This window comes from Carassius auratus, chromosome 14 (genome assembly GCF_003368295.1).
Source record: "Carassius auratus strain Wakin chromosome 14, ASM336829v1, whole genome shotgun sequence".
NCBI lineage: Eukaryota > Metazoa > Chordata > Actinopteri > Cypriniformes > Cyprinidae > Carassius > Carassius auratus.
Genome location: NC_039256.1, coordinates 8,611,400 through 8,683,488, shown reverse-complemented (window position 1 = coordinate 8,683,488; position 72,089 = coordinate 8,611,400). Strand labels below are relative to the sequence as shown.

The window sequence follows — 72,089 nt, the reverse complement described above, 5'->3', positions numbered from 1 at the left end:
GAAGTCCAGTGTAGTTTCCACAGTCAGTGATGGTTTGGGGTGCCATGTCATCTGCTGGTGTTGGTCCACTGTGTTTTCTGAGGTCCAAGGCCAACACAGCCGTATACCAGGAATTGTTAGAGCACTTCATGCTTCCTGCTGCTGACCAACTTTATGGAGATGCAGATTTCATTTTCCAACAGGACTTGGCACCTGCACACAGTGCCAAAGCTACCAGTACCTGGTTTAAGGACCATGGTATCCCTGTTCTTAATTGGCCAGCAAACTCGCCTGACCTTAACCCCATAGAAAATCTAACTAAGCCCCAAATAAGTATTTAGTGCTGTGCATGCTCATACTTTTTAGTTGGCCAAGATTTCTAAAAATCCTTTCTTTGTATTGGTCTTAAGTTATGTTATGATACTGAATTTGGGATTTTCCTTAGTTGTCAGTTATAATCATCAAAATTAAAAGAAATAAACATTTCATTTGAAATATATCAGTCTGTGTGTAATGAATGAATATAATATACAAGTTTCACTTTTTGGATGGAATTAGTGAAATAAATCAACTTTTTGATGATATTATAATTATATTACCAGCACCTGTACATGCCTGTGGTATAGGACAAGGCCTACATAGGCAGCATCCTTACTATACTGAACATCGGTGATTAGGAACACACTACGTAGGTAACCACTCACTTCACATTAATAACTGCCAAATAAAACAGTTACCGGATTTAACACATAAACCAGTAACCCCTCAATTGTCTTGTTAAACTTCAATATTAAAAAAAGTCCCAAAACAAATTACTTGTTTCACTTAAATCACATTTGAGGTCCTGAGCTGGGATGAGAGTTATGACCAAAATCTTATTTCACAATATGAGTAGTTTTATTTGATGATAATGATACACAGTGCAGTCCTCTAGTATTGGCACTCCTGGTAAATGTGAGCAAAGGCAGCTGTGAAAATAAATCTGTTTATCTTTTTGATCTTTCATTAAAAGAAATAAAAATCACAAAATTCTAACCTTTCATTGAAGTAAAACAACTGAAAGTGAGGGGAAACTCACATTATGATTTTTGCTATAAACAATGTGAGATGCGGTTAGTGGAACAGAGATAAAACACGAGGCTGTTGTTGTGTTGCACTACTGAGTCAAAGCTGTGAATCTGTGTGCTGTGCATCTGAGAGCTGGAGGCAGGCGGACAGGAAGGCTTGAATTAACCATCTGTTCTCATATACCTCTCATTATTCCTCTGCTGACAATCGCTGCTTCCACTGCCTCTACACTGCATCTTAAAACACTTCACATGATTTAGCACAACTGAATTAGTCCATTGTTCCTCAGACGGGCAATAAAATTAATGGTTTGAGAACTAAATGGTACATTTTCCCCCAAATTTCCAATCATTTTCAATATTGTGTACGTGGGAACGCCAATGGGTTAGTTGTGTTCTTGCATAAGGTTAATGTTCTTATATGAAAAAATGTGAAGAAAATTTTTATTTATACATTATGGTAATATTTTATATACTGCTTTTTTGTCGATTTAAACGGAATTAAATTCTGTGTGTTACAAATAAAAAAATACTGTAGTGTTGCTATTGTAGTAATACTGAAGATCCAGCAAAATAAATAAATAAATAATAATAATATCTGGACACAATAAAGTAATCCAGCTTGCCATAAAAACAGCATGCATGGTTATTATAAAACATTTGAAGTTTTAGGTTGTTTTGAGTAGAGTTGTTCCGATTCCGATACTAGTATCGGAAATATCTCCGATACCACAACAAATTCTGGCATCGGCATCGGCGAGTACATGAACCCATATACCGATCCGATACCATTTTCTTAAAAAAGACCTAGTTATGACCGCAAGCTTTGCCTAACCGCTGCACGGTTCTTCTTCGCTGCTCAAAATGCATTGAAAACACAGGAAGTTGTGCTGTGTTGCCACAAGCAACCCCTGTTTAGAGCAGCGAAGAAGAAATGAAAACGCGTTAGCAGCCCTTATCTATATATGACTGGATCACTCATCACATTCTAAACTGCCAAAAGACAGTGAAGCCGCTACTATATTATAGATCAGTGGTTAGCAGTATGTCTCTGTAGTACCGGTAGTTACAGACTCTCGAGTATATTCAGTACCGGCAACTGCGTTCAGTCGCTTCCGTGTAAGTCAAAACGCAGGGCTCCAGACAGTAGCCGAATATATACTAGTGTCTGTGAATATTAAACTGCAAAATACTATTTAAATATTACTCCCGCAAAATCTACATCTCTGTGGGTGACTGGCACAGATGCGCGAGAGCTCGCTGTTTTGTAGTCTCTGCTGTGTGTCATGAGGACACGAACGCATAAACCGTCACTTCATGAGAATTTACCGTTTCATTTGAGAATACTGTCATATCATAAACACAGACACTCAAAGATCTTCATGGCAGCCCATTAAAATAAATGTTTGGTTTACATGAGTAAATTGACAATATATAAAGCTACTGTTGTAGCCTACAGTAATAATAATACATCTCTATAATAATAATAATTATGCCTAGATGGTTGCTTGTTTTTTACTTGTTTTTTACTTGTTAGAGATTATCTGATTAATAGATCTTTTTTTATATTCCTAGACTTATTTGTTGCAGTTTTTTTTATACAGTTATATTGTAAAACTTAAATACCTTTTTTAGTTTGCGGTGTTAGATTTTTGGCTGCATTTGAAGTTCTTTTTTGCATAAGAAAATAAATAATACTGTCAAATTCATGTTAGATAATAAAAATACTGTAATAAATACAGTAGTTCACCATGTATTTGTTCATGTTTTATTGAGGGATCTGTCTGAAGCACACCATAAAAAAATTCTAGCAATTTACACAGGGCTAGTAGTATATACAGCTGTATATACAGATATACACCCAGGTATCGGATCAGTACTCGGTATCGGCCGATACCCTGAGCCCAGGTATCGGAATCGGTATCGGGAAGAGAAAACGGGTATCGGAACATCTCTAGTTTTGAGCACGTCAGACTGCAGTCATCTCATATCAGTTCACTCCTGGAATAAAAGAGCACCTAATTGCAATCGCTACATGACATAAAGAGTGCATAATTATAATTCTTTCAAAGTTTATATATGACATTATTGATAAAACATTGTGTAGAAAGATTCTGACAAGCAGTTATAGAGTATTTAAGGAACTGACATATGCACTAACAATACGTTTAAATTGGCCACCACGTGCATTCACTAAAAATGTGAACTGACCTGCACGGTCTGCACAGAAACCACGAGAGCTTGGTGAATGGTGCCAGCACTTAGATCTGTATTTGTCTGTTTAGCTGTTGTGCTGATCAGATTGTTCTTCACATCTCCTATAAAAAGCCTCCTGCTTCACAGAGATTTCTCCGGCTGAAGCGACACCTCGGGGGCCGACGCACTCGTATCGGTCATCTTCCTCTCACTCTCTCTGCTGAGGAGATCCAGTGAGGTGTTAAACGCTGAATAGGTGTCTAAAGGTCATATCGTCGAAGCTGTCACTATCCCAGAGGGCTGCAGTCATGGACTTAATGAGCCAAATCCTGCCGTATTTACTTAATGGAGGCCTGGCACATTGCTCATACGGGCCTGGAGTCGAACCGCTGTAGCGACAAATGCACTAATTGACAAAAACCACAGCTAGTAGAGCAAGAACAAGATAGATAGTACAACGACATCTGTGTGAGAAAAGGTCAGCCCTCTGGAACGCAGATATCATACAAACGGCCCTCGTGTTTGTTTGAGGGAATGTAAATAAGCGATGGGGAAATTAAACAGCAGTGATCAGTAATGTAATGTCACACAACACACACTACTGCTCAATGTCATCAGTCTTGTTTTATTATTTCTGCTCGCCCTTTAAAACATTATCTGCTGAGTAACAGTGGCTTTTTATTAGGGGTGTCAAAGTAAAGTATCAGCACTACTAGGGCCTGCTTTTGGGAAAAATTTTACTGTGATTAAAAAAATAAATAAAAAATTGTGACAGCAGTTTAAAATGTGTTTCAAATAAAAATATGTACTGTGCTTGTATATAATGTTGCACAATTTTGTGATTATATATCAATAGGATATTAAATGGAACATATATGGCATATTAAATATGGTCGAATATCATATTGCAAAAATAACTACAATATTTCATAATCAATAAATAAAAAAAATAATAATAATAATTTTGTGACGGAAAATGCATCCAAAAATGCATCTTTTTGGTAGAGTGTGTAACAAAATCATAGGAACTTCAGTTTTGTGCTGTCAACTTCAAATTTGGAACATATGTTAGATATATAGCTTTGACCTTAGATTCCAAAATATTGATTTTATATAAAATTAGCTAATATATATATATATATATATATTATTATTATTATTATTATTATTACAGTAAATTTTCATTACAATATACATTTTTTTACACTTTCAATTTTTAAATGTCCTAATCTGCTGATTATTTTCTTTAAAAGAGACCAAACTAGTTTTTATGTATGTTGTTGATTGTTCATAATTTTGATGATTATTTATTTATGGTTTATTTGATTATCAATATGCTTTAATAATACATAACAACGTGTAAAATGTATCAGATTTAGCCAGATTGGTTCATTTTCATCTACGAATGGTCATGATCATGATTCGATACTGACCATGTTTTCAGCTTTGTAGAGAAAGTAGCTGTAAGATATTTTAATTACTTCAGCTCCAATGGAAGTCTATTCCAGTCATGTGTCTCTAAAAGCAAATGATAACTGTCCAGAGGTACTTCTTCTCAATGATATTACAGTTACCTCTTATACCAGCTCTTTTATACTGTCCTGTTATTTGATGCATATCATCTTAAAAACAAATGGTGGATCAAAATCATGGAATTCATAAACTAAACTTCATGAAAGAAAGCTGAGAATCTATTATTATAGATTACAGATATTGCATTCCAAAGCGTTTCTAAATTAGAAACGTTTAAATTAAGATTTTCATGTCTTAAGATTTTAAGAGGTTCATTAAAACACAGCCTTTGCTTTCTTTTTTTCTTTTTTTTTTTTTGCTAATAGCACAGTCCTTACTACTATTGCTCATAGATTCAGAGACTTACTTGACAAACTCCGGTTTGCTGTACCTTTGTGCTATATAAGTGAATTATGTTTCAAATCATGCAACACGATGAGTGGAAGCTTGCTGTTAATTTCTTAAATTTCTTTGTATAAGACTTCTACAAAGCTTGAGCAGGAGATGCATCTTATGCCTGGAAAAAAAAGGAATGGTGATTGTTTGCACAGAAAAGCAATGGAAATGAAGCAAAAATAAATGAAAAAAGCTTGTTGGTTGTCAACTGCCCCTGAGAAATCTTGCTTAGCATCATGCTAATAAACACTCAGGACAATTAGCATTTGCATTGCATTCCCAGACCATCAGTTTTACAAAGTGCATGCATCACTCTTGGTAAAATGTAAAAGCACTGCTATGTTTTGGAGTGCAATTATCAATAAAACTGAGACGAGACATGTTGATCTAGAGCACAGCTTTGTCATTTAGCCATGTTTTAGCTTTATGTGCAATGCCAGACTGTATAGATTAGACAATAAGTTGTTATATTAATTAGGCTCAGATAAATCAGACGGACTGGACAGTGGGGTTCAGGGTGTGTTCTCCAGGGACTGTCCTTGTGTCAGGTCTGAAAGCTTGAGGAAGTGATGAAATCCACTCTGAAATATTTCTCCGTCAATCATCCCAATCAGCTCTGTTCATAATTGTCCATCCGGATGTGGCCTGAGAATCGAATCCATCATCTTGTCTCTAGAGACAAAGGTTCTTCATTAATCTGGTGCTCTTTTCGATCTGGCAGAACCCTTGACTAATTCAGCCTTTTGTTATGAATCTGCTTGACTGATGCATTATGGTCCAGAAGTGCATTCTCATCCTGTCTTGCTCAATCTTTTCCTTTTATCTTTTTAGCTGCTCTGTTGCTCAAAGCGTTTTAAAATCCATTTCAGAACAGAAAATTATTACTGGAAACAGCAGTAGGAAGAGCCGAATGAAATCATTTCCTGTGATTTGCAGTCTTTGGCCAGACACACACAGCAGTAATATGTAAACGCAAATACCTCGCCAACATTTTACATATTAAGATTAGCATCTCAGTCCTCAAGGGTGCAATAGACTTCCCAACAAACAGTTGTGCCATTAAAATGAATATGTACTTGCAATGCATTAAAAGTTGCTTTCCATTTTCCAACACAACAATTAATGAAACTTAACGTAACTATTATGTGAATAATACGACTTTAAAATTATAATCTGACACATCAAGTACAGTAACCTACACAACAATTATTTAATTTTCAAACAAAATACATGTTTCTTTTATTATTCTATTAATACATAATGACAGTAATTTCCTTGATCTCCAACAGAAAGTACTGGAGTGCAATTGAACTTTTAGCAGTAAACAGGAATCTGAACATAAGAGTTTATGAAGGCTAAATAAAATGACTTGGTCGATGCGTGCATTTATATGTCTCTATATGCATCTGCATTTACTTGATTTGTAAGTATTTATAACTTGATGCAATTACATACAGTATGTAATGTAAAAAAAAACTATTGTGGGTAAAAGTGAGCTACTTACTATGCTTCTATATTTGTAATATCTTCAGAAGAAACACTACAATGAGAGGTGAAGAAACCACTGATTGCCATGAAAGGTAAATAAAATGTGTTATTTTATAAAAAAATAAAATACAAAAACAGTAATTAATGCTTAATCCTGACATTTGCAATCTGTGGCTCTTTCAATCAAAGCTCTGTACTGATTAACACACATATTAGAGTTGCTAATTAAAGAAATAGGCATTTTAATAAGCCCTGGTGAAAACCCCACGTGTGCTGGAGGAGCTCTGTCTGCAGGCTGCCAATTAGAGCTCGCCGCATCTGAAGTGTGACTGGAATAACAACAATCCTCCAAATGGCATATTTCATCCCGCTCTCCTCCGCGTGGCACGGGGTCCAGAACGCAGCCGTGGAAATTTTGGTGCAAGGAGGCTCCCTGGCAACACTGGAGCAGCGAGAGAGAGCGGATGAGTGACACGCTCTCTCATATCTGCACTCCAGGGAAATAACCCCATAATCCAGCATGAACTATTACATCGACAGCCAATAGTCTTCATCCCCCTTCCTTACGATTCAAATATCAGGGAGAGTAAGGAAGCGGGGTGACGGAGCAGTGGCTACATGCGAGATGTTAACGGAGCTCAGAGGACATCTGTCGCCTCAGTGTTTACCTGCTGCTGCTGACACGGCCCTCACAACCTTTTGTTTTTTCCTCGCCGCACTTCTAACTCCACTCCTGGCTTCCCTCGTTATCTTTTGAACTCTTTGAAAGTGACAAGGAGAAACCGGAAAGGCATGGCTGGTGCGTGGGCGGCTCTGCCAGTCTGTCACCCAAACATCCACACATTCAAAATCAGACTATGGAGAAACACAAAGAAATGATCACAAACAAAAAATGTGCGTAACGTAGGAGCTGCCCGACTACTAATTTCTGCTGGTTGGTTTACTTGTCCTGAGTTAGTACCTGAGTACTCCAGGTTTATGTTACCTTTTTAAAAAAAAAGACATGAATAAGAAGAGTTTGTGTCAACAACCAACTAGGTTTCAGTTGCAAATAGTTTTGTAGATTATAAGTCTATTAATTCACAACTGGCGGCTTTGAGAACAGAAAAAAAATCTATTTAATTCTGCATTCAGCAAATACATTTTGTTGTCTACTCTGGACGTGATGCAACAATTAAAAATAATTTGATCCTTGTGTCAGTAAGTCATAAATAGAACGAGGAATCAGTTTACTGTCGGGGATTTGTCAGGCATCCAGTGCAGACAGTCAGCGTCACTGTTTATAACGGGTTATATCAGTATTTTGTCGTGTTGTGTCGCGCTGCGCTGCTCAAGTCCGGTGTAGACAGGGTGTATTTAACTTTATTATTTTGGCTATTTTCTTATTTAACTGTATTATTTATTAGATTTTTATTTCCGTGTTTAGATGGCTGTATATTTGATGGAAGTGCTAAAATAAACACACGTTTGTTAATAGATGTTCAAGCATCATTTATTTTTGTGGGTTGAATTACTCATCTAATACCATTGTCAACCTATTTATAAGCAAAATATCAAATTTAATTAAAATATTAACCTTTTGTGTATCACCCAATACATGCCAATTCATAGACTTTTGCAAATATTATGCAATTTAATATTGATAACAAAACTCAAGCTTGATCTGTTTATTCAATGCAATTATGCGGTTACATTTTTTGTAGCTCTGAGCAGCAGATAAGCCAGTCCCCCACTGAAAATAAGGAGGCCTTGATGACTACAGGGACAGGTAGAGAGGATAGCACAGTGAACAATATTAATTAAATTTACATAATCTCTACATAATATACTTATGATTTTAGGCATAATAGAAAAATTTATAATTTTGCCCCATACAAGTTTTTTTTTTTTTTTTTGGCTATTGCTAAAAATATACTAGCTGCAATGCAACACAAGATGAAGTGCAAGTGTGTTTGCTAGTTTCAGTCCGGCGCCGTTCGCATTTTCCCGTCCAGTGCCACGTCGTTTAATTAGTAAATGTAATTTCAGCAAATGATTTTGAGCTCATTTGTGCGCCCATTGGCGTGCTGGTCTAAAAAAGAGGTGTGTTCAGGTGCATTGCTATTTTAAGGAGCTGAAAATAGACTGCGCTATAGACCAACTCAAACCTGGTCTAAAGTCTAAAGTCAATGTGTTTTTTCTTTGTTATTTAAAGAGCGTACATGCTGCTTATTAGACACGGGGACATACAGCAGCACACAAACATGCAAAATATAAAAAATTTAAGGATTGCAATGCATACAAATTTTTTGTAGGCTTATTTTATATATATTAGGGGTGTAACGGTTCACAAAATTCACGGTTCGGTTCGATACGATACACTGATGTCACGGTTCGGTTCGGTTCGGTTCGATACGTTTTAGATACAGCAAAATGTAAAAACATCTCAACTTTTCAGAATGCCGCAAGCGCACCGCGGGTCATGTGACAAGAACTAACCAATCAGCTTCATCCTTTCCCGTAACAACGTTGAGAGCTCAGCCAAGATGAAGGATCAGCTGATCATAGTTGTATATGGATTGCAATTTTGAAATAAATTTAGTAGCAGAGCTACTGCAAGCGATTTTTAGAGCTGCAAATCCATTTATCCTTCGCTGAAATTTCCGCGTCTCATGGAGAGAGCACGTCATTGTTGCTTAGCAAAGACAGACGCCTCATGAGCGCTTCTGCCCGAGCGCTTTGGAAAGGAAACCACTCTCTTGCCATCACCATTATAGCTTAAAGGGAATCCAAAGTGCATCCAAACACCAGACCTGTTGGTTATTGGAGGATCTTCTCATTTCTAGTCTGTTAAACGCATTGGCTATTTTACAACGAGCCTTCAGCGCGTACTGAGTGAGCGAGCGCCTGCTGAGTAGCCTAACATAAACATATAAGATGGTGTTTTTTTCTTCTTCGGGAGTGTCAGGGGCGTTGCCTGTTACGTTGTTTGGGTTATTGGGCTACCTTGTTGAACGCATATCATTATATTTCTCTCTCTCTCTTTTTTTTTTTTTTTTTCAAATATAATTAAATACTCCAACGAACCGTTCGGTATACATAATGCGTACCGCGTACCGAACCGAAAGCGTCGTACCGAACGGTTCAATACGAATACGCGTATCGTTACACCCCTAATATATATATATATATATATATATATATATATATATATATATATATATATATGCCTAAATGTCATAATGGATAGTCATCGCATGTATCAGAATATCTATTTGCTCACACACGAGCAGTTCTGTTTCATCTCGGAGACGCGTTCAGTTTTTGTGGTTGCCAAATTCCGTAAATAGCAAATTTGTCATGGCACGAGCACAACTGGCTCTTAAAGGGAATGGAAGATGAGACTCTGATTGGTTTGTTGCACGTTACGCCATTACTCATTAAGAGAATAGGGACAACCCATTTAGACCATGCGCCCGGGCATGACAACCATTTTACCATTGTTAAAATAGCAAAAGTGGATTTGGACACACCCTGTGTCCCCCTGCACCGTGAGCTTTACACTTAGCATTTAAATCGTTAAAATAGGGCCCTTACCAACTTAAGTTTTGTGCTACAGGGTCACATATTTTCTTAAATATATACATGCATTTATATATACTACAGACGCTAGATGGTCCATTACCACCACGGTGGTAAAAATCTGCCACCGTCACAGCCCTAAAATCACCAACAATAGAACACAAAATTTACATACAATTCTCAAAAATTCTACAATTGTAAACAGCTACTTGGGCAGGACCCTCAAAGGGACACTATTGTACCTGCTGTACAACTAAAGGGTGCATATTTGTATATGGTGCATTAAAGTTTAAGCTGGTAAATTTGTCATTTTTACATACGATACATGTACACAAAGATGTCGTAACCCACAGGAATTACTTTGATAATGCATAACCATTATCTGAGGCACTCTTCACCTTAAATAGCACATTTCTGCACAGAAACATCAAATATAATTACAGTATGTATATATAAAGTGCTGTAACATAAATATGAGTAGCTTTTCAACCCTCTGAAATGGCTTTCCCCATAGTCTCCCAGTGTAAGTGCATTTCTGTAAACACAATTTTTACTTGTTTTTACAAACCGGGAGTCAAAATTATTTTCCGTGGTAATTGATAGCGTGTCACAGATGTTGCCGGGAGAGTTTAATTTGTTTTGAACCCGGAGCATTCCTTTAAGAAACATGTCTTTAAAATGTCAGGCTGACGCATCATGCATTGTGGCGCATATCCTGCACTGACGTTAATTAACTGCACTTAGCAATGAGGGAAATCAGGCCTTTTCATGTTATGTTGTGTGAAACAACCCACTCACAACACCGGCTTTTCATTCAGGTCCAAGGGTGGCCATTTCTTCATCCGACTCCAGTTTAATCACTCTATGGAAAAGGGCGCTTGGTTGCATGAAATGCACTGCTAAGCTGTCCCTGCACGGTTTGATATTATATTAGCATTACAAAGGTTATGCCACCATCTGTGACACACAGCCAGGAGGAGGGCGAAGATCCTTGGCTTTTCATAGTCAGAAAATGGTTGTTTCCTCAAGAATGTAACACAGGATTGTTACACGACGAAGGAGCTGGTTACAGAAGCGTGCAACTATTGCAACATCCTTTAATTCCCAGAAAGCAACCGGGGGCAGATAATCAGGCCCAGCTGGCACACATAAAATCATTGAAGACAATTAACAATTGAAAAGCGGCGTTTCTCACATAGCGTGAGTATGCGTGTGTTATGGATGGGGAGGTGAGCTCTACTTGGCGCCAGTTGGTTCTCCATGCAGAAGATTAGACTTGGCTCCTCCGAATGCATCTCCACTACGGCCCGTTGTCACTCGCCTCTGGTTTCCTGCCAATCGCCTACTTGTCGGAGTGAGATTTGCCACAAAGAAGCTGGCAGGCCTGGGAAACACTGCTGATGGAGCGCGATAATGCAGGCCTTGCCTTCGGATACTTGGATGGCATCAGAGAGCAGCCTGAGTCACAAAGAGGCTTTACTGTGCCACACAAGCCAAATCTGCCGCGGGGCATTTTGTGAGAGCGGGGTTCCCAGTGTTTATGGGGGATTGTGCCATCTCCCTTTTTTAAACTGAATGGTAGCAATGCATCAAAATCACTCTTAAAATGTGATTCAAAGATAATTTTATTATCATTATTAGCCAAGTAATATTTGCCAATGCATTTACACAGAAGACAGTCAACCAGATTTCTCATAAATGCATAAATCTGAAATCGCTCTGAGAACTGGTCATTTCTGAATAAATACAACACATAAAATAGCCTGATTTTACAATTATTTTGTATTATTGAGAACATTAATTTACGAATAATATTTACATTGGTTGTGTCACATGATCAGAAACAAAGCATCTCTATCTATGAACTGTATCTATTTCTGAGAAAACGGCACGTTTATTCAAGTCAAAAATGTAATAATGGCAGTTTATAACCAAGATCATTGAAGTGAAAGTCCTAATGTTTCTTAACTAATTAAATGATCATTATAAGCAATAACCTCAACAATATTCTTCCTGCAGCTGATGATAACTACTCAATATTTGTAATTTCAAGACATCTTGCATGAATTGCTTGTTTTACAACATGCTGAAGCATTTGAACGAGACACAATCTAGACTTTCTGCATGAAATGACTGGTTCCTGACTGACTTGAGATGCCAAGGCCTTGTGCAGTTAAAGTCCCTACAGCAGTGTCAAGGTGTTTTCCTTTTATCAGTGCATACAGCAACTGAAAGACTTACACATGGCATGCATTCAACATACGCAAATCAAATACTGAAGCTGTGGTCTTGTTCTGATCCTTATGGGATGTTAACACTGGAAGTACAGCAGTAACAGTGATGAATTTCTTCCAGCTTCAGCATCTCTTCCAGAAGCCTCTGAAATCTCTCTTCATGTGATTTTTATCATGTACGATCATTTAAGAATTGTGGTTTTCACATTGTGGGAGCTGACTTACAGACGTACTTGTCACTTACTGTAATTTGCAAAAAACAAACAAAGATCTTGAGAGTCCAAAAGCATTGAATGCATCACAAATCCTATTAGAATGCAGTTAGGATGTTTCTATAATATCAGTTATGAAAGCAAATATATAATTAAGTAATATCACACATGCATCAGTGCTGATTATCCTGAATCTTAATTGCAAATATGATATTGATTATACAGTACAACAGTTCAACAAACAAGACGTTAATATTGAGTGAGTTACATGTTAGACACATTATTATCTGTTTGTCTCAGTAATGTTAACAAAAATGGTTCAAAAGCCAGAGCAGAATATACTGTATGTGTCTCGAGTAACACCGCAGTGTTTAGTTCCTGTTTTTGAGTCAGTGATTTAATGATCCATAAAGACAGACACTTGCTTAATTTTTTAAATAAATCGAATGAATGAATTGATTGAATGAATGATTCATTAAGATGGAAAGATTGCTCGTCCAACTGGTGGCTTTAGCTTCATATTGATTGATTCATGACAGGCTTAAACTGCACAAAAACACACTCAGTGTAATATTGTTTAATATTACTATCAACATCAACACAAAATCCCTCATCGCTCTGTCCATGGTGTGCCTGATCAGAGATGCATTGGGAGGGACAGACAGTCAAGCCCATCTGAATCTTCTGAGCAGTTTACCAAATGGCCATTATACTAAAATTTCTGCTTATGAACACATTTTTCAAAGCTTTGTCAATGGAAACTGTTGGTATTATTTTCGTTTTATTTGGTCATTTATTTAACTTAATGCATCATTTAAGTTACTTCTGCTACTTTGGCTGGTGAAACTAATTGTCTTTCAGCAACTCATGGTCTAAAGATCCTTCGATGAGCCGAAGAGGTCATTAATCAACAATGTGTCGGAAACAGGTCTAGGGTTGCCACTAAGCTAGATTAAATTGATTATTATGTTTTAAATATTAATATTTTTCTTTAAAAAATGCAACGAGTCACTACAAGACAGTGTTTGGAATAACGGCGTTTAAAAGAACGGCGTTAGGTAACGACGTTATTTTTTCAGTAACGGGGTAATCTAACCAATTACTTTTCCCATCGTTTCAACGCCGTTAACGTTACTGAACGTTAAATGCGGTTCGTTACTATGCATTGATTTAATAAACTATGCAATCCGAACGGACCCCTGGCTCACACAGCGAGTGAGCAGGTGGGTTAATGACGAGACAAGCGGTTGTGATTGGCTGAGACAGAGTCATGTGTCACTTCAAAAGTTTTCATTTTCAAGGTGGAGATATAAGCACTACTTCAAATCCATTGTGGTCAAAGGCAAGAACGTGCATGTAATGTGTACATGTAATGTGTGACACACGCATCTACAAAGCTAGTGGCCCAAAACACTTTTCTTACAAAGATAATACTTGAAGTGCAGGATAAAACTCTTGCTGTCTGTTGACGTGAAATAAATATTGAAAGTTATGTACCTGTCTGTTCTACTCATTTCAACTGACTTGTGAAAACTGCAAAAAAAAAAATAATAATAATAATTCTCTGATATATAGCAAATTTTTTTTTTTTTTTTGTTTTACAGTAACGCAAATAGTTACTTTCCCTGGTAACGATTTACTTTTATTATAAAGTAATTCAGTTACTAACTCAGTTACTTTTGGAACAAGTAGTGAGTAACTATAACTAATTACTTTTTTAAAGTAACGTTCCCAACAGTGCTCCAAGAGGCCTTTGTTCACCCCACAGAGCCATGTGAGACACTTTTTATTATGGTTGGGTGCTTTTTATTTCACTTCTTTTGGACAGATGCACTGCAGCACCCACTGAGTGCCATTAAACAGACTAATATATCTCTGACTGGATTCATCTGGAAGAAGAAAGTCATATACACCTAGGATGACTTGAGGGTGAGTAATTTATGGGTTAATTTAAATTTTTTGCTGAACTAACCCTTTTAAGCAGCATGCACTAAAGCTGCGCGGTATAAAACATCTAGAGCTCACGTCTGAACACAAGGCTGTAGCACTGAATTTAAAAATGCTTTATTATTTATATAAAAATGGGACAAATAATTACAGAATAATGTAGTCCTAATTTAATCAAATGAATAAATAATACAAATTAATCCCTTACAGATAACATATGCAAAACTGTCAAAGAAGACTAATAATAATTAATAATTATAAATAATCACATTTAAAATAACAATCTTACTGTGTTTTGTTGCAGGTTAACATAGCCTACCCGAGCATGTTTTCTCATGGTTTACTGTTGAGCAGCGAGCTCCTCATTATTTGTGTCCTTGGTGTATTGTTTTTTAGGAGGGGGGAATGGGTGTCCCTTATTTTGCCTCGCTGAAGGTGGCAACTCTAAGTAGGTCACTACACAAGAGGAGCATGGGTGCAGTTTTTCTGAGTCTGACACCACAGTGACTCAGAGAATCAAACATCAGTAACTGACTGACACGTGTCTGAGTCCATCTCCTGAGTCACAGAGACCGAAGACGTTCACCAGCGCTGATACACAGCCAGGTTACTCTCCAAAACACTGAATCTGTCTGAAAGAACAAGGTTTCGTCATGCATAAGAACAGATACAGGCTTCAGTACAGGAAGCTCAACTGATGAAAACCAGTTATATCACTGAGAACACAACGGATCAATTCAGATGGTTTGCAGCGATACTGTACTGCACTCAGTTCACAGGCTTTAATATGGCACCTTCTAAACTCCATCTAAAATGTTGAATTGTTATATAGCAAGCCTCTGAATATGAAAGCCAGCTGGCGAACAGTTGTTTCTTATCAGTCCAAATGCAGAACAGGTGGTTTAACGACAGTATACTCAGTTCACCGTGAATCTACCGTAATCTAATCCACCGAGTCTGTAAATGCGTGTGAAGAATAAAGAGATAAGATAAAGCATGTAGAAAGGGGGTTTGATCCAAAGCCTTGTCTTGTCCTTCTGCATCAGATTACCATTGTTTGATGCACGCATACTTTCAGTTCACTGATCTTTCATCAAGCAGTTCTTCAGATGAAGGTGAGGATGCACTGCTGCTTTGGTGTATCTTTTCTTTCCTGCAAATATTTGACTATGCCAATATCAGTTCATGTTACAAATAAAGTGCCATTACTTCAGTTCCAAGTCAATACTAAAAAAAAAAAAAAGTATGTGTCACTGTGGCAGCGAGTTCACACTCAGTTCAGTGCTTAAGCAAACACACTGCGTTTATAAACAGGCAAACGCAATCGGTGAAAATGCCCAGCATTACAAGACATTCATGTAAATGCAGTTGGTTTCTATTAAAGGAACAGTCCACCCGAAAATGTGTCCACCCATTTCAAACCTATATGACTTTCTTACTTCTGCGAAAAACAAAATATTGTTTTTGTCTATACAGTGAAAGTCAATGCGGTGTCCTAAACGACTTTATAAAAAATGAAAAATTAATTTTATAAATATGCACTACTGTTCAAGTGTTTATTAAGTGTTTATTAAGATGTTTCAAAAGTGTGTTCAACTGATAATGTTCAGAAATGTGTCTTGAGCAGTAAATCATCATATTTTCATGATTTCTGAAGATCATGTGACACTGAAGACTGGAGGAATGATGCTAAAAATACAGCGGAGCATCACAGAAATACATTTCACCTTAAAAGAGATTCAGATAGAAGTTAAAACACTTCACAATATTGCTGTTTTTATTTATGTACTGCATTAAATTAATCCTTGCTGAGCATAAGCGACTTATATATCATATATGGTAATGATAATAGCATATATAAAGTTGTAAACCTCTATTTACTGACTGTTTTACCCAGCATATTGTTCAAGCTAATTAGAGAATCATGTCATTAGCTTAGCAACATGCTAATGCAAAACACTATTGCATCCACCCTTCCTAAAGTCCTGTGTTTATTGTGATACGTTCTACAAGATATCCATCTCCAATTATAATAAGGCACTGTGGCGGTAGATTTCCAAGCACTAACAGTCGGGATCAGTTTGGACAGATGCATATGTCCTTTTTTGAGCACGACAGCCACTAGTCACTTTATGTGACTTTATGTGAAGAAAGAAAGAAAGAAATTGGTCTACAATATGAGGGTGAAGAAATGCCAGAATTGTCATGTTTGGGTGAACTTTTCCTATAAGAGTAAGTAAAGTTCATATCTAAATAGAGCTGTATGCATATTTTAGGCCTGCATTATAAATTGGATTGTAATCATGATCACGATTTCAGCTTTTCCTCGATTTATTAAGCATACTCATCTGCAATATTTGCTGGCTGGTTATTTATTCAGGAAACGGTTCATTTTAATGTGACATTTGCATTATCTTGCATTTGTAACAAGCCTCAGCAAGTTTTCATGGTTGTGGTTGCCAGATTTCAAGAGTTTAAACCCCCAATCAGACCTTTGCTCTTAAATCCAGTGGTTTATTGAATCTTCCCAATCTGGCAACCGTGCATGCTGTCTCTGTGTTACAGAACAACTGCTGATGAGCAAGTCTCTCTGTCAAACGGCTGTTTGTTTGCTGTCTGATGACAAGTAAAATAAATAAATAAAATAAAATAAACAACAATAACAGTGATTACAGTTTTTCTCTCAGTTAAACCTCCACATCTAGTCACTTGTGCACATCACAAAAGCAATTTCTCATTCTTTTGAACAAATTGCCTGTGCTTTGGTACAGTCACACAATTGGTTATCAACAATTATCTTCTGTTTCCCACGTTCTCAACTGCTTACGTCAGGCTGATCAAAATACACTGCCGAACGGTCTTACCACTCAAAACACAGACTAATTTAACCAGTAAGTCATTAAATACAAAACGGTTGAACTAGTTGTCATAATGCATCAAGCATATTTTCTATACTTCTCTTTTAGACTTTTTCTTTTTTTTTTTTTTTTAAATATGTCCTGACTTGAAGAATTGTGCAGGTAAATCTTGGGACATGTAACGCATTAGATCAGTTCTGAAAAACAAGATCCCATGAGGCTTCATTTGGCAAGCACATATAAAGCAGAGTTACAAAATCTGACAAAAGGAGAACAAGAAGGAAACAGAGTCAACCGCCAGGAAGAAGAAGACGCGGAGCGAGCTCTCGATCATAACCTTACACTGACAATATTCAATGAATCCCACATACAGTAGTGTGTGAATCTGTACTGTTGAAATTGATAAATGCCAGAAAGATAAATGCACAATTCTGGTGTCAAATAGTTCACATCAGGACAACATTTCTAAGCATTTGACTAGTCAATCTGATGCCACTGCTATTTCATTGACATAAATACTTACTTTGAGAGATGAACTAATGATTTTAAGCAGGCTTTTCCAGGTAATTCATTGTTCGTGCACAGATTGTTTGGACTACTTACAATATAAGAATGCAGTGTAAGCAACTTTATAATGTTCCAAAGAAACACTTTATTAATCGCGACCAATCATTTAACTATTCTCATGCAGCCCTGTCTAGACTTTACTATCATTCATGAAACAGTGAAAAGCAGAGAGGCAAGTGTGTGTGTGTGTGTGTGTGTGAGAGAGAGGAGTCCTATGTCAGAGCTCCTGCTGTGTTCTCCACTGAGAGGATCAATCTCATCCCATCACACACTCACTCTCCAGACACACACACCACTGTCTCATGCATGCAATTAAGCATCTATCAGTCCATAAACTACAGAGTAATTCACACATCTCTCTTGACTACACTGACTTGCACACTGCTTTTATGGTTTATATTAAAACATTCTGCATCCAGACGTCCAAGAATGATATGTGTACATCTGACCTCCTCTTTTAGTATAAACACATTTGTGGTTTTAGAATAGGAAATATTTATGATACTTACATAGGTTTTTTTATGAATAATTTTAATGAATTTTTATTATTATTTGATTTGATTATTTGACAACTAGAATATTCATGCTTAAAAATCAACGCTTAAAAAAATGGAAATAAGTTCAAATGTATAAATATAATTTCACAGATCTTTTTGAGATCGCCAACCAATGAAAATCCACAACATCTGAACACATATACAACTGAAGTTCATTAAAACAATGACAGGAATCATTTAAAGCTGAGACAGCAGGTGCTTTCTGAGATCAGTTCTGTCACTGTTCTTCAAATCAAGCATGCTTGTCTAACTTTCATTAAACATCACTCTTCCTCAAAAAGAAAGACAAATTTGAGGATTAAAAAGTTTGACTATGGGTCATTAATCTTGCATATATATATATATATATATATATATATATATATATATATATGTTTTTTTTTTTGGCATGTAAGCACTTGGTACTAATCTTGTAATTGTGTTTAATACGTGTCAAAATGTTTGCGCTATGAACATACACTGGGTCAAGAGCCTAAATTACCCTGCAAAGTACTCTCCCATTATAACGCAAATAACGGCAGAATAAAAAATTCAGGACACATAATTGCTTAACTAATGTCATCCATCATGTACAATCTCTGCTTTAATTTGTGTCTTGCGGGCAGTGCTGTCTGCGACCCCTCACTATTATGAGGGACTTCTTTTCTTTTGTGTTTTCTGCTAAGTCATGCACCACAGACAATTCAAACTATTCAGACACTTCTGCTTCAGTCCTGTGCTACAGCTACAGAGACTGAAACACAAGCAGATTTCTCTCAACACAAGCATGCATCGAGGACTGAAGCGTGTCACCTGTCTGCAGTGCACAGGGTGTGAAAGCAAGGACAGTGTTCGTGAGAAATCGCTCTGTCGCTGACATGCCTTTACGCGCCTACTGTGATTATTTTTGAGATCTGACTCAAACAGCAAATAACCCACATGGATTTCAAGCAGGAACAATAAAATATGTCTGAGTACATCTTGCTCGTGTAACTCTTACCTTATTTTAGCTAGTTGGTCTTTTTAAGTTTCAATACTGAAAAAATGGTAACATTTAAATTAAATGGTTTTATTCAAATCAAACATATTGTTTGACGTTGAAATACAGTGGTAGCCAAAATCATTAGAACACTATTATTCTCAGCAGCTAAAATGGTTCATTCTTATGCCATTAATTGTAATAATGCAGTGAGACTTTTTTTTCTGATCTGATCATCAAATTAACATATTAAATTAAAACTAATCAAAGTAGCCTTATACAGGTACAGTAGTCTGCTTGCTTCCATATTCATTTTTAGTTCTGCATTAAAAAGCATAATTTTTTGTTTTCTAGAATATAATTTTACAATGCTATAATGTAATTGTAAATGTAATTTTAGCCCCTTTTTTGCACATAATATACAGCATAACCTACTTGGTTACACTGACTATAACTGCTTTTGCAACCTTTAATATGAATATTGTTTCATTGGACAACATTGGGCAGGATGTAAAATAACACAGAAAACTTTAGAGATATATACAGTACATTGTAATTTAGCCAAAAAAAAAATGTGATATATGATTTGTTGGCCATATTGCCCAGCCCTAGTAGTACAGTCACTTTCAGTCACTAAGTCTTTGCAAGCTTAGCCAGTCGATGTTAATCAATATCTCCACACAAAGCAGATCATTATTAGAAGATGAGAAATTATGCTATCTGTCCACGGCATTATAGACAAAGGAAGTCCTTTAGGCGAGGAGGATTCTGGGCAGTTCTTCAAAAGGAAAACAGCATGCTATAGGTATTTGCCCTGTAGTAATCAAGTGTATTGATCGGTGGGAGTAGACGCTTCCGGAGGTCTTTGTGCGGGACAAGGGGGCACGCATATCCTTTGGGGCATTAGATGCGTTTATTCCAGCAGCCTCTAAGACAATCCCACTTCTCAATAAGGCGATGAAAAGCCACATCTTATTGAGCTCACCCAATCAATGCTACTCTGTCATCGCATACAACCCCCAAAACAACACCTTCGCGAAGAGCACGACCCAACGGGGGCCAGGTCCCACTCCACGGCCTGCGACTGCCAGCTCGTAAAGGGACGTGCCATTTTGGGCTTAGCTATGGCCAATTAAAAGAGTCCGGTGCGGTGGGTGAGGGGTGCAGGCATCCCGTTAAGTGGATAAGGTTAATGAGTTATTTGTATGGTTGACGTCTTCTATGAGTCGGAAAGGTTAGGCGCCTCTACTCAGCTGGCCTTTGGAGTTGTGGTGAAAACTACGCTATTTACACGCTCTCCCAAGCAACCATAATGAGGGTCACGCTGGTCCATGTGTACGACTGAAAGCTCCTGGAACAAACAAGCCGCTCAGTACCACAGAAACCACCATCCAATCTAGCGACAGGATCCCTCTATATAAGCCAATTTCAGGATGCATTTCAAGTCAATCTTCATAGTGAGTGTGCATCTCTCAACACAAAACACGTCCCCTTTAAAGGGATAGTAAACCCAAAAATTAAAATTACAGTTTTACAGTTGGTGGTCGCCATTGACTTCCATAGAAGAAAGAAATACTATGGAAGTCAATGGGAACCACCAACTGTTTGATTACCAGCAATCTTTAAAGTATCTTCTTTTTTGTTAAAAATAATAACACAACTCTTACAGGTTTGGAATGACATGAGGGTGAGTAAATGATGACAGAATTTTCATTTTGGGATGAACTAACCCTTTAATTTTGCAGAGTTGGTCATTTTACTGTTTTGTTGTTGTCCATTCAATCAATTTATGCCAAACTGATGCCAATTCGAAAGTGAAAGTAAAATGCACATGGGCATTTACAAGCTATTTAAAAGCAAAAAGAGCGAGAGAAAGAGGGAAAACTCTAACAAACTTCCCTCCACGAACACCCCCTTTCCCCTCGTAAGCAGTCTTTGGATGTAAGACTGAACATAAGGGTCTTTATCTTCTCCTAACATCTGAGCCACTGAGGAGGCAACGATTACTTCTGTTTATGAAGGTAATGCGCCTCAAAATCTACCTAAACGCTTTTGTGTTTGTGCAAACCAATTCACTCCAGACTTCACTTTCACTTTTAATTGCATTTATGTGCATGCATTATCAAAATATTGTAATTGATTAGCGCAGCACTGGTTAGATTAGTTTGTGCCACGCTGTTGTTCAGTGATGCTAGCAAACATGTCCTCCCTGCGCAGAGACGTATACACTATGCCTTATTCTGGAGACAGCTCATATGCAGCTCATTTGCATTTAAAGTGATGCACAGCAAAATATCTCTTTTCTTAGACACGCCCCAAAATGACATTTTCCAGATAATAAATGATCTGTGTGGTATTTTGAGCGGAAACTTCACAGACACATTCTGGGAACACCCAAGACCAATATTATATCTTGCAAAAAGGGGCATAATAGGTTCCCTTTAGATTAGATTAGATTCAACTTTATTGTCATTGTGCAGAGTATAAGTACAGAGCCAATGAAATGTAGTTTAATATCAATACAGCATAACAACTAACTGTTAACCCATTAAACGCATCAATAAATGCAACAATAATCAGAAAATATGCCTGTCACCTCCATCCGAGTGGAGTGTAGTGTGATATTATTCGAATGACCGCAAGAATGAGGTGACTAAGAAACAGAGCTCTCCTTTTTTCAGGTCTCTCATGTCAATGGGCAGCGGGTTCTTCTTAAGAGCAAGCACTGGACAAACACAAACAAATGAGGCAGCTTGCAGTGACTCAGTGCTCTAATGAACCAGTGTATTGACTCACTGAATTTGTGCTGGGTCTGAAATGTGTATGTGGCTCCCAGATGCCACTCTGAATTCCAATTACTGTGTGCTTACGGAGGGAGGGGGGTTTGGCCAAACACTGCGAGATCACTGCTGCCTTTACTGTGAGAAAGAGATGGCTGCTGGGAAAGGTTCAGTGAGAAAGGACACTACAAAACAACAAGAAGGTCTTTGCAGCTTCCGTGAAGAAGTGTTTTAGAAATTACGCTGGCAGCTGGAAGACTGTGCTGTTTGGGTCTCTTTTTAGTACCAAAACCAACTTTATTTTAGTTATTTTACTTTCGCAGGAAACTATTGATAACAATATGTTCTCTAATTATTCAAGTCAAATTCATTTGCATAACACTTTTCACAATACACATTGTTTTAAAGCAGCTTTACAGAAAATTATTATGATTAGAGCTGGGTGATAATAAAGATAAAAAGCAATCAGAAAGTTGTGATTTCCTATTTAGTATATGTTATGTGTTACTCTATTTAAGTGGATAAAGCTGGATAATCTTATATATCCATCTTTTTAATAACAAGCTAGGCTGATTTATTTATTTATTTTATTTTTTATAAAAACAGGCATTTGAGATATATTCTTTATATCAGATTATACTTATACTACAGATTAAGCTGTGCAATAATACAGTTTACATTTTGAGACATATATACGTCATGTGTTTATATGTTTATATACTGTATATATTAAATGTGTCAGAAATGAATCAAAACCATTCAAAATACATCTATGAGAGCATAGTTAATAATTAGTAATATGTAAGTCAGATAGACACTGATTTAGTGTTAATAGAGAAAGAAGCTCATTGTTATCCACCATATTTTTTTTAATAGGGAGCTATTTCCTTTGCATGCGAGAGATTTATGATTCATTAGTCACTGTAGGTAAATAACTAGAATAATAATGAGGTGCATTAAATGGTTAATCTATGTGTGCTATAAACCAGCATGTTTCTGATTATGATAATAAAAGACTGGAGGATCAAGCATATAATAGTGTTTGTAAGGCTACAATAACTGGACATGTCTGACTCCACAGGCCTTGCACATTCATTTACAGAGATATAAATCAAGGTTACCAATTCCATACTTTCTCAAATGTTTTTGTTACATTTTTTACAATTGTGCCTCAACCATTCCTGAGCATCTCTATTTTTGTCCCGAGGCAGACACATGCTAGAGTAAAACACTGTTACTGTGTTTCCAGCTGACCGGCTGCCATTGAGATGCACATCAACAGCTCTCACCGCTTTATAGACTCCAAATCACTACTACCGTCACGTCCAGCTTCTCTTTGAGTCGTTGTGAACCGATAAATGATTCTTATTCCGAACCAACAGCTAAAAATACACATAGGAGTCCTGTTAATGAACGAGTGACTCTTATGATCCGGTTCTTTTAGAGGCTCAAAAACACATTCAGAGCTCTCACTGATTCTCATCTCCATGTGAATCAAGAATTATTACTGTGTTATGTTTTTATACGTCTTGTGAGACTTATATAATTGTGATTACTTTAACTCTTAGGTTCCATTTGTACACATTAGCTAATATAAACTAATAATGAAAACTGATTCTAAAGCATTTATTAATCTTGGTTAAAGTTGATTCCAACATTTACTAATACATTATTAAAATTAAAAGTTGTATCTATTAAAGTTAGGTAATGAATCTGAACTATTATGAACTAACCATGAACAGCTGTATTTTTATTAACTAATATCACCAATGATTATTAATTACTGTAACAAATGTATCATTAATGGCTAGTTTATGTGCATTAAATGCATTAAATATAGTTAACGAATGGAACATTATTGTAAAGCGTTACCGTAATTACTGACTGTTTTCTTAAATGTGAAGAAAAAATGTGTAGATAAAGATCCTTTTTTTGTAGAAAAAGATACTTTTTTTGCATTTTATTAACAAATAAATAAATGTGTTATGTACCACATTTTTTGTTTGTAACTTTCTTTAATTTATAAATAAAGGAATAAATCCCCCCACAATTCTGTTATCATCTACTCAATCTCATGTCACTCAAACCTGTATGACTTTCTTTTTTTCCCACAGAACAGGAAGAATGACAGACTCAGACTTTCTTCAAAACAAGGAAAGCGACTGAGCCTGTCGTCTGCCTAACATTTCCTTCTGTGTTCTGCAGAAGACGGAAAGTCAGACAGGTTTGGATTGACAAGAGGATGAGTAAATGATGACAGAACAGGCTTTTTTAGTTTGTTTGAATGATCCATTTAAGACCAATCACTGACAGATCTGTGAAACGTAAATACCTTTTGAAAGACATGTACTGGATTTAGCTTCGATTTGTCAAACCTGTTCTGCTGAAATCTCATCATTTTACACAAGAATGTCAAGTTTCATACAATAAGCTATTATTTTATTGGTTAATGGAATCATTAATGAAACCTTATTGAGCATTAATATCTTTCGATTCATATTTCTAGATACAGTCAAACTTACAATTATTCAGATACCAGATATAATGTTTTATATTTAGTTTACTAGTGGATGCAGGACACTGTAGATCATTTACAGTAGTGAGGACAGCTAAATAAAGTGAACTGTGACATATTATATCCAAACATTCTTCATACAGTGGACTAGTCGTCCCTTTGGAATTATAAGGTTCTATCTGACATTTTTGTCAAAATTTAGTTATTCACATATTCTTATTCAGTGGCAGCGTATTTATATTATGTGATAGATTTTTTAATTTTCTTTACATTTTGGGGCATTTTATTTAAATAAAAACAAAGTTGTTTCTATACAGTCGAATGGAATGCAAAAACTTTGAAGCTCAAAATCTCAAAACTACTCGGAATGCAGATAGAACCTTATAATTCCAAGGGGACATAGTAGCAATAAAACTGATCAAAGTTTGGGAGCAAAAATGAAGTGTTTTTTCCTTAATTGCTAATGAGAACTTTTTATACCAAAGACTGAGCAAAATTAAGCATTGCTTAGTAACTGTTTGAGCTAAATTGGTATTATCTAATTTTGTACTTAAATCTAACAGCTGGCTGCTATTCAACTGAATCCATTACACACCTTTCTATCAAAGTTATCTGACATTATCAAGATGAATCTGTTCTGACACAGTTTAACTCTTGAGTTCTTCTCATATTACTATTTTCTAAACTATAGCGAGTAAACTGTGATAGTGTGAGAAATGTGTGCAAAACAATTTGATGCACTGTTTGTTACAAATAATTGCTCAGGTGATCAGAAGCATAAAAAAACACCAGTAATATATTTAAAGGTGATCTACAGAGTGCCCAAGCAACTGCAAAACAGCACCCTAGCAACCATCCTGGGCACCCTAGCAACCGAATAGTAACACCTTAGGTACAGGCACAGGTACTGGGAAATTGTCCACGTGTCCTGCTGCGAGGCGACCCTCACATTTCTCGTGACAAGCCTAATGAGCATCCTCACAATCTGTGCCATGCCACTAATTCCAGAAATTTCCAGCACAAAGACATAATTAGATAAACTAATTAGACGCAGTCCTCGCTGCACAGAGATCCTCCGCAGTTCAACTTCTCCGCCTACCTGGCATCTTTAAAATAGGCAGGAGCCGTCAGGAACATGCACGTTAATTCTGCTCAGCTGGCGTGAAAGCGTGCGCACGAGCATCTCATTGAGTGCCTGGACGTAGATAGATCCATACGTTTTCTGTACAAGAAGCATTCTGCTTGTTCGTTACGTCCGAAAGCGGAAGACATAATGGCATGAATCTCTGCGGAAGCATTAACCGAGAGTCAATAGCACACAGAAAGCACGTATGGATATTCCAGTCCCCAGAGAGTTAATTATTTAACGCAAACTGCCCCTAGAAGGGCTTTAAAATGTGGGCATGAAATGAAGAGAGGCCAGGCGAAGTGAGAAAGTCAGATAGGCCGGAGAATGAGATGTAATTGATTTCAGAAGTGATGGGGAAGCCACGGTCTCCAGAGAAAAGTGCAGCTCACCGCAGCGGAAATGCCAGCGGAATCGAAGAAAATTACAATTAAGACTCGGCCTGTATTAAATACTCTGCTAAAACAGACATTAGCAGGGAAAAATGTGGTGACGTGACGTGAGATGAGAGAGACAAAAATGTACAAACCTTGAAAAGAAATTCCCTGGATAAAGCTGGATTTATTTTACTTCACAAGTTCATGCTTTCTCATCTAATAAACAATTTGCTTTGAGTTTGTATTTCATTTGGGGCTTTTACAAACAGGAAAGAACAGGTTTAGCATTAGATTAGACCTTTGCTTTAAACAGATCACTCCAAAAAAAGGGGTTTATAAATATATAAGCACTCTAAGTTGATTAAATAATAAGCATAATAAGTTGATTAAATAATAAATGTAAAATATCATGATTTACCAAGGCATCCAACGGTCCAAAAATCCAGTAAATTTTTACAGTTTTCAGTAAATTTTCCAGCTATTTTCCTCATATATGATCACACATATTTTCATATATGAATTCTACGCAAACAATAAAATGATAATATGTGTTCAGTTTTATGTAAACAAGCATTAATTCTTGAGAAATTAATTTCAGTATTCCAAAAAAGCTACTGCATGTAAAAATGTACTGCATTTTTTCTTCTTCACTGCATTATTTTTTTATATGTATCAACATATACATATTGCAGTATATTTAAATATATAAGCACTAGTTTTCCATATATATAAATGCATTATTTAATATTTTGTATTTTATTTTCCATATATTTTTGTTTAAACATCAGGGTTTGCCAAACAGTGAGTCACATATTAAACATTTAAATATAGCCGTTACTATTATAATTGTGCTACTGTAACCTATTTGTAATTTCCGTTACATAAGCTAACTTACTATTGTAATTATTAAATGCGTTTGTTTTTACATTTTATCTGTTTATTTAAATGTTATAATATTTTTATTATAGCAGTCATACTGTACATTTTTGTCTTTATTCTGTATACTTGGAGTTAAAATTACAGTAATAATTAATATAATAATAACATATTATTATTATTCTCATAGATTACATTATACATTACATGCAAAGGTGCTGTTAAATTATTAAAGTATTATCCATCCTAAAATACTTTTTCCTTTATATGAAAGGGGTTCAGCTGATAAAAAAGCATGGGAGCCCCAGATGATCAATCAAAACTGCACCAATACATTGACAGATCAGCAGGAGAAGAGCTCATCTGGAGTTCATGAGTTAAACATCAAGAAACAAGTTAAAGGGTTAGTTCCCTCAAAAATGAAAGTTAGCCCATAAATGACTCACCCTCAAGTCTTCCTAGGTGTATTTGACTTTCTTCTTCCTGACGAATCCAGTCGGAGCTATATAAAAAATTGTCTTTGATCTTTCAGTCTGTTTTAATGGCACTCAGTGGATGTTGCATGCATCAGTCCAAAAGAAGTGAAATAAAAAGCCAAAAATATCCATATTAAAAATATAATAATCACTTTAAAGTAGCTTGCGCCAACAGCTGTAGACGGAAGCAGCTAAATTTTTTAAATAACTCCGACTGGATTTGTTTGAAAGAAGAAAGTCATATGCACCTAGGATGACTTTAAGAAGCACTCCCCTGTGCTCTCAAACCCCTGTTCCTGCATCTACACCGACAGCAGTGCTCATACTGTATCTGTCTTTGTTTACAAGAACTCAGCAGCACATAGATTTAATTTTAAGACACGTTGTGGCGGCTCGGTGCATCTTCATTAGAGAGCTGAACTGACGAGGAAGAGCAGGACTGAGAGTGTGCTCTAGACTTGAGTGTTGTTCTGCCTCGGCTGTTCCCAGAAGCCCTGTTCTTCAGTCAAAGCCCAGGGGCGGCTGATTTAACATGCCTGCTTGTTTAGAAAAACACAGAGGTGCATGTGAGCAGTCTGCTCATCACTACCACAGATGCATTAGCTCTCTAATAAAAACCTACTGTCCTTGCTTATACATCTGCTCTGCTCCAAACACTAGTGCGCTGCTTCATTGCACTTAATAGGAAACTTCTAAGACAAATAAATACGATTTATTTATTTTATTGGAGAATTCAACCCAAAAAACCCTACATTTTTCGAATTTATTATTATTAGGGCTTGACGCAAACAAACAAAACTAGTGCAAAAATAGCTTTGTGTTACGAACAACTAAATTAAAGAACATTCAATGTGACACATTAAAAACTACCATTATGATAATGATGACGTGGCTGATGATGAATTCTCTATTAATGCAGTCGTGGCGTTGCTCAGCAATTATAAACTACCTATGACTCCACCGTGTTTAGTGACACAATGCCTAAAAACTGAAACGTATCCATTAAAATCAAAACCGGTTACTCTGTGAAAGCTCCCATCTGCAACACTGTTTACATGAAACAGCATGTGCTGTCATACCCGCCAATTCTACTCATCAGTGATCAATAGAGTTTAACTTTAGCATATTGCTAAGCTAACAAAGCAAAGCTCTAACAAGCACAAGAAATAGTGCACAAGCAAAACACTGTAAAAAGATTTTGGATTGCAATTTTTACTTTTCAGTATTAAATTGAACATGTAGTTTCATTCCCCATTTCTTTAAACTTGCAAAACTGTCTTCGATGCCTAAAACTGCTGTCTAGGTAGGTGGCTCAGTAGGGTTTCAGAGCAAACTGTTGTCATCGTTAGCACTACTGAACTGGGGTTAATGTGTGAGTCAGGCTAACTACGAAGAATTGAGAGTACGGTTATTAATACAATTATGATTAAATATGCCACGTCTTACTGATTTGACTCCCTACTGATTCATCGATGAAACAGTGTGCTCTGCAAATTAGGAAATTAAGCAAATTTGGACTTTAATAGAAAATTAATTGATGTCGCTGAAGGCGTCAGAGCAGATATGAGGATTAATAATGAATAAAAAGCCGTTTTCCGTCCTCCTCTTCTGCTCAGAAAACCCTGTTTGGGTCTGGTGCTGTGCTGAAATGTCTTGAGTCCAGCGAGGTGGAGAAACAAACCCTTGACAGGTCCCAGTGTGCCAGCGCATGCTGATGACAGCCCTGTCTGCCAGCTGGCCAAGAGTGAGTCTGCAAACAGGTGAAAGCCTCGCTGCCTGCACTTTACAGGAGAGGACGAGGAGATATGACGATATATGCTGCAATCAGAGTCGGAAATCAATGCACTGTTTTCTCCAGAACTTCCTGGGACATGTGAATATTCTTTACATTAAACCAGCAAATATAAGGAAGCAAATCAATACTGTTTGTGGAGTGGCTCAATTCAAATAAGAAACTGTGAGTGACTGTTTGTGATGTGAAAAATGCTAAATAATGCAATACAATTCTTGAGCTTCACTTATCACTGTCTATGTGTAAGACTTCCTTATGTGTACAGTTTCACAGACAGTAAGAACTTGTCTCAGTGCGACTGGCGCTGGCAGCTGTGATAAAAGTGTAATACTATGCATGTGTTTAAAAGGACACAGGCCTCAACCTCACAGAAATCCAAACATCCTTTAGAAATCTCCAAACTACAGAAATCATTTGAGTCAAAGGACTTCAAAACATGACACTGCCAGCCTCTCTGAGAATAAAGGAGTTCAAAGTAGTCATGGGTCGTTCTTGAACGATTCATTCATTTTGAACGAATCTTTAATGTGACTCGGGAGTCGTCTCGGGAAGTGATTTGTTCTGTACTGGATTTAGTCTAGTAGTTCACCTGTTTCAGTCAATGCAGTCCGAGTCGGAAAGAGAATTGATTAGTTCATGTCACGAGTCTTCTGGTTTTTCCGAGTCATTTGTTCATCAAGTGACCCATGCAGTCTGAGTCGGAAAGAGACTTAATAATAATAATAACCAACTCTTTATTACCTTTGTTACAACACTCAGTATATGGAAAATAACCATCATGACAGAAATTCACATAAAAAGCTACAATTTGAGACCAGAAACACAGTAACTGTAAGAGTAAATAATAATTATAATGATGATGATAATAATAATGACTATGCACCCGTTTGTAAGGAAGCTTGTAAATAAATTTCTCTATCCAATGCGGTCACGTCACTGACAAAAAAATGAACAATATGTTAAAGCCTTTTATACAGTGTTTGGTTAAAGCTTATGGTCTGTCACGTGATGAAGAAACGACTCAAACCTGAAGACTTTTCAGAGAAGAGGTGAGATGAGCTGATCCAACGCTATCTCACGGCCAATTCGGACGTATTTTACGAGGTGGCTTATTCGTACGATTTTATACGATTTGTCTAAACCCCAGTGACGGTTAGGTTTAGGGGCGGGGTTAGGTGTAGGTCATTCGTACAAATTCATACGAATTGTGCAACTCGCAAAATACGTACGATTTGGCAACAATCGTATGAATTTGTACAAGTGTGGTCGTACGAATACGTACGAATAAGCCACCTTGTGAAAAATGTACGAATTGCCGTGAGATCGGGTTGGCTGATCACAGACTGAAGACCCAGGTAATCTTTTCCGTTTATTACAGCATTGTAGTTTTGTATTGTATGTAGTTTGATCAACGTTTGTGTAAGTACAAGTAGACATGATGTTAGGGAAGTAAAACATTTTAATCATATTTTTATAAAACTACGTAAATTAACGATATGATTCGAAAAATTATTCGTTCATTTTGCTGAACGAGACTCAAAGGTTTGGTAAAATGATCCGAACTTCCCATCACTAGTGTAAAGCGTATCATCTGACAACCACAGCACTTTAAACACACTAAAATGCTTTCCTACTGCTGCTCAATATAATACTGTATACTCAATACTGTAATTAAGCTGCACCAAGAATATACAATATTCGGTTGCACTTTGTGTCCATCTTACAGTGTAATTATGCAAGTACTGAGAAATATTAATTCACTACATGAACTTACTCTATATGTTAGGATTAAGTACAAATGAGTACCTTTCGAAAGGGTAACACAGCTTTTGTACCTTTTTTTGTAAGCGTGTATGTAATAATTCTGGTTGCAACAAACAAAAAACTAAAAACAAAAACAGTCACGATAGGATTGTCCTTTGATAGTGCAGCAACATGACAGCCTTCTGATATGTATGCTGTTATGAGTAAACATTTTGATGGTTTTTGGCTTTCCACTGAGCATGCTTTTAAATGTATTGAAAATCTATCCAAGTAAACCGTATTTCCCATTTATTCTTTTTACTTGACACCTAATGACATATGAAATCTAACTTCTGAGCTTCATAAATTGACCCTACCGAGGCCTGATCCTAGCAACCCTGAGTTAACAGCCCAGATCTTTAAACATTACACCATCATACCCTCCTTTGAAAAACTGGATGAAAGAGACGAGAATGAAACATTGTGACTCATTTTTTCAGCTCATTTGGTGGTGTCTAAAGACGTCCTCTCTGAGCCCCTCCTGCGCTCCAGTGGCAGATCCTGAAACCAGAGTCGACGGCGTAAGAGCTGAGAGACACAAAGACTCTAGTGTCACTGCAGGACGCTGATGATGGGGGGCTGGGTAATGAAAACGCAATTAAAGATAAAGCAGGAGTGCCTTCTGAGAAGCCTCTATATATTATGCATGTATTATGTCGACATTCAACACTCATTCTAATATATAAAGAGATTTGTATTCTGTTTCTGTAAATGATTTTTTACCACAGCTATAGTCCATAACAGTGCATATCTATTCCAACCCAGGCTCTCTGGAAAACATCTGTTGTGTCGATAAGATATTACGTTGCTTTGTGCGCATTTCACCACAGTTTCAAAGTTAAATGTCCAGTGAGTGGCATTAAAATGCATGTTCAAAACTTAACCATGTCCTAATTTTTATACGACAAAGGGTTACTCCATCCCTTGTACTGTGCTTGAGATGTTTTTCTTAATAAAAAAAAACTAAAAAATAAAATAAAATAAATATATATATATATATATATATATATATATATATATATATATATATATATATATAAAAAAAGGTTACTCCATCCAAAAATGAAAATGTTGTCATTAATCACTTACCCCCATGTCGTTCCAAACCCATAAAAGCTTTATCTTCAGAACACAATTTAAGATATTTTGGACTTAACCCGGGAGGCTTGAGACTGCCAAATAAATAACAGTGTCAAGGTCCCGAAAATTATGAAAAGCATTGTCAGAATAGTTTATCTGCCATCAGTGTTACAACCATAACATTATATTATGACTTTTTTGTAAGCAAAGAAAACAAAAATAACAACTTTATTCACCAGCTGCACCAAAAGGATGCACTGTTTTCTTTCAAATCAAAGCTAAATACACGTAGAAAAAGCACATCTTTGTGGCGTGGCTGATACAGAAGAGCATACGCAGCATACAGGGTTATGGAGAGACACAGAGGAGACTATTGACAAAGGAATTGTTGAATAAAGCCATTATTTTTGTTTTCATCGCTTACACAAAATGCAATTACAATGATATTTCATGTGGAGAAGACTTCACTTTTAGACAGTCATGATTTTGCCTCCTGTTTTGATGAAATAAAGTGTTGCATTGCACCTGCAGTCATCTCTATGTGAACCAGCACACTGTTGACAACTCTCCGAGTCGCACATGGCTGGAATATGATTTCATCAAAGAGCTCTTGACCACAGCCACTACAGCCCAGCAATTTACATGTAGCGTAAAACCACCACACCATTCACACTGGGAAAAAAAAACAGCTCCATCGAGAGCTACTTGAGCCGAACAGCTCTGCTTATTCAGATGTGTACTACCACATTAAATTATCACATCAGACAGAAAGACGAGCGTGTTCTGTACATTATAGTGTAGTTAAACCAGGTACAGTGTGTTCCATGCACATGGCATTTTAATATGCTTTTAAATGTGATGAGGGAAACAAAGACGAGCACTTTACTGTGTGCCAAGAATGAGGGAAAAAATTAAAGTGGAAGTATACAGCTTTCCTGAAGGGTTTCTTTACAATGTAACAGCACCACAAATACAATTAAAACATTGCTAAAAACGTCTAGAGGACAACATGGGAGCACTTCTCCAAACACACCCAGGTTCAAATGTGGTCTGGGCAGACAGCTTGAGACCATGTTTTGAGACCAATATGCCATAAAACCATCATGCACAAAAATGTGATCTAGGTTAGCAGCACACTAGAGGATCTGACTATGTGTTACTTTTCTGTGATGGCAGCTTAAGTTTTGAGTCTACAATACCAAAAATACAATCTCGGTAGTAGGGCTGCACGATAAATCGCATGCAATATTTAATGTGCATCTTCTCAGTAAAGCTGGTACAGTAAACAGCGGTAAATCAATGATTTAAATGCCATGCTAGTTTGGCAGCTTGCAAGGTTTTAAAACCACAATGCCCAAACATGCCGTCTAGACGGTTCACTATGTTTTCAGACCATGATGACCCCAAATCCTGTCCAATTAGGCATCTCTACTGAAGCGTTCACATACACTGCAACACCACGACAAAAGCACAGCTAACACCAAACACTATTCTAGAGGAATTGCTATTATCTCAGAGGGTGATGTCAAAATCAATGGGAATACATTTTTTTGTATTTCATGTGTGATTTCATTGACAGGAGAGCAGAAACGCTGGACTGGCTCATGAACTTCAGCCTCAGGTGAGCAGACAGCTGCAGCGATCAGTGTGTGGAGATCACAGGAAGTCTGTAAAAGCATGAAAGGAAGATGTGTCTCAGTCCCTGAGGAGAAGCCTGAGCTCTCTCCCCCTCCGGCCATGAAAAGCAATCAAGAAGCTGAACAATCTCCCATGGACCTCACCTCGCTGTTTAATTACAGCGCAGCAGCCTGTCTCACTGAGCTTATCCACGGTCCCATATATATGTCTCAAACACACAAAATCACAGCTGTCGAAAAATTAAACACGTCATGAACCAGTGGTAGGATGTGACACGTCAGAAACGTAGTGTGGATGATGGTAGTATATGGTTTAAATGATTGATGGGACTATTTGGGTTTTCTAATGGCCAATGGATGATTTTAATAACTATAGAGCAATTGATTTCAGACCAAATCATTGTTTGTTGCAACCTAGACTTAAACTGCTGGTTTTGCACACTATTTTACGGTTTAATACTGTAAAGCTGCATTGACACAATCTGCGTTGTAAAAAGTGTTATATAAATAAAGGTGACTTGACTTGATCAATAATAGCTAATATAAAAGACCGCATTTAAATGTGCATGCATTTTGCACAGTATTTATGCCAAAATTAATTTGAAGCAGATATTGCGATAGCATGTGAGCTTACTGGTAGTTTTAGGAACTGACATAAAGTTGGTTCAGTGGCCTCATATACGATTTATTAATATTGATAATCTCAAAATGATCAAATTACAACCAATTAATCAGCTTTGATCTCACTAATTAACACATACTTGGTTTCTGACTCATCTAGATAGGTTCTAGCTACATAATCACTTAGCAAAACTGTTGTTGTAATGTGACTAACAAGGGATTTGTGCTGCTGCAGTAGCTTAGTAGAAAAGTAGCTTTCAGAAATCCCTGAGGCCGAGGTCCTTTTAATTAAACGCACAAAACAATACACTCACAACAACAGCGAGAACGCTTGGATTTCAACTCGAATCAATAAAAGTGAGCGTTTCATAAAGAGATGCATGAACACAAACAAACAAACAAACAATGGAAATAATGAGAGAAATTAAAGGAATGCTGCATAGTGAAGGATGAATCAGAATTCAGAAGCCACAACTGGAATGTCGTGGAATTTAACACATCATGCGGAGAGAAAAAAAAAAGAAAAACGGATGCATTCCAGCCGAGACCTTCTATTATTACACTTTAACAAATTTCTTTCTCAGGCAAATAAATCATGAATCTCGCTTTGGCTCCAGGTTCAAATACTTCATGATGCCATCTGGTCCCCTCAAAAAACATTCATCCTCATAGCCATCATCTCTGAGGGCATTGTTGTGAGGACCATAGAGAAGAAAACCAGCAGACGTTATGACTAAACGCTGGAGAAAAGAAGGAAAGAGAAACACTAGCCCATTGATAGACTTGTGACTCAGTGAGTGAGCGGCACAGATTGGGCTGACAGAGAGCTCAAAACTGCCAACAGATTCAGTTCTTTTATAAGACTATAAACAAACAGTCGTCACAGATGATCAGATCTGCACTAACACTAATAGATTTCAGTCCTAAAATGCATCCTGGAGCAAGTGTCTTTGACACGTCCTGACCCGGCCGTCTCAAACCAAACCTGGACGCTCAGCGATGGTCAGGAGTCACCGCAAGGCTCTGAGACCATCAAGTCCACAAATGATGTAATACTCAGACACAAAATTGTTAATGAATCCTAAAGAACTTGAGGTTGATAAGACAAATGCTGCATTTCTGTACTCTCACCAAATATGAATCACAAAGGATTTGTGCATAATGCATTTTAGTACGTTTTGGCACAAGCCGGCAAAAGTATTTTAGAAGAAGAACACTTACCCTGACAGCATCTTTGGGCATGTACAAGACTGTGCCTTTGATGGCCAGAAATGCTGTCTGGGTTTGCAGCTCACTACAGTATTGAGCCATGAATATGATATCCAAATATGATATCTAACCAAGCAGTCCACTCAAAGAGTCCATCCCAAAAAAAACGCTAAGGAGCCAACACTTTATGATTTTAAATAAGGCTCCCAAAAATGCCCTCTAGGTAGGAAACCAGATGCCCAAATAGATGTCAAGAAAGGCTGCTCGCTAGTTTTTTTGATATCATTGTGACCAAAAGCATTTATATGAGCAGTTTTTGAGATCATGATGTTCCAATGAGACTATGGTGCCAAAACACGCTTTCTACATAGGATTTAAGAAACATGCCCAAAAAACGCTTGGTTTTCAGCCAAGTGTCAGAAGTGAGCAGGGTTTCATGAGCCCAAAGTAACATTACTACACACACTACGAACACCTCCTCCTCATCATATCTCATTATACCAGCGCGCACTGTGTTGCAAGAGTCATGCGGTGCATGCATATTGATAAAGTGATGCGTTTTCATCCGTATCTCATGCAGAAAGGCACGCCAGATGACTTACCCGTTCCTTACGCTGCCAGATCAGTGCCTATTTCTAAATGCCGAGAGCTTTTAACGCCACAAAAGAGTTCGTATGTGGAAATAATTTCCGTGATCAGAGGCACTTGTGCATGTTTTCTCGCGCATCCCGGGCCTGCGTCAGAGAGCAGGTGGACGCGCCTCCCGTCAGTGATGGAGAACCGCGCGCCTCTATCGCTCCATCCCTGATGACAGCAGGAGCGTGTGATCAAATCTCCTCTGAAGCGCTCTCATCTGCTCCAGCACGTCTCCATCTGTGAGTCAGGAGCTGGATGCTGCCATTGTTCCGCGCTGTGATGGGCGCAGTCTCGTTGCGCGCTCGGCTCGTGAGAGTGAGAGTGCGCGCGCCCTCGGTGACGTGTGCGTGAGGGGGAGGTGCTACAGGTGAAAAGGCCAAAAAGTTTCCTTTTCCACTCCACCAAAACCAAATCTAACCATGCACAGTATACACACTGTGATTTTACTGGCTCGTATTTCTAAAGTAGGAAAATTGCTCATCATCTGACCGGATATGAGTGTTTGCAGTGCTGGGCATATTTGTATTCGTTACTGATTTGAGATTGCATGACAATTTTTTTTTTTTACTAATTTAAATTAGTAACGTAATTACATAACACATGTGATCCTTAACCACAAAATTATAAGGGTCAATAAATAAATAAATAAAGAGATTAATACATTAGTTCAATAAATAATCTTTCCATTTATGCATTGTTTATTAGGATATTACCAGTTTGGCTGAGATACAACTATTTGAATATCTGGGATCTGAGGGTGAAAAATAAAAATAAAAAAATTAATAAAATGGAGAAAATCGCCTTTCAGTTTGTCCAAATGAAGTTCTTAGCAATGCTAATTACTTATTAAAAAATTACGTTTTGATATATTTACGGTATGACATTAGCAAATTACTTTCATGGAACATGATCTTTACTTAATATCCTAATGATTTTTGGCATAAAAGAAAAATGGATAATTTTGACCCATACAATGTATTGCTATTGCTACACATATACAGTACCGGTGCAACTGATGGCTGCTTCTGTGCTGCAGGGACACATTTATAGTTTATACAATCGGACTAATTTTACATTACTTTTGACATAAATCGTTTTTAATAGCACACTCTTGTGCCATAGTGATATAAAAATATGAATAAAATAAAAATATATTCAATTCGTTGTTATTAACAGCATTAAGTGCATTAAACATTACATTAATCAAGGTTTCCAAAACTGGGGTTAAAAAAAAAAAAAAAGAACTTCTAATAAAAATGAATTCATCTGTTCATCAGTAATTCATGCAGTGTTGAAATATTGAGAAAATAGTTCTTAAAATTGAAATTATTTTTGCAAATCCAGTGGTCAAATGCTGATTGGCTCTCAATGTTAGTGACCGATCTCTGTGTCCACAAAACTGGAAGACTTTCTGAATGCATATAAGCTGTAGACTATTTTAGAAAAATAATTTAAACGATGAAAAAGAAGAATCAGAAGGATCTATAAATTCAGAATCGTTTATTGCTATTGTGTAAATAATGAAATTGTGTTCTCAATAATTTCCTGACCGTCATGTTGTTCCAAGCCTGTGTGAGTTCTGCTCTTCTGCCGAACATAAATGAAGAGATTTTAAGGAATAAGCCTCTAACAAGTTGCTGATAGCCACTTACAATTCTCCCATAGTGTGTTTTTTCCATGCTATGAAAGTCAATGGCTGCCAGAAAGCACCAGTTTTTAATTCATGTTGGTTTGAGTACTACAATGCTTTCCGTTTTGTGTGTTTGAAAACTATTTCAAGAATACTCCTGCTATTGCATGGCTAAAGTATCAGGAAATATCACGCATATATAAAATACAGCTGGATCTATGAATAGCAGCTGATTATAATAAGCAACAATATCCTCTAAAGCAGCCTTCTGCAATGCCCCGTGCGACGGGAATCGACAAGCAGAGCATTTTTCTTGTTTTTGAAGCACATTAGTTTTAGCCTTGGTCACGTCCCGTGAACCCCAGCTGAGTGCAGCAGGATTGGAGGAAGGCCGCTCTGGTTAAGGCACTTGTAGATGCTGAGAGCCTCTTATTTCCTTTCAAACAGCATAAAAGCTCGCCCAGGCGAAGACGTCTAAGTGGAACTCAAAGAACACACTCAGGCGTTCCCAGAATGTCAGAAAATCTCAGTCGCTAATGCAGAAATTTGCCAAGGACATGTGATCTAAATCTGAATATGCATTTCGTTTGTCTTGTGCTGCAGGTTGGGTGTAAGTTGCCGGGTTTCTCAGATGCAGGACGTGATCTGAGCTGAGGACATTCATGAGAACAGCTTGAACAGACGTAAAGCAGGATGCTATTTGTGTGGCTCGCACAAAAGCTGAGAGGGGGGCCTCGACGGGCTTTTATACGCCACAATAGAGAACCTGCAGATTCCATTTGTGAAGAACAAGTGAATGTACCAGAGCGACCGGCTCCAGAGTTCAGCTCATGTGACGTTGTGCATTTTAGAAAGAGCTACATTTTCAATAATTAACTCAAATCAGATGACACAGACTACAAAACACGGCCTGTAATTACAATATATTGTACGTGATCATTTCCAAGAACCCTTGCCAATGTTTGCATGCACTTAAGAATGCTATTTATATCTGCTGTTTATCAAGTCACAAAGCTCTCTCTATACGAAGTGCTGTGTTTTTCTCTCTCGTTCATGGAGCGAGTGCATCTTTGCTCAGTAAACATATGGATTCCAGCAGGTCACTTTGATTAAACGCACAACATCTGCTGTCATATTATTCAGCTCATATTAGCACAATCAATCATTAACCGAGATGATAGAGATTCATCAGGACTAATAAACTGCCACGAAGATACTCCGGCTTAAAAACACAATTATTTCTAATCGTGAAGATGTCAAGACAATAAAAGTTGTCAGGCAAACCAAATGAAACGTTTTTCATGCACTTTGAATACGTGTGCATTTAAACATTATTCATTTTCAAATACAGAAATCCCAAATGACAACTTTCCATTACTGGCTAAATCTATTTCTTTAATATAGTTTTATTTGTAAACCAAATCAATTAAATACATAATGACAGAAACACGTTTTTCTTTTATACAATTAACACCACCTTGACTCTTCTTTTACAAAAAAATACAATAAAATATATAAATACAGCAACATATTTTTCGTAAAAGATTCATTATAGCAGAGATGCATTCAAGTTATTTTATATATGAAATGCATTTTAGTGTATTATTCTTCCGGAGTCGTGTCATTGACCCCACAGCCCTCGTTCATCTCTCTCTCACTGATGAACATTATTCAGATACGCCTCTATAGATTCAGCATCTGGAACATGGGAAGACCTGAACATCACAATATGATCGGCTGAAAGAAGCATGCTCTCGGACACACAAAGAAGGCAGTTTTATTTAATACAAGTTGTTCAAAGACACCTCATTCAGATTAGATATAAATTAATGTTGATGAGACGCCAAAGGTGCCAGTGTTCACAGAAAATATCTCCAAAATGGTCCAGACATATCCAACACAATTCAAAAGACACTCTATACAATGTACTTCTCAAAAATATTGCATTAGTAATATGTACATGTGAATAGGGATGCACGATAATATCGGCACAATATCGGTATCGGCCGATAAAAGCTCAAAATGACCATTATCGGTATCGGCCGATATGAATATTTCTGCCGATGAGCCAAACCGATATTCTCCAAGTGAAATAATTGACCTGTTTTTCAGATGTGAATGTCAGTCTACATTTGTAAAATAATACATTTATGGTAGAATCAGTACAGAAGAGATACATGGATTTCTCTTCAGTAAAATTAAAGTTTAAATATATCAGTATATATTTGTATATATATCGATATCGGTATCGGCATCGGCCAAAATTATTTTGAAAATATCGGCATATCGAATATCGGCCAAAATCCAATATCGTGCATCCCTACATGTGAATATTAAAAACGACTCAAGATTTCCAGATGGACAGATCTATTAAAACGGGTTTAAATCAGCATGTGAAAATAAAGGCCTTTGAGGTTACAGAAGAATCACGGAGGAGGAAACACGTGACCCCCGTCCAGAAGAGGAGGAGCAGGGCTCAGCAGGAGCAGTTCCCGCAGCCCTTCACGCTGTTAAGGATCTCGTCCTGCAGCTTCTTGCGCTCCTCGTCTCTCTGCGACCGGCGCTCGGGGACAGGCTCGGGCCCGCCCGTGGCGCTGGTGTTTCTGCTGTTCTGTGTGCTCCACAGGTCTGCGTACAGACTGCCCGGTGTCTCCAGCAGAGCCTGATGACTGCCGCGCTCCACCACCTTCCCCTGCGAGAGAGACCACGCTGTCAATCACCTCACAGCTACATCAGCAACAAGTGGATCTGACGCCGCTTAAAGGGACAGCTCACACAAAACTGTACCTTCCAAACATGTAAGACATCCGTTCATCTTCGGAACACAGTTTAAGATTTTTTTTTTATGAAATCCGAGAGCATTTCTGACCCTTCATAGACCGCAAGGATACTACCAGGGTCAAGGCTCAGACGTCCCCAAAATTGTTCATGTTACATTAGGGGTTCAACCGTAATTTTGCGAAGCTAAGAGAATACTTTTTGTGCGGAAGCCCGTTTCTGCCACGAAAAAAACTAAACATAAAAAAAGGAGTTATTGCGACTTTTTTTATCTCGCAATTCACAATTTTTGTGTCTCAGAATTACGAGATATAAAGTAACAACTGCTAGATAAAAACCCACAACTGACTTTTTTTCCTCGCAATTGCGAGTTTATATCCCGCAATTCTGAGAACAAAGTCAGAACTGTGAGAAGTTGCACTGACCTTGTTTATTATTCAATAATGTGAACAGGCTTATATGTTTTATGTGCAAAGAAAACAACAATCATTTATTCAGCAATTATTCTCTCAGAGTTAGCGTCTTCTACCATTTAAGAGAATATCCCAGAACATAATCATTGTTGTTCATGTTAAAGACGAAGCGCATGCCTGCTGAACGTAAACAACTCTCATTACAGGGAGAGATACTGCTGAATAAATTGTGTTATTTTTGTTTTCTTGAGGCACAAAAACTATTGTCGTGGTTTTGCAAACTTACAGTTGAGCCGCTGATGTCAGATTGAATATTTAATGGATGTCCTGGTTTCTTAAGCCTTGATGGTGATAATATCCTTGCTGTCTATGAAAGCTCCAGGATTCCACAAAAAAAAATCCTAATTTGCGTTCTGAAGATAAAAAAAAAGGCCTTATAGGATTGGAACGACACGAGGGTGAGTAATTTATTTTTGGGTGAATTAACCATTTAAATATCAGCCTGTTCCTTTTAGTAGAGCATCATCCTTTTAGTAGTCTGGTTATACATCTCTAGTGAAATTCCTATATAGGCAATTAAATTTTCTGAGGTGCATGAAGGAAAAGTAATGCAACTAGTAGTGACTGTAGCCAGAAAACAATAAAATTACTTTTGAAAGGAGTAATTAGTAATGAGTAATAAATCAGATTTGAGTAACGAGCTTCATAAAATTACGGTTGAACCACATAAACTATGAAGATGATCGAAGATCTTACAGAGTAATTAATGACAGAATTTTCATTTTTGGGTGAACTATCTCTTTAAAATGCTTGCTACGGAGAAGAAAAGCACAAAATCAAACCTGATCTGTTTTTTTCTCTTTTTCCGAAAGTTTTTCTCTTTTTCCTCAAGTTTGAAGCTTGTATTGAATGCAATGCAATAAAATAATCTGTGCCACACTATAAATGAAAAATGCACACTCTGCCTTGGGAGTGTTTCAGGAGTCCAGAGGCTGTTATTCAGCATTAAACCTGGTTTCTTTGATTGATGCCTTGATATTCAGTCGCATAAAGCCTCCTGCAGTCAGAACGACTGTGCAGCCGCATCCAAATAGGAAGAACTGGGCAAAACAAGAGATGCAGGGCCATGCCGGGGCACTGACAGAGAGACAATGTTTGAGAAAGGTCTAAAGAGAGCTGAGACTCGGAGCGGGGATGCGGCGGTGTGGGCGTGCATGCAGCACTGCCTCTTAAAAGACTGCCAGCAACAAAGCCAAGTATGAAATGACAAGTCAACCATGTCTCCCGGCTGTTTGCTAGATACTTGCATCAATTACGACGCCACTTTTGCCAAAGCAAGACTCAAACCCTGCTAGTATTTTTAGCAGCTGTGTCACTGACAGCTCGGATCGCTGTAATTACGACCCATTTTTAATACACCACAACATTTGCTTCGGTTTCTTGGATCTGAGAGTATGATGTTGGTTGGTGTTTTTCCCGGCTGCAGCTGCATCACGTGCTCCACCCCCCACACGCATCCAGATTGAAAAGGTCTCCACACATGGGAGACAAACAAAGGTGTCGCTGAGCGCTGGGCAAAAGGTATTTCCACTGTTAATGAGCTCAAGATGTAAGGGCCCAGCCCCACACGCTGCCCTCTGCTCTCACTCGCTCGCCTCTGAAGCATGTGTCTACTACAGACTGAAGAAATACAGCAGTTAACACAGAGGGGAAAACAGCCTTCAGGCAGTAACAGTGGCATAAAGACAGTTTAATGCAAATGTTGTGACCATGATTTTAAATCTGCATTGGAAGTGTCTTTGCCGAGTTGGCTAGTAGGGCTGGGTATTGTTCAAAATCTTTCGATCCGGTGCCAATTTCGATACCTCAGTTTCGATACCGGTTCCTAACGATACTTTTTTCGATACCATATGTTTTAAAATCCATTTCAACATCAACACAAATACATTAAACACAACATTTTATTTTTCAGTTTAAAGCAAATGTTGACCATGTTTTTAAATCTGCGTTGAATGTGTCTTTGCCGAGTTGGCTAGTGAATCTTGTCTGCTAGTGTTAAAGCTGTAATTAGATGGTGTTTTCAAACGCACACAATTGTAACAACTGTTACTTTTTACCTGATTGCACAGATTCAGATTTTCTATTTTAAATATTTTTTTAATTAATGTACTGTTCATCACGGGTTACTATGTCTTTAAGGTTTTGTTCATTAAATTAATTATCAACTTCTGTGCATTTTGTCCAAAAAAAAACAAAAACAAAACAACAATATAATCTTTAAATTAATAGCTTAGCCATGAAACTATACTCTCGTTCTAATTGATTCATTTAATTTAATGTTCCCAGCCAATAAGAATCAAATGATTGCTATTTACCTTTAACCAGGACGAAATAAAGATTTTACAATCTATACCAAGAGCTGTCATGGCAGGATAATAATTAGAAAAATGTATGTAATTCAAAAGTGCTCAAAATATATGACTTTTTATTTCTCTTATAATACAGGCACTGAAATCCTGGTATGGACTTAGATTCAGGTGCAGCTTTTTACTTGGTTTTAGGAATCTGATTACATATGAGCAGTCACTAGCGTACAGTAAAACTGTTATGAGACTTGGAGCAACAAACTCTGTGTGGTGGTCCTTTTTCCCATGAATGCATTGATGTTGATCCAAAAGAGACAAACTCCACACCCATTTCAAGGGCACCTTTGGAGGATACAGGCATCGTTTCGCAAGCTCCTTTTTACCAACAGACTGGATCTCAAGAGCAGAACAATACACAAGGACAGCAGCGAGAGAGCTTTCTTCATCTTTGCAATCACAGAAACACAAGAGACCTTCAAATGAATGCTTTTCCCCATCTTATAAACACCACACACACATCTCAAACTAAACGGATCACACTTACCATGACCACACTCTGACTCAGGGCCGAACACTATGAGGGAAGAAGGCTGATGTTTCCCTATAGGTCTCGTTCACATGACTCACATTAGGCCAAGAACACACGTCACTGTCATTCTATAATAACCTGACATATAAAGTGTACCCGGATTCTCGCAAACCACCCAAAGTCAAAGTCGCCCACAGGCTGACAGACACAATAAGTGAGTGGCACATGAATGCTGCTTTGCAACGTTCATGACAACACAAACGGTATGAATCTCTCAATCAACGGAGATATGCCAGCTTTTGTTTCTCGCTCGCATTGTCTCAGCTGCAACGTCATGTCAACCATAAAACTAGTACTCAAGTAAAACTCTATAGCCCTAATATATGGAGGAATCAATGCATTCTGACTTCCACCACTGCCCACGTATTGACATATCAGAGGAACATACATCGTGTTCTCCTCACTGAGGACTGCACACACACAAACAAACCACAAGTGAATATTTATACGCCTTTATTATCATTTTAACATGCACACTGTAAAGTAAATAATAAGGACTTACTGCAGGGTTGCACAAAATAAAAGTGACATCATGAAGTGCATATTTTTATTAATCAGCATCCCATCAAAATAAAAGCTTGATGTTGAGATTTGAGTTGGTTGTAAAATGTAAACCCAAGTATGAACACCAAATATTGGGTTTCTTCCCCAAATCTTATAGTCCTAAAATATGTATATATAAATGTCTATGCAAAAGCACTGATCAACACAATCACTCCACAAACTCTTTGAAAATGAAGTAATTCAAAATCATGTATTTTTTAATTTTGCAATACATAAATGTAATTTTTCCAGAGCTCTAGCTCCTTGTTATGTAACCCGCCATTGAAGTGATCATTATAAATTCATCAGTAGTCATTGGCTGGCTCTCAAAAGGTCAGAAACCACTGGGGTCAAAGTTCAAAATAGCTTGACCTTTGCCCTGGGAGTAACACTACAGCTTCAGAATTGAATGCATTGGAAAATGCTGACATGAGTCTTTACAGTTGTGGTATTTGGTGTTTGAGGTGATCTTAAGAGAAGATGAAAATGATGCATTGGCTTGCTAATAAACATGATTTGACTTGTGTCACACACATTCACAGGCTTCAGGCGAGCTTACCTGGTTTAGTACAATAATCTCATCTGCATCCACAATAGTGGACAGCCGGTGTGCAATAAAGACAGATGTTCTGTCCCTCACCATCTCCTTCATGGAAGTCAGAATATTCTGGAAAGAAAATGAGGCATGCGTTTGAAAAGTGTTGTTTCTCTTTTATCCTTCCTCCTCTGAATGACTCTGCAAGGCTGAAAAGCTTTGGTGATGTTTCGTTAAGAAGTCGTCTGCCTCATGACAGAAACATTTCCCTGCAATAACAAGCTCTGATATGATTGACAGGATTTATATGAAGACCTTCTGACAATAAGATACATTAAAACATCGTCGAAAGCCAACCGAGCTAACACTTCCTCGACTTTAATAAGGCATAAAGCCTCCTGAAATGAAAAAGCGTAGTGTAAATATCAAATGTGTTCTCGAAGCAACAGGGGAAAACCAGCAGCTTTGAGCAGAAATTCAATCTTTAAAGATCTGTTAGTTTGGGACTCTCATGCTTGACTCATTTAATTTCGCAATTGAGCATGGTACATTTCACAGAAACCAAAAAACATCTTTGATATCACTGCTTCTTAAAAAGGGTAAAATCCGTTAGATTGCTCCAACTACAGACCAGTATCTCTCATCCAATGCAATCTAAAAGTTATGCTAAAACTCTTGCCTCTTGGATAGAGAATGTAATTCATAGCTTAATTAAAGAGGACCAAACCGGTTTCATTAAGGGGCGTCACGTACAACATTTAGATGTCAAACATTTATTCTAAATCGTTTTTGCCAAGCATTCTGTTGCAGCTGAATAACAAGTTATTTCCATTCCTGCACTTAAACAATTTAAAAAACACTTTAAAATGTGAATGCAGGAATCAAACTAGCAGACACTTTTTTTCTTCAGTCTAACAGTCAAGAAGATTTTTAGCTGAAACTGTGGTGACTTAGTGATCCATAAATCTCAAGTATATGCAAGGCATATCAAGCAACACTTAATAAACACCAGTGGCTCCTGATGATACACGGAGGTCTTACGAAGTGAAACGATCTGTCTGTGCAGAAAACTGAACATTATATAAAATTATTCCCTAGTTTTTATGGTTTCTCATTGTTTACATAAAAATATAAGCTGATGAAGACCGGTTTATTTACTTAAAACTTCACACATTTAAAATATCCACATTTCACTGCTTTAAAAATACAATTGCACAAACACAACATCATTGCATGATTATGTAAACAAACCAGTGCAGCCAAACAACCGGTCCAGGAAAATAACCAGATTCCTCTGTTTGCCTGAGGCTCTGGATTACAGATACAAATGATGAAAATAATGTTTCGTTTCTTGCTCAGACTGATCATTTCACTTCATAAGACCACAAAATATCATCAGGAGCCACAGGTATTAATGTATTAAAGCCACAGGTAATCTGTGTTCCTTGATATGCTTTTTTTAATTCTCTTCTTTACTGTTATATTACTGGAGGAAAAAATACCTACATCTTGGAGGGACCTGAGGGTGAGTAAATTAACAGCACATTTGTATTTTTGGGTGAGCTACGCTTCAAAAGGTGTCACGGTTTGAGCAAGCAAATTTAGCTTGATCTTTTGTGTGTTTGATGTGCTATAAAAACAGATTTTTTTCCCCCATTTATTGAAACTAAAACAGCAAAAATGACTTTGCATTGACACATACATTGACTAAGGTTGTTTTGGCACTCTGTAGCAACTTCAGATCCTTTCAAGATGAAAAACGAACGCCAGTAGTTTAATTTCAACAGCAACAACAAAGTCCAGTCTGTTCTTAATGATCTGAGAGCCACATTTCAACAGATTGTTATTGTGAATATGATGCAGCTCCAAAAAAAACTAAAACTCCCTGCTTATGTTTTAATATGTATAGCCGGCTACAGACAGAGAGCACTGTGCAATTATGTTTCCATGCCCATTTCATTCCTGTTATTGAGGAATCTACTATTTCACTGACACACGAGTGCAAGGCTCTCACCTCTTCAGTGATCGAGTCTAATGAAGACGTGGCCTCGTCATACAGCAAAATGGGAGGGTTTTTAAGGATGGCGCGTGCGATGGCCACACGCTGCTTTTCTCCACCTGTCACAGGAAAACCAGCTCTAGATCACTCAAGAAGAAACCACTGAGCTGCTCTGTCTGAGGTTTGTACCTGAGAGCTTCAGGCCTCGCTCTCCGACCTGCGTGTCGTATCCGTGAGGCATTCGGAGGATGGCGTCGTGGATCCCTGCTAGTTTGGCCACACGGTACACGTCCTCCGAAGTGGCGTTGATGTTACCATACAGCAGATTGTAAAATATGGTATTGTGGAAAAGCACGGCGTCCTGAAATTATATTTACGTTTGATTCTTATCCAAGTCATTTTCATAGCCTTAAATTAACTCTGATAATGGTTCCCATGGCACCTCAAAGGTAATTTATAATAAGATATTTAATAAAACAAAGTGAGAAAATAAAAATGTCCTCTAATGAGGTGATAATTAGATCTGCTGGCTCTCAGAATTAGACGCAGAGCTCACCTGCGGCACGACGCCCACAGCTTTCCTCAAGCTCTCCAGACTAACGTCACGTATGTTCTGGCCTGCGATGAAGATGCTGCCCTGCTGGGGCTCGTAGAAACGAAAGAGCAATCGGACAATCGTGCTCTTTCTAAAAACATAAAACAAACCATCTTTAAGCACTGTCAAATTCTACTTTGGTGCATCAAAGAGCTTGTTTACACCTGGTCACTTCATGCATTTTCAGATAGCGATCTGATCACGAAAAGACCAGGTGTAAATGCCCTCAGAAATGCTTTCAAGACTTGCATTTAAAGACAATTGCTCAAACCACTTCGGGAGGTGCACAGGGGGGCCAGATGAAACTGGACAAGTGTAATGGCATCTGTTTTTTTTAACCACATATGCAAATTTTACTCAACCCAAGTTATTAAAATAATAAACACGTGAGCGTGTCATAGGCTATATGGCATGTTATAGTCAGATACCACTGTGCTAATGTAACAAGCATCACTGCGGATGAGTAGCTGAGTATCTCTGTCCGGTGAAAGAAAATACATAAATAAGGAAGAAAAAAAACAAATTAAATGTCATGGATGTATATCTTCTGAGTAAGATATTGTTTTGTAGAGGCGGGTTAAAATGGCAATTTTCACTTGGGATTCAGAGCCAAATTACAGAAGGGTAAAAATGACTTCTCAAAGATGGCAGCATCATGTTATTTTCACACAGAGACGGTTAAGTCTATTAGTAAAATCTGTTGACCATATCTTCGATATACATTTATGACATTTAATATTTCATCTTTCATCAGTACCTTTTATCTTTCGTTAGATTTTTTTTTTTTGACAAAATAAAAAATTAGAGCCAGGGATTTTTTTTTTATTATTATTTGTCTGATTTGACACAATAGTCATTTTTAGCATTGAATATATTTTTTAAAAAGTACAACAGGGCCTTAAAATGTTGGTTTGCAGTTGCTGATAAACTTTCCCCCTACAAATTAAAGTAAAAAAATTCTTAACCTTACAACAAACAAAATTACATGTTTGAGCTTGACCAAAACAATGGAATGAGATTATTTACTTGTCTTTGGCTGCAAACAAGCCTCAAAAGATGAGACTCTAGTCCTACCACAGTGTTAAATGGCAATAATCTCTCATCAATCTAATAGTTCTCACTCCAAAGAGTTTTTGCCTTTACTGGTATATTTCTCAAAGTAATGGAGCTCCAATTTGAACCCTATTGTGCCAAGTTCAGAGAAACCTAACATAAGTATATCTTTCCTGAAGTACTTACCCAGATCCACTGCCACCAACAATGGCCACCTTTTTCCCCGCAGGCACTTCAAAGGAAACCCCGTTAAGCACCTTTTGTCCCTCCAAGTACTCAAAATACACATCCTCAAACTTGATGGTGGCTTCCTGGGGTGTAACGAGCAGCGGCGGGGCCATTTCTTTCTCCTTCGGACACAAAGGTTATATGAAAAAAAGATACATTTAGCAGTCTGAAATTTACATTTTGAGTCCTGAAAATGAAAAAATGGCTTTTGTCAAACATAGTTCGAAGACAATACATTGTAATGGCATCGTCAAAACAATGGCTCTCAGCACTTTTAAACAGATTCTACACACAGATGTGTCATTTGAGGAATCAAATTAGGGTCTCACAATAATGGCTTGATGGGCAGTGCCGTCACGCAGTGAAAACCATTACTGATCACTGCGAACAATCGGACAGATTTTATTCACGGTAATTACAGGCTGCATACGAAATTAGCCAAATGAAGAATGAGATTCATCAACCTCCCCGCTCTAACGCTATGAAAGACAGGAAACACTCAAATGTTTTCAGAATTAAAACAAATACTACGACGAGTGACAGGCTTTTTATGCTTCAATTTGTAATATTCAACTCTGGAAGTAAGCTCGTCACGTATTTTTTTAAAAGCTCTGACATTTCAGAACGATTGGAGCAAATTATGCAACGCCATTCACAGGGTTTCTTTTCAGATTAAAATAACTTTGTATGCTTAATTCTGCAGCAGGAAAGGCCTGGCGCACCTTTATTTTGGTGTCGACGCTGAGCAGAGTGAAGAGCGTGTTCATGTCGATGAGGGCCTGTCGGGTCTCTCTGTACACGGTGCCCAGGAAGTTGAGGGGCATAGAGAGCTGGAAGAGCAGCCCGTTCACCATCACTAGATCACCCACAGTCATGGAGCCTGCAGGAAGAAGCAGCCAAAGCACACAGCATTTTATTTTCCCCCCCTAAATTCATTTTTTTAATGTATTCTGTGTTTTTTGATTTAACAGAAATTCATCACCAAAAATGGTATTTAATGAAATTAATTTAAAATAAAAATATATAGCTGCAAGCAGCAATTAAGGGGCCAAGCACTCCAAAGGCAAAATGAGAAGCTAAGCATGGAGCATCAGACCAACTGCAACAATGAGTAATTAAAGCAAGTTTAGGATGATCTGAAGCAAAATGGCAGAAAAATCATAAACACAACTTCTCGTAATATTATTTAATTGTTTATCATTTAAGACCAACAATTGGCGCGATTATCAAAAATCAATGCAATGTGTTCTGTGTGAGGTAACAATGGCACACACAAAGTTTGGTGTCAATATGAAAAAAGCTTTGCAGAGATACAGTCTCAGACATAATCAAATTTGTTGCGGCGCTATTGTCAGCACTGTCTGATGATCATCTGATTCGATTCTGGTGAAAATCGGACCAACAATCAAGGAGGAGTTCGAAAAAGTACGTCTTCAACATAAATCAAAATGGAGGATAGGAAGTTCGGCCCACAATAGCATAATTGGCATCTATGTTGTCTGCATGACCCAAGAAGTATTTCACGAGTTCACACTTACATACAATTGGGAGGGTAAGATTTAATGCGTATTTGGCGTGCTGTCCGGAGGGAGGGCTCCGAGCTCGGAGTTCGGCCCGAACCCAGAGTACTCCCCCCTACCCTATGTAAGTGGTTTAGGATTAGAAGTGTGGAGAAGGGGTGGTGGGGGGATGCTGCGAGACTGTCAAATGAATTGAGGTGAGACTGCTGTATATATACACCTCTTACCATTGATTGCTGAGTGCTCTCCACCTGTGTTAATTATCTGCTCGTGCTTCTCCCGAACTTTGTTAATAAAACATCATTTTGAGACCAGTTTCATTCCAATAGGCTAATGCAATCAAAAATGATTAGCATTTTTGGAAATTTCATAATTGATATTTAATGAATGACTTATCACTCTTGACCAATAGGTGGCGCTCCTAGCAAAATAATGTGGTCTGTTCAATGTGAGGTGACAAAAGCACATACAAAGTTTGGTATAAATGTGTCAAAGCTTTTTAGAGATACAGCCTCAGATGCAGTTTGGCATCTTTCCAGTATATTTGTTGATGGGCTAAATGAAAATGGTTTCGTATATCGAAAAGAAATCCATAACTTTTTGCCAGCTTGGTCTGAAGATTAGTCAAATTAGGTGAAAATCGGACCAACGGTCTAGGAGGAGTTCAAAAAAGCAGGTTTTCAACATTAATCAAAATGGCAGACAGGAAGTTCAGCCTATAATGCCAAAATTAGTATCGATGTTTTCAGCATAATCCAAGGAATTTTACGACAAAATACTATACGCCCGATGACCAAAATGGCTGGCATGGGAAAATTGGATATCATGTGACTCATTATGCATCACCTAATCTAAAGAGACCAGTTGTGAATTTTGGCCAAATCATTCAGAAGTTATAAGCAAAAATATGAATTTTTCATATCTCCTGGCCACTAGGTGGCACAGCACCGAAACACTGCGGTAGTCTCAGTTCATGCTTGTTATAACACACCAAGGCCCAATCCCAATTCTATTTTATACCCCTTCTCATTCCCCTACCCTTACCCCTCCACCTACCCCTTCCCCTTGTCCCTTGAAACAGAGTGTTTTATTAAATACAGTTTAAATACTGAATCGCTACATTATATTTTCCAGCGACGAGAGGATACAATCACTGTTTTTATGTAAACTCACTCTAAAAAGATAAACGCACAGACGCGAATACACACAACTTCCATTTCTTTCTCTCTCTCTCTCTCTCTCTCTCTCTCTCGAATAGGCAATATTTGAGGAAATGGTTTAGCGATCAATGTCTACGGCAGTTATCGCCCTGATCAGACATATGCTGTGGCACTATCATGCAGTCTGTAATGATATGACGTTAGCAAATATTAGCAATTTTTTGCAAACATTTCTTTGCATAACATGACCGTTAATATGAACTCACAATTGAATGTAACATAAAACAAATGATTACTTTTCGTTCAAATATTTATTTATGCCAAAAAAGCTTACATTTATGTTTCTTTTTGTTCGCTGTAGCAGCCATGTTGCAGAGATAATTCATACCCCTTGGTTGAAGTGTGGTCCCGAAAAATCTTTGTTTGAAGGGTTATCTGGCCCTTCCTCTTACCCCTACCCCTCCAACCAAAAGAGAATCGAGAAAGGGGAAGGGCTAAGGGGTAGAATTGGGATTGGGCCCAAGTTTGGTCTCAATATGCCAAACCGTTACGGAGATACTGCCTCAAACCCAATTTTGCGTGCTATGTCAAATTCGTCAGACAAAAACTCTAGGCAGAGTTCGAAAAAAAGTAGTTTTTTTTTTTTACAATTAATACATTTAGAAAAAACTAAACCCTGAAATTCAAACCCTTTTGTCCTTCGGTGTTCGTTAAACTGGGCTTGAGCCAGGGATTCAGAGGGAATAAATTATTTTCCTTTTTTGCCTGCATTAACATGAGTGAAACTTTGAAGAAGTGGTGGCGCTGGAGTTAGAGACTCGAAACGTGCTATGGTTAATGTTGAGATTGTCCTCTATCAGTGTGCCAAATTTCACAACTTTCCCGCAAGCGCTTCTATGGGCTACCATAGACTCATGAGCGAAAGAAGAAGAAGAACGCCAATGGATACAATGGGTGCTTCTCAAACGGAAGGCTGCATATCTCAGCTGCCACGTCATGAAACGTCGCTGAAGGCCATCTCAATCAGAAAAGATCCTTGGGAGGCAGCCTTCATTCAGCTGAATTTGAAGGATGCATGGGATGTATCCTCCGCGACCTTCAATCACCCACAATCCTTTGTACCCATTCCATTTCATGAAAATAAATTGATGAAAAATGAGTCAATACTGATCTTGTCTGAATTTATTATGCAAATCTAAGACAAAAATGATGCCATTCATTCACACAGAGACACAGAACATGAAGACATCGCTTTTACTTCTAATGTTTGATAGACTGTTAGATTAATCCATAATCCATTATCAAGTAATAATGTCATTGTTTTCAAAATTGATCATCAAAATCTCCACATTATGTATCGTCCATCTCTAAGAGAATGCATTTACTTTGAGCCTCTGTTCACACACGGCATTCACAGATCACTGCCTGAGTCAACTGAGACTTTTACACCTGCTCTCATTGGCTGGACTGGATTTCCTGGCCACGCTCATCTCTAATTATATCAGCTTGGCACTGCATGTTGCTGAGGCATATTGTAATTGGAAATCTGAAAGAAAATTTAAAAAAGGCTACAAGAAATCACTGATTTTCACCTGCCATTATGCCTTTGCTTGCCAGCACCATGATGGCGGTGAGGCCGACGCTGAAGATGGCGCTCTGCCCGAAGTTGAGCATGGCCAGAGTCGAGGTGGTCTTCAGAGAGGACGACTCGTACACCTTCAGAAAACTATCGTAACGCTCGGCCTCATACTTCTCATTGTTGAAGTACTAAAAAAAGAGAGAGAAACATGAAAAAACCTGTTTGAAAAAACAGAACAGAACGGCTACTAAAAGGAAGGTCATGGACAATGATGAGTTTAGAGACATATGAAAGACACATCTGATAATATGTTTGAGTTTCTGTCTTCTGTTGAACACAAAAGAAGATATTTAGAAGAACGTTGGTAACCAAAAAGTTTCTGCTCCTTCCATAGTATTTTTTCCATGCTGCAGAAACCAATGTGCACCAGCAACTGTTACTCAACCATCAACTCATACAGGGTTGGAACAACTTTAAAGTGAATAAACCTCTATTTTGGAGGAAACTATCCTTTAAGCATGATAATAAATTATTATAATGGCATTTATATGCCAATAAACTACATGAAATAGCGTGATATTACCACTGAACAAAAAACACTTCAAGTGTCTATCTGCTCATAACAAGTTAAAGGTCTCTGTGATGTGAAATCAAGCGTGTAAGAAGACGAGCCACATGAGAACATGCTGGTGATGCCTCAATCACACATCCAGATGTCATTGAAGCTACAATCACATCTCTCAAAACAGCAGCAGCTGAGTAAACCAAAGCCTAACGCCTCCACAGGCTCAGAGATGATACTGAGCGGCTCAAACATCTGAGACTCTTGAGCAGGGAGGATGATGGGAGTGAAGACAGCTGCACAGAGAGCCGCACGGCTCTGAAACACAAGAGCGCCACAATTAATTAGCTCTGAAATGTGACAAACGGTGGCGTGGCGATAAACATCAGCCACTGCTGGTTATGTGGAGGACAGTGACAATTATGCAGCAGAGCCAACAAGACAAAAAATATGATTGTAAATTGAACCGTACATTTTTCCAACACGTTAATACTAGCCATATTTTTTTTTCACTCAGATGATTCATTTAAAAAACACCACCACTGTGTGTAGCACAGAAAAGCAGAGCTTGATTTACATATAAACTAAAATAGCAAAGTTACTTTTCTAAAAATGTAAGTTACTGAATTCCTACCTTTTTGCTTTCCTGAATGTTGTATAAAAGCAACATCACACGTGTAACTGTGCTGTAAATCTGTGTATACACTAGCATTCAAAGGTTTGGGATCAGTGAGATTATGATCCTTCAGAAATCATTATAAAATGCTGGTTTATTATCAATTTTGGAAACATTTGTGCTTTTTCTATTTTTTTTTTACTGATACTTTTTTTTCAGGATTCTTTGATTTTTAAAAATGTAAAAAGAACAGCGTTGATTCTTGATAGGTATCTTTTGCAACATTATACATTACAATTTTTCTTTCTTTTGGAAATAAATTATAATTCTTCAAATTATTTAGCAAAGATCTGGTAAATTTACTAAACGTCACAGTAAAGACTTTGTAAGACATTTTTTTTTATTTTGGATAAATGCTGCTCTTTTAAACTTTTTGTTCATCAAATAATTCTGATAAAAAAATATCTTAGGTTCCAAAATAAATACTAATACTACTAATAATAAGCAGCACAAATGTTTCCAACATTGATAATAAATCGCCATATTAGAAAGATTTCTGAAACATCATGTGACGCTGATGACAAGTTTTTTTTTTTTTTTTTTTTTTCTGTATATCCAATCAAATAAATACAGCCTTGATGACCGTAAGAGACTTCTTATAAATAAATCTTACTGATCCCAAACTTTTGAAAGGCAGGGTAAATGCCATAAAGCTGTGCTGATATTTCATGGTGCCACTGAGAAAGACGGTGCATCTTGTGATTAGTATGATAATCTCAGCACCTTTATTAACTCATAACAGACAGCTCTCCTGATCATTTCATCATGGCTCATCGAACTCAGCAAAGACTCCTGTGCCAATTATCAGAGGAAGTGAAATGTTTGGAGGATTGTTTTGCACTGTCAGTGAGTGTTTAGAGAGAAACAGACAGATACAGGGGTATTTGTGCTAGTGTAACTGATCTGGAGGGGGTGGATCTCTTTATGCATGAACACGGGCTTAAAGTCATACTAAATCCTCATGCACTGACACCAGAGACAGGAAACAAAGCTGCTCTTAACAAGAGCGCACAACAGATTGAGCTGAAGGACTGAGGGTTGCACTACAGCCTGTTAGATAATAAGACACATAAATAAACATCTGAAGTATTTCTGACACTGCACATTTCTCAGTCTGTTATACATAGTTCCTGCACTGTTGTTTATGATAACAGTCTTCCAGAGAGTGCAGAACACATTCAGTGAGCGCATGATATGAACACAACTGTAGCGTTTGCAGATTTTTCCTCAATGGTGACTTATCTGTGCTCAACACAAACGTGCTCCAGCTCAACGCTGGAGGGAAAAGAAAAAAGTGCATTTTTGCATTGGGTAAAATGTATTTGAAGCTACTGTCAAATGCTGACAGTGCATCGTTGTTGTTTTTTCTTTTTTTGTAAATGCATCAAATGTTTTCATGTACTAAATTATGTGCACATCATTTATTTAGGTTCAAACTACGATTGCATCCAGTCAGAGTTTAATAGTTTGAGCCTATTTTAGAACAGATAATTGATAATGTCAACCCAGCATTAGATAGAGCACATCACTTATGGCAAACTGAATCTCAAACATGCTTAAACGATGTGTGAAAACGTTAAATTTTTTGTCAAATTGTAATATTTGGTTAAACCATCTCTTCAGTATGAAAGCCTGTTTCTGACTTTTTTCCCTGCAATTCTAACTTGTCTCTGAATTATGTGACAGACTTGAAATTGTGATCTATAAAGTCAGAATTGTGTGATAGAAGCTCTATATTTTGAGAAATAAAGTCAGAAAAACAAAATATTTATTTGCAATGGTGAGATTTCTGAGAGTTATAATGTCATAATTACAAGATTATATTTTGTATTTCTTACTTTATTTCTCTTCGCAATTCTGTCTTAGTAATTCACAACTGTGATTTTGAATCATTTAATTCTGAAAAAAGTCTTTAATGTGAACTCAGAAATGAGAAAAAGTCACAATGACCTTTTTTATTCAGTGGCACAAATGGGCTTCCATAATTTAGCATTTGTTGCTAGAAAACAAAGCTCAAAACTCAAGCATGTTGCAAATGTTTCAATGTAAGTACAGTTTATCATGTGACCCACCTTAACGGTTTCATAATTGAGGAGAGAATCGATAGCAGCGTTTCCAGCCTCATTATCAGCCTTATTCATCTGGATCCTGAAGCGTGTCCTGATCAGAAACACAGATGTGATTAGCACAGCGGTGATCAATGCAACAGACAACGCCTGCTCTCTGACAGACACATACTGTACCTCCACTGTGTGACAGCGATGGTGAAAGCGGTGTACGCCGACAGCGTCCCCACAGTGACCAGAGCAAACTGACCGCCACATTTATAATACTGCAGAGAAACAACAAAACAGCTGTGAGGAACTGAAAGAGCGACACGTCTTCATACACATGACGTGGACTGAGTCTGCAGAGATGAGATGCACCATCCTCATAATCATTTTACCTTGTGTTTTCACCATTTCACCAGCTAATGGAGTGTGACAAATGGAGAAATATGCAGTTAGAGTTAATGTTTCTGCCACCACTAAAGGATTCGGATTAATCAACCTGTGGAGGTGAATATTAGGCACATAAAGAAACCACAATTAATACTAGTCAAGTACTACAATCTCATGTGAGCACTCGTGACTGAGGGAAGGGTCTCTGATTACATATTGAACATGCGAGCTGAACTTTGGATGTGTGTGTCCGGTCAAATCTGGGTTCTGTATGGGCTCACCTGCATCTCAAGTGGACACTTTATTGATTATGAGTGAATAAATAAGAGCCTTGACTCTCTAATCCTTACACCGTGTTACATCATGTGACTTCAGGAGATTTCAGTTCATTCTTACGAAAGTGCAGCATACACTAGCACAAGGGTTAATGATGTGCTATACTCAAGAGCATCATTTTACTAATGGAGTCTCACATTAGCCTGGGAAATAAAGAATGACTTGTTTTCTATATATTCACTGCTATGCATCCCTCTAAGTTCTGCTGCAGGACTGTGCAGAAGGAATCAAATGTGGATGTCCAGCGCTCTCTTTCAGCCACAACAGAGTAAAAAGATGAAGCCAAAGTGCTTGGCTCTCCAGTTGCTTTAGTGTTTTTTTGTTTGTTTTTTGACTTCGCTGTTTTTTGTTCCTCAAACATGATCAGTTTTACCAGGGATGGACTGCTGAACATTCGGCAGAACATACCAAAAAATATTCTACCGGTTTTCAATTACTTGGAGGTTTGCTGAACGTTGATCAAATGCTTTAGGACACACAGACGGGGGGAAGCGAGCCCCTCTGAAGCTGTGAAGCTCTGCCTGGCATCCATCTGGCAAATCTCCACTCTCTACACATCAAAACGGACAAACTCCTGCTCTCCCAGACAAAGAAGCTTTTCTAAAAACTCTGCTGTTTTTTTTTTTTACAGAAACCTGGCTGAATGACGCCATACTGATCAGCGTGCTACATCTTTCGAGCTTTCACCTGTTCAGAGCGGATCGTGACGCAGAATCAAAGAGGAAATCACTCGGCGGGATATGCTTTTACATCAATAGCTGGGTTTCCATCACCCTGCTTTTATGCGCATTTTAAAGTATCGCATCAGAATCGAGTGATGGAAACAATGCATTTCGAATAAAAATGCTTTATTTCACAAAAAAAGTTTTTACGCTCGCTTGAGGTTTTTGACTTGTGCAAAAAAGGGTTAATGCGAATAATGGGAGATGGAAATGCATTTTGCGAATAAATTCCTCCAAGTGCATTGAAAAAGTCATGTGACTTTGTGCTATTGGATGGTAAATCCTGATTAACCAGTAGGGCTGTCACTTTTGTGAAAAAAATCATTTTCGATTTTTAAGACATAAGTGTTCATTGAATCGATTGTAAAATCGATTTTCCACGTCTAAAAAAAGACGTTTGCCTTTTCAACGTCAAATAACGGACGAACATAAAGAGATCACTGGAAATGCACAAGTCAGCAATATTTCTTATTTACTGGCATGAAGTTTCGTGCAGAATAACAAACAGCAACAGGAGTGCAACATTCCAACGCTGCTTGTTCGCAATTGTGCAATTTTCAAATCAAATTTTGCACGTAAGTTAAATTAGCAACTTTGGATGGAAACCCGGCTAGTGAAAAGTGGTGTTCAGACGTAACAGTGTTAAAGAAGATATGCTGTCCTGATCTAGAAGTGCTTTTCATTAAATGTAAGCCATTGTATTCGCTGTGGGAGTTTCACTTGTTCGTTCTTTACAGAAACTCAAATGAATGAGTTGTATTGCATTTTTGAAAAACATCATTAATAACCCCCCTCTCGCCCACTCCTGCACTTCAGATCAGTGAAGTTGATGTGCGCCAGGTCTTCAGACTTACTAAAATGCTGCTGACCAGGATCATTTCAAAGAGTGTAGGCCCCAGGTTAAAGACCAGAGCGCTGAGCACGAAGCTGATTCCTCGAGTGCCACGGTCGATGGCTTTGGACAGCGCTCCCGTCTGCCTGCTCAGGTGGAAGCCCAGGTCCAGGGTGTGAAGATGGAGAAAGACGTTCTTGGCGATCCTCCTGATGGAGCTCTGAGCCACCTTCCCAAACACTGCGTTCCTCAGCTCATTGAAGAGAGCGGCTCCGGCGCGGGAAACACCGTCTGAAAACACACACCTTCACCGTCAACACAACACAACCTTAAAAGCACAGAAAACTTCATTTACACCTCATTTACATAGCTGCTGGAGAAACAAAGGGAGTCATTGCATGCGGCGTTGACAACTTCCAATAAATTAGGAGTTATTGGAGACAGTCACAGCAGCACTTTCATGCTCCTGGCAATGACAAAAGTGCAGAGCCAAACACTGCACATTATTTGCCTGTGCGTCTGTATGAATGTTAACAAGCTTCAGAGAACGTTGACACAGTCAGAGGCTGGAAACACATTAGACTGCATGACAACAGAGTACACAGACTTCTTCGTCTTCACTCAAGAGCACCTAGAGCTCATTAAATCTGCCAGCTTAAACTCTTGTTGACCCACGAGTAGACCTGACTCACTGTATAGCTGCTTTACAACATTAACACTAGCATTAACATTACAACAGGTCACAAGAGCTTTGTTAAGGCTACTATATACAAGAAATATCAGTTTTGAAATAATCATGGGGGCTTCAAAATTGCATAAAAAATGCACAAAACTACACAGTTACTTAAACCAGAATTGGAGAACAAACAAAGTTCATTAGGAGTTTGTCAGTTGTTGGAAACAGCTTGCCAGCGTTGGCTGATAAACACCTTTGATTTAGAAAACAGCCTACTGCTTGTGTACATTCACAAAGTCTTCCAGTTTCATCTGGATTTAGGAAAATCGTTTAAATTTTACGAAGTGTTCTCAGCATTGCATCAGCTACTGATGTCTTTTTAATGAAGACGTTAAAATTCACATTATTTCTTAGTTACATATCCAAACCTCTTTCATCTAATATACCCACACGAAGTACCCCTGCACTTTTAAGCTAGTATGTTCATGTTCACAGTTCTCGGACATCGGTTAACGGTCACATGACCTGCAGGTAAACAAATAAAATATGTGTTACTATTCCATGACTTAATTATTGTATTTTCATTAAACCGTGCAGTTCCTTCACAAAACCTTGGCGCAATGTCATACTTAACACACTTATGTTGTTAGTAACAATGAATGGCCATATAGTTAATTTATAAAATATGACGCAAGACTTGAGATACCAAAAGTCAATAATGAATTTGACATGAACTTCCCATTTAGGTTTTATCTGCTAGTGGGAAACAAAACTGCTCTTAATGCATTACATTTACAGCCTCAAGGATGAAAAGTGGCTTAAATACAATATCAATCAAGCAAATTCTGCACAGATAATCTGTGCCTTACAGCGCACACAAATCACACACGCAGCAGCAGCAGAGAAGCATTTAATGGTCTGTGTGCTCAGGACCTAATGGCTCTCGTTAAAATATGCAGTTATGGGAAGACTGAATTCACTAAGTGCTTAGTTACCACTAGTCATTATCTTCATTTATCTTTATTCAAACATGCACTTGGGCTCCATTGGGTGGCACAAACTGCCATCTTCAACAAAAGCAAACTAAGACTAGAATGAATTATATGAATAAATGAGTCTGTACTGGTCAAACTCCATGACAGTGAAAGTCATGTTCATATCACATCTGTACCGTTCACAGATACCTCGGCTTAATGTTTTAGTCTGACACTGTAAATGCTCGGGCCATCGAGTGTTGAAATGATGCTACCATTCTCTTCTAACACACGGATGAAAACCACCTGATGATGGCCAGGTTTGTGGAAACACACACCATTGTAACACAAAACACAACATCCTTCCGGTCTTCTGACACATTCCTGTTCTGTGCCAGTAATAATAGGGTATGTATTATTAAATGACGTATTATGAAAACCTCCTGAAACCATCACTATATACAGGACCCGATGGAAAACCAAGCACAAACTGCTATGACTCGTTTCATGTGCAAAATGGATGTTTACATAAAATTCCTAAAAGCAGTCGCCAGTTTAACTATAAGATTTAGAGCAGGCTTATATTATATTTAACTATAGCTTAAACATACATACACAGACACACACAAACATATATATGTTTAAATAAATGTTTTATGTTAGCTAGTTGCATACGCAACATTTCTTAGTTTAAATTGGTTTAACTTGATGTATTAAAATAAACTGAAAATAAAAAAAATAAAAGCTATAAAGACATATAGTAAAAGATTAAAATTAATTAAACTAAAAATTAACTGAAAATGGAAGATAAAATTATTTATTTATTTTTTAAATCAACAATTAAAAAGTGAACAATGGTCACAAAACACCAACACGATAAGATGAGCACTGTGCTAACACTATTACCTCAGGAGAGTAAAATAATGCTTCTAAATTTGGTGCACGGATGGCAATGATTAAGAAACCACTGATCAATCTCTCTCTCTGCTGCTGACACGGTGTTATAGTTCAGTCAGGAGTTTGAGGTCAACGCTGTCAAAGTGATGAGCAAATGAAACAAACTTACAAACTGCGTTTGCACCCAGAGCAGATGCATGCATGACCAAACACATCACACCAACTTGAAAAAGCAATATTGACACAAACTTTTGGGGAAAGGTCAGTCGGCGCTTAATATGCAGCACGCTTCCCAAAACAAAGCCAAACACCTGCCAAGACAGGAGCGGGCAGGACTCACAGCCAATCAAAACAGCTGATGCCATGGTGGCCACCGTGTTCGGCGCGTCGCTCAGGTTCAACATGTGTCCCGACATCTGGTTCAGGCCGTCCACCGCATATTTAAACATGAAGGGCACCATCACATTGGTTATCTGGAGGACAGAAAGAAGCAGAGGTTGATGTGAGCACGCCAAGTGTTTTTCTTGGTTCCTGAGTGCACTGATGGGCAGAGGCTTTAACAGCAAACACGGCTCGAAATGAGTCGCTTAATGCATCCTCTAATGGAACTGAAATGGTTATTAAAGAGAATTAAAAGCTCGCGGACAGCTGCTGGGTCGCGCCAATAAACAGCGGCGCGACATTTCCCTTGAATCTGGCCCCACGTTTGCTCACTCCTTTCATCATATCTGACTCATTTTAGGTGAACGGCACATTTCTGCAGCCCTTGATGATGAATCTTGAGTTTCAAGAACGTGTCCTGGTCGTATTTCACCTCAAAAAGACCAGCAAGATAGCAAAGCAAAATTGTATGTTTGTTAGATTGTGTTTTGCTTAAAAATCTCCACAAAAGAGTTAACTGAATAAAACCACCAGCACAATCTAATCGTGCGTGGTACTCATAAATGCATGGTCATTCATGCCCTTTCAAATTAAACTAAACTGTACAAAAGTATGTTAAAATATACTAAAAATCAGAGAAAAACACAATTAGAAAACAATCTGTCTGGATGAATTCTCATCTACTCTACCTCATGTCCCTCCTTCTGTGCAGTAAGTACAAAAAAACTCATTTCACATTAATTATTATTTTGTGTTTTCCATAGAAAAAAGAAAGTAGTGCAGTCTTGCTTTCACAAGAAGTAATGTCACAGCAAAGCAAAGCAGGGATGCGTAACGGACTAATTACTGCACTGAAGCTTCATTTGTGGAAGATCAGAATGATCTGCCAACACCTCAGAGATCATTTCTCTTTCAAACAGCACGCATCCATAGCAATGCCCTTTTCCAAGAGGACGGAGTCAGGAGGCGGGTGGCTCTGAACCGGGTTTAGCTTTCTCTATTAGTTCGATAAAAGTGGACGATTCCCTCCATGCATAAGAGAGTAATCCGTTTATGAAGCCCTCCTCAGTCTTTATCTATGTCTGCAGACACGTGGTACACACACAGGCAGACATGGCACACTCCTTAGATTTGGTATGTGGTTACTTTAACACACACAGACACACACACACAGTAAGATCAAACACACATTTAAAAGAGTTTCTGACGTTGAAGTTTTTGTGGTTATCAAATACTCTTCTGTGTGAATACATAAATATGAAAGAACTGGAGGGAAAATAAATATATAAGAAATTGTGCAATCCCAAAACAGGGGTTGGCACTCTTTCAGTCAGAAAAAATAGTGAATTCACCACAGAAAGATGTGTCCTTGATATTTCAAGGATATTAGTAAATAAGCGAAATGTCATCAGCCAGTCATTTGCACTGAGAATATCACACAAGCTGATGGGAGACGAAGAAAGTGTCAAAAAAAACACTTTTTATTTTCTGGGTGTAAATTGGTGCAGACAGAAAAGAAGAATAACTTGGAGCTAATGTGTGACAGAGTGGTTTGTTAAAGTTATCATGACGTGGGGCATCCAATTTCACTTGATCTTCTGACATGTATGGGTTCAACAACACTACAAAAACAAACTGAGTTTCAGAACTCAACACTTTCTTCTCACTGAAAAACATAAAAAGAGCATTTACTGAAAACAAGCAGCAAAACTAGCCATTCTCCAGAACATCGGGATGCACATAGTTTTCAAAAGATAAAACGTTAAAAACTGTGGTATTTTATGCAATTATGTAGCATGCAAACTGATTAGTGTTATATTAGTCGCTCCACAATGATGTAAGATAATCAGAAGAGGGACAGAAATGTTTTAAAGGAGAAGCAGCTCCAAAACAGATCATTTCATTCATTCACATACTCAATCAAAGGATGCAGAATGCTCTTACATTACTACATTATAAAAAGAAGAAATAAAAAAGCCTTTTCAATTATAAGTGGACTTAAGGGAAAAAATAAATAAATAATCCAAAAGGTCCTTAGAGTACATTGCTTCTACTCAGATTAATATTTAATAAAAATAAATGTTTGGTACAAATTGAACCATAAAATGTCAACACAGGTTTTTTAGTTGCATGTATTATGAATAAATGCAGCTTTGCTTTAACTTCTGTGATATAATCAAAGAATCAAAGTACTGATTTTGTGAGGTATATTGATATATTTAGGACATTTTAAAAAATGCCTTAAGACGCATCTTTTTAGACAAGAATTGAATTAGCAATATGGTTTTGTATGTTTTTGTGTATTTGTGTATATTTGTATGGTATGTGCATGAGTATATCTGTTAAGTGTATATTTTAATTTCATTTTGTGAAGCACTTTGTGACTTTTTTGTCTGTGAAAAGTGCTATAGAAATAAAGCTATAGCTTACTTACACTGCAAGGACTGCAAGACACTGCAAGGACACTCAAAATACTAGTAATAATAATAATAATAATAATAATAATAATAATACAGAACATTACAGTACATTGTGCACCTTTTTTTTTCTTTTTTTTTTTACAGTATAGTATGGGACAAAACTGTTTACACTAATATTATTTTATGTTGTGAAAGTATCTGGACAGCATGAACTCCTGTGGGAAAAGTGCATGATCCAGGTTGTCCTAAAGAGCAGAAACATGCCTCATACTTCCAAATGAACTCATAGACCTGTATTATGCACTTGTCCTCCTGCCAGATGCATGTGCTGTTTGATGCAATTCTTCCTAATGCTTGCATCCTTATCGGTAATTGTTGAATGAGATATACAGTATCTTGCATCCAAAAAGGGAAGCACTTCATATCAGCTGGTTCAAGCCGTTCTGAAAGACTTTTTGTAAAGACAAAGTCAAAGAAAACCTGCAGACCATCGTGACATTACACCCCTCAGCACAACATATCAGAATACAAACAGCCTAAACGTTACTAGTGACAGAACTAGAGCTGAATTAAAACAGGATGGCATGACAGAAACGCACCTTGGCTCCAGCGAGGAGACCCAGGGAGATGGCCACTCGAGCGCGCAGGTCCGGTCTGTCCTTGGGCCAAACATACGACAACATGGCCGCCAGAATCTTCGAGGAGTTCACTTCCTTAAGCTGACAAACAAACAAAAAAATATGCATTTTTAAAAGGGTTTCCCAGAATAAAAAGCTTGTGTGAACCACAGACCTTATTTTAGGGGATTTAACCAAACTCTCATTCAAAAACCCCATTGACTCTGGGACGATGGAGCCAGAAATGCTAAAATGCTAACTCGCTACAAAGTGACGTCATAGTTCCACCGCTTTATAAACAAGATTAAACTGCTTTCATTGATTCAACATGACTAATAAACACATGACTACAGCAATATATGATTTATCATTTTCATTATAATAAAGTACATCTATATTGCAATGCTAATCGTCTTTATCACTGCTTAGAATACTGCATTTTTTACTTTCATGAGCTGTAAGCTCTAATCATCAAAATAAAACCAAAAAAAAAAAAAACTTTAGAAATATTTTACTTTATATGTGATCAATCTGTAATTATTTTTTTTTAAATAAGTTACAGACTTTTTTACGATATTCTAATTTTTTTAGATGCACCTGTGTATATGTGAATGTATTTATATATGTGTGTGTGTGTGTGTGTGTGTGTGTGTGTGTGTGTGTGGATACACAGTTAAAATTTTTTCATTCACAACTGTCATTCTCTTAAACCCAAAAATGTTATTTAAAATCAAACATCCCAACATCCCAGGCGTTTCCTGTAATATTAATGTTGTAAATTATTATGTGGTGCTGTATGACACCATATCTGCAGCAGAGAGCAGCAGAGATCCACGAAGCCCTCATAAGCTCATGGCTGGCCGTCCATCCACTGATGATGAGCTTACCAACCGATATTAAGCAGATGATGTGTGTGCAGCTGAGCTTATAAAACTGCTGTTGGGGCAGATGATGCAATTATTTATCCCTTACACAAAGCACACAAGTCTCTCTGGGTAACACCATCAATAGTACGATCTTTAATTTCTCTAGTGCATATAATACTATCCACCCTACACTACTGAGAAGTAAGACGGTAAATACTAGCGTACACCAGAGTAACCACCTCTCTATAATAGACCACATGTGAGGATGCAGGTTTGAGAGAAACTATCTCAGGATAAGTGCTAGTTAGACGAAGGAAACTGTGGTTGATTTATAATAGATGTAGTCAGCAAGTGACAGCAGTAAACATACAAGGGTCAGAAATTGAGATTTTAACACCACAGAAGTACTTGGGTGATTGTTTAAACCATTAGCGTGATTCGTCTGACAGTACTATCAAATCTGAGAGGGTGTGTGTGAAGTTCTGCTTTAAGTTCTGTTTTTGCTCAGGAAGTTGAAAAATGAGAGGCCTGTTGATGTTTTAGATTTACTGCATTTTGACTAAATACCACAAAGACACAAAATCACATTCAAAGACTTTTAAATTAAATCAATCCGAGCATCGGAGTCCTTCACAATCTACAAGAATGGGCTAAAAACACGTCTCCCCCATCTTTATTTGACCCTCTAACTCTACCACTCTCTATTCTAACTCTATTCTTGCCCCTTTTCGACTTTTACTGACTGTTTTCTAATCTTTTTTGTATTTTATGTTTTCTTTTTATTTTTTATACAATTAACAAAACCAAACATGTCTCTAACACTAGCTTGCTCTATTATATCCGTTTAGTTGTATTATATAATAAAATAAACTGTGCTACATGTACTGTGTTAACCTAACTGAGACTTGTTATAGCACTTGTATATCATTGCTCTTTTGTTGTTTTGATTGCTTCCATTGTCCTCATTTGTATAAAAACCTCTGCTAAATGACTAAATATAAATATAAATGTAAGACACACAATTTTGGAATAACAAGCACCAAATTAATATTGCACAATAAGCCAAAGTATGAGTTTTAATGAAAATGCCTTGATATGGACTGAATCTCAGCTTTATACATATGAAAAAAAAGAAAAGAAACCCCTTACCACATTTTTGGGGTCTGCGCTGAGTCCTCCGCCTGCGTGGCCGTGCCAGCACTGTCTCTCTGGAGTCTGTGAATGCTGAAACACATCGACTCATTAACACTTCTCTTACTGTGCTCAAACATGAATCAATGTCATCAGAAAAGAGTTTTATTTTCCACACACTTTTACTGTTTGTAAGATCTTTGTGCTGCTGGACCATGTTGATGATGCTCGGCTGTGACTTGACCACTGAAAGAAAGTCAAGAAATATAAGGTTAGACAAATTTAATATAATGTGGAATGTATATTAGTCTCCTCTGGATTATTTGAGAGTTACGTGCATATTTTAACCTGTTTCCAAAACTGTATCATATATAAAAACCTCTTCTAAAAGACTCCGCTGGCTCCATCTGATATTTATTTGGTTCCAGACCTTCACGACTAGTGAAAAGCCTGTTAAATGGGAATCAGTAATATTTGTTTTACAGTGTATCTCTATTCCACCTTGCTCACCTCATAACAGTACATTTAGTTTACCACTATTTAATTCTCAAGCATGAGTGATTTGAGTTCTTCACTTTCACCAAAACCCCCGTTATAATCGCTGATGTGTTTTACACGGCCCAATCAATGCAGCAATTCAGGCGATGGGAGCAGGTCTAAATATAATGTTATAATGATAATCACATATTTAATGTCTGCAGCTCTGCTCTGACAGTAATAACAGTATTACTGATTTTTTAGTGATTTCATATGCAGAGATGTTGTCCAATCTTAGCAGTGAGTGTAACCCTAACATTATATATCAGCATATATTATAATCTTGAACCACAGCCGGACAGTAGTTAAGTATTTTTACTTTACCCAAGAACATTTAAAAAGTATCTGTGGTTTATCAGTGTTTTTCTAAAAAACTTTGACTTCACTCCACTCCAAGGCATCATGTCATACTTTTTACGCCTTGTTGTTGTATTTTTTTATTGTTATTATTTTTGTCTTTAATAATTCAGAACATTTAAAATGTGGTATTTCAATTCTTACATCCAAGTAACACTTTGTGTTTACTTGAGTAAAAGTAAAATTAGTAGCTAGCAGAAAAAGTTACTACTGAGGTTTCCTGCGAAAACCAACAGCGAGTGTCACATTTACGCAGCAGATTATTGACAACTTCATAAATTAATCAGAACCATGATAGCAACTTCCGACTTCAGTAAACAACGGCTAGCATGAAAGAAAACCACACAAACAACACATCAGACAGACTGTCTGAACTCTTGTGTTTCAAGTCTGACTCTCTGTCCTTGTCTCGTGAAGTGTGTGACAGAGGTGAATGTACCGGACACGTGCTCCGCTCTCTCCGTGTATTCGCCGCTCGGTGCGCGTGACAGCTCCACGCGTGAACGGCGCTGCTCTGCTGAAGCAACAGGGACAATTTACGCCTTTGAAAGTGAAGTCCGCACTTCAGCGAGACCAAGAGCGGCGCCATGCTGACCCGAAGGGCTGGCGAACGTCACACGTGACGTCACTTCCACGCAGGCGCCTCCTTTAGCCAATACAAATACGAGAGTGGTACTGTACCCAGTGGAAAACCATCCAAAAGGGACCCGTACCTTGCCGCACAGTGGAAAAGCGCCATAAAATGATTATTTGAAAGGACCTATTATATTGACTGACTGCTGTGGCGTAAACTCAGGATGTCTGATAGTTTTTCAGTGATCTTAAAATAAAACATGATAGAGGTATGCCAAACTTGGGAACCTTGATTACATGGGTTCTCAAGTCTAGCCCTTGAGGTCCACTGCACTGCAGAGTTGAGATTCGACTCTAATAAAATACTCCTGAACAGGCTAAGCAAGATCTTTACGATTACTAGAAAGCAGGCGAGGTTGATTGAGATTTGAGCTTAATTCTATAGGAAGTGTACTCTGAAGGCTAGAGTTGAGAATCCCTGCCATAAAGGTTTTTATTGCCTTAATGCTGCTTTTAAGGAAAATTCTCACTTCATTTTTAATACTTATGTTAACCTTACGCACCTCAGATTGGATCTGCCTGCACAAACACTGTTTTAGACAACTGTGACAGGCACAAAATTAGGCCTCACTAGTTTGTGGAGTCCTTTGGACACAATAGCAATGACTGACTGTTTAGAGATTTCCACAGAGAAATCATTCAGTGTGAAAGTGTGTCAAAAAATCTAGTATTTGACAGATCATACTTCTAAGAATCCATGGAGAAAGAGCCATGATAAATGTTTGGCAGAAGCATCAAATCATTTTATTATTATTATTAATAATTTACTGAGCTTTCTTTGTAGTACATGCTCTATGTCCACTTAAGAAAACAGTGTGTTGTTAATTCATCATGCTTATGTTATGCACTTAAAACTAACAGTGTTGCATTAATAATAAAGTATGAATAATGCCATTTTCATAATTGTGTTTTTGATTGTCTGTTATTAGTACTTGTTATCAGATGGGGTAAGGTTTAATGGTAGAGACTCACGTGGTGTAATTACTTATAATTGTGCTAATTATGTGTGCAAATCAATGGTAGACAAAAGCAGAACATATAAGTGTATAAGTCAATAATATAAGTTTTTATACTGTAAGCAGGATAATCGTATATCCAATGAAGTTGGAGGGAGCAAGGCCAACAGCACTCAACTTTTGGTGTCAGGTAGTGTGGATCAGTGTTAATTGTTAATCAGCAGTGAAAAATTATTATTACTGTTCTTACAAAAAGATTATCTCAGTACCGTATCTAGTTGGTTTGCATCTGTTTCTCCAGTATGATGATTTAATTGGTCTTTACTGCACGGCTCTGTACACTTTCAGTTCACTGCTCAATGCAACGATGGCTGCATCCCAAAACCTTCGGAGACACGTCCGAATTCAATGTTAGCTTCAGTTCCTGTCTGCTAAGATGCCTTCATCTGGCTGGGTTTTGAAGGCACCATAGCTGTATCCTTCGCTGCCTTTGATATCCCACAATCCTATGCGTTCCATTCTGTGGCAGTTAAACCAAAAAATTAAGATGACGTTTGAAATTTGCGGTCGGTGGTCATTTTGTGTGGAAATGTATGTTTTTGATCAACATTTTCCACTTTTTATGTCATTTCTAGCAAGAAATGATTGCAGTAATGAAATATCCACTTAGTTATCACCAAAGCTCTCTATATTTTACAGCAGATCATTAAACCATTACTTCGCCTCAGAAGCCTGTCCGAAATCAGTGACATGAGATGCCTTCGTGGAAAAGCACTGCCTGTAAAGTCATTGGCAGTTTTCAGATGCAGCCGATACCTTAAAAATGGCGCCTCAGTGACATCACACACAAAAAATTCACGCCACTGAAAAAAAGACTGATATGCAATAGGTGTTTTGTTATTTTTTATCATTTTTAACATCATTTTATGTCACTAAATACAGTGTTTTAGTTTTGTCTTTAAAGATGATGTTTCATTAACATAAACGTCACATTAGATTCCTACGTGTTGAACAAAATAAAACACAACTTGAATGAAGCAGAAAATTAGTTAAGCAAAAATACACTTTAAAGTTGGGCCTAAAGTAGAAATTCATGAGACGCTGGACAGAGAAATCGAGTGAACGTAAAGAAATAGCTATGGAACTAGATACTGAACAATGTTTGAATGAACTAATTTGTGTATGTACATATTTATACACTGCGAAGGTTTAAACTTGAAAATAATCAACATTAGCAAATTTACAAGTTTTATTCCCTCTGTTTTCCACACACATCTCATTTCATCTCAGTATGTCCTTCACTCACACTCGTCTCTTTGGTAAATGCCAACACTAACTTTATTATATTTTATTAGTGGCAAAATTGTTAAGTGTGGAATTGACAAAATTACTGATATAAATCATAATGAGATATATATACAGTCATGCCCAAAAATATGGACACCCTTGGTAAATATGATCAAAGAAGCCTGTGAAGATTAATCTGCATTGTTATTTTTTTATTTTATCTTTTGATCTTTTATTTAAAAAATTCACAAAAATCTAATCTTTCATTGGATAATAAGAATTTAAAATGGGGGGGAAATATCATTATGAAATAAATGTTTTTTCTCTAATACACATTGGCCACTATTAATGGCCCCCTTTTATTCATACTTTTTGAAACCTCCATTTTCCAGTTTATCAGGTCTAAATGTTCTCCTATAATGTCTGATGAGGTTAGAGAACACCTGCCAAGAGATCAGAGACCATTCCTCCATCCAGAATCACTCCAGACCCTTCCATGTTGGTGCTTCTTCAGTTCACTCCTCTCATGTTCCATAGGGTTCAGGTCAGAGGACTGGAATGGCTATAGCAGAAGCTTGGTTTTGTGCTCAGTGACCCATTTCTGTATTGTTTTTGAGGTTTGTGTTTGAATTATTGAACGTTTGGAAGATCCAAACATGGTCCATTATAAGATTTCTGAGTCATTATAAGATTTCTAACTGAGTCAGTCACTTACTGATTTTTTATCTGTTGGTATTTGATAGAATCCATGATGCCACGTATCTAAACAAGATATCCAGGACCTCCAGCAGAAATATAGGCCCACAACATAAAAAATACAGCAGTATATTTCCTTGTACACATGGGGTACTTTTTATCCCTGTGTGCACCAAACCCATCTTGAGAGTTTGCTGCTAAAAAGCAAATTTTTAGTTTCATCTGACCAGTCCCATTTGAAGCTCCAGTCGTGTCTGATAAATGAATATGCTGGAGTTTGTTTTTGGATGAGCTAGGGTAATTTTTCTTGAAACCTTTCTAAACAACATGTGTTGATGTCGGTGCTGTTTGACAATTTGTTTAAGGTTTTCTGACCCCGAGACTCAACTATTCTTCTGCAATTCTCCAGCTGTGGTCCTTGGAGAGTCTTTAGCTATTCAATGATTGGAAAATTTTTATTATTGTCCTGATGGTGGAAATGGGAATTTTCACTGTTCTAGCTCTATTCGTAAAGCCACTTAACTAATTTGTGAAGCTCAATTATATTTTGCTGCACATCAGAAATAATTTTTTTTTGGTTTTTCTCATTGTGATGGATGATTAATGGAATTTGGGCTTTGTTTTCCCTCCTCTTTATATTTCTG

General features: G+C 37.6%; 1 protein-coding gene across 1 annotated transcript; it reads right to left on the bottom strand.

Annotated features, from left to right (window-relative positions):
- Positions 1-40,406: 40,406 nt before the first annotated feature.
- abcb7 (ATP-binding cassette, sub-family B (MDR/TAP), member 7) lies at positions 40,407-68,487 on the bottom strand. Its single transcript, XM_026279749.1, has 16 exons — positions 68,313-68,487; positions 67,160-67,225; positions 66,998-67,072; positions 64,965-65,084; positions 61,905-62,037; positions 59,040-59,308; positions 56,930-57,018; positions 56,759-56,846; positions 53,462-53,636; positions 49,912-50,069; positions 49,148-49,311; positions 47,870-47,999; positions 47,503-47,674; positions 47,329-47,432; positions 45,339-45,446; positions 40,407-40,782 (listed from the first exon to the last, which is right to left on the bottom strand). Exons 1-16 carry the CDS (start codon positions 68,460-68,462, stop codon positions 40,567-40,569), a joined length of 2,217 nt encoding a protein of 738 aa, XP_026135534.1. The 5' UTR covers positions 68,463-68,487; the 3' UTR covers positions 40,407-40,566.
- Between the last annotated feature and the right edge of the window lie 3,602 nt (positions 68,488-72,089).

What these genes read in the sequence shown, in the direction of transcription:
- abcb7 (XM_026279749.1), bottom strand. Translation starts at nt 68,462, where the DNA reads ATGGCGCCGCTCTTGGTCTCGCTGAAGTGCGGACTTCACTTTCAAAGG. An exon ending in TCAATTATGAAACCGTTAAG is followed by an intron (nt 53,637 to 56,758) that starts GTGGGTCACATG and finishes CTCTTTTTTTAG; the next exon opens with TACTTCAACAATGAGAAGTA. An exon ending in AGATTATTGTACTAAACCAG is followed by an intron (nt 40,783 to 45,338) that starts GTAAGCTCGCCT and finishes TCTCTCTCGCAG; the next exon opens with GGGAAGGTGGTGGAGCGCGG.